This window comes from Mytilus galloprovincialis, chromosome 1, assembly GCF_965363235.1.
Source record: "Mytilus galloprovincialis chromosome 1, xbMytGall1.hap1.1, whole genome shotgun sequence".
NCBI lineage: Eukaryota > Metazoa > Mollusca > Bivalvia > Mytilida > Mytilidae > Mytilus > Mytilus galloprovincialis.
Genome location: NC_134838.1, coordinates 12,195,844 through 12,267,932, shown reverse-complemented (window position 1 = coordinate 12,267,932; position 72,089 = coordinate 12,195,844). Strand labels below are relative to the sequence as shown.

Here is a 72,089-nt window from a genome sequence, read left to right as displayed (position 1 = left end):
AGATTATTTTATAGATTAATTTATTTATTTTATTTTTTTAAAAAATGGCTGAAGGAGGTTATGAGTTTGATAATCCTGAGTTTAAAAATAATGATTATGATGAAGAAGAAGAAGAAACGTCTTTTCAAGATGATGAAGAGTTTCAAAATAATATAAATAAGGAATTTAACACTCTTCAAAGAGAATACGGTGTTAATTTTGTCAGGGATGTTTTAGGTGTAGATGATTATAAAATATCTGATAATTTAAGAGAAGCTAGAGAAGATTTTCAAAAAAAGATAAACCAACCAGTTACTAAACTAGATAATATAGAAATTCTACCACAAGAAATAACAACACAAGAAGAAGGACAAGAATTATTAGAAATAACAAGTAATGTAGAAACATATATTGGTAAAATAGAAACATATGTTGATGAAGCAGAAACTTCATTTATTGAACAAGAAACATTTTTAAAAAATAAAGAAACACAAACAGAAGAACAAGAAGAACAAAAAAAAAACAAATATTAATATTAAAAAGAGAGTTAGATGGTGTAAGATCAGCAATGACAACTAACCAAGAAGAAATAGGAGTTGCATTAAGTAAATTAGAAAATAGAAATTTTTTATTAGATAAAGAAAAAAAAAATTAAAAAAAGTTGAAGAAAGAAAAAAAAGATTAAATAATATAGAAGATACAAAAGATTTAGATATTGATATAAAAAGAATAAAACAAAGAATAAGTGATCTAGAAATAGAAAAAGATGGAATATTAGAAATAATAAATATAAATAAAGATAAACTAAATGGACAAATTGATAGAATAAAACAAACAATAAAAAAAATATTAAATAAAAATAAAACTTTAAGAGAAAAAATAAAAATTTTATTTAAAGAACAAGGAATAACTTTATTTAGTATTATAACTTCTTTTGGGTTGATTATAGGTGTTATAGTTGAAACATTCACAGGTGGAGTTACTTATATTACACCTACTCCTTCTCCTACACCTAATCCAGAACCTTCAGGTGGTATAAATAAATGGTTAAAAAAACAACTAAAAAATCTAGGAAAACTTTTATCTTTTCTTGCAGGAAAACTAGCAGCTGCATTACCAGGTATTATAGGTTCTATTGTTTCTTGGTTATTGTCTGCAACAAAAGACGTAGTAAATTGGTTTGCAAACAACTTATGGGCATTGCTTATTTTAGTTGTTAGTTTATTGTTTACTGCTGCTAGAGATTATTTAAAAAAATAAAGTGCTGTAAATCCTATTACAATACTTACAAATATTATTGCTTGTTTATTATCTTCATGATCTTCATGTTCAATTTTTTTTATTGGATCTATTTTTGGTTCTTTAGGCTTTTCAGGTTTTATAGGTTCTTGTGGTTTTACAGGTTCTTTTGGTTTAAAATCAACATGATCAAAATTTTTATTATTTAAATCATCATTTAAACCGAGTGTTTGATTTTCTGTTGCAATTATAATTTTATTATTATAACCAACAATAGTTCCAATTTGTAAAACCATATCACTGGGAGACATATATAAACCAAGTCCATAAGCATAATCAACTTTACTTCTTGCGTATTTTAAAACATTTTGATAATTTGATATCTGAGTGGGTAAATCAATAGGACTATTAATAACATCTTGTACATTTGCTAAGAATTGTTTTTGTGCATCAAATCCTGTTCCTACTTTTAAAATTTCTGTTTTTGTTTGAGATTGTGCACCTAACAAAGCCCATACATAAATTTTTATACTTTCATTTATACGTTCAATTCCTGCTTGTGTAAATCTATTACCATTATCTAAAATAAAAGTAGTCCAAGCCATGCTTATATCTTTTTCATGATAAATTGTATCATGAATATTAAAGAATGGACCATCCTTTTTATGATTTTGTCTATATTCACCACTTGGTTTATAATATTGCTCAAAACTTCCTAATCCTTGACATGATGATTCTAGTTTTTGTCTCCAATCTGTATTTGGAGAAATATTAAATTCATCACATAATTTCTGATATGCAGCTTTGTCATATGGGTTCTTGTAATAACAGAAAGAAGAATCTGTTGGTAAAGGTGATTTAAGTTCTTTTAAAATTCTGGCAATGCAATAATATAAATGAAACATATAAAAAGACTTTGTAAGATTTGAAGTATTTTGTATATGATCATTATAAGAAATCCCACATCCTGTACTTGCGCACCATACTGCAAAGTTTAATTGACATTGCCACCAATCAAATGAAGAATGAATCCAGGCATTCCATGGTTCGTTAGTGTGTATTGATGGGTTTTGATAGTTTTGAAATAAATCAGGAAAAGATGTTTTAAAGTTCTCTTTTTGATTTACAAATATTGTTTGATTTACAAGATTTGTTTTTAATTGATGATCTTTTTCAGAATATTTAATACCTGGATTATATGAAACATTAGGATTATATTTAAATTCTTTTGTTATCATTTTTTTATATTAAAAATGTTTCATACTATTTCAAATATTGATAATACAATAAACTTAGAACAATACATAAATAACAGAAATGGAAATAAACGTATTGGTTTGAAATTTATAAGATACAGTATATGTTGGTATAATGTTTATCATGGGTTTATAAAGAAAACCGGAGAGGAACAACAAAGGATTATGAATGGTTATTATAGTTTCAACAAATAGTGGATGAATTTCAAAAAGAAAATATTGTATTATCCGTAAATGAAGCAAATGGTATCGCTTCATTAAACACTACTACTGAGTTAAAGATAAGTAAGGGTTTGGGAAATATGTTAGGGTTTAATAATAAACGTAAATTCGAACCTAATGAATTACATTATGGAAACAAATTTGTAGATTTTGCTATCCATAAATCATTATATATCCATTTGGAACAAGTTAGCACTTCTCATAATTATCTTGATGGTAAGCCAAGTACATTATTGGCTGTTATTCCAGTCGAGAATAAAGAGTTTGGTGAAGTTATAACAGCGAGATTTGAGCATCCGGAATATAAGAGTTTAGTAAATGATGTTATAACAGAATTGAAATTAGAAATAAGAGATGAAAATAATAACAAGATAATTAATCATTTACCAATTAATTGTGTTTTAGAAGTTATATAATTTATTTAATAAAATGAGCATACTTGGTGTCAAAAAAAAAAAACGTAGAAAAAGAAATATTAAATATGAAGAGTGAGCTTCAAACAATGGATACTAAGGATAAAAATTTACATCGGAGTGTCGCTGCCCTAACCATCAGAGTTTTAAATGTTGAAAATATAGTTAGTAATATTGAAAATAAACCAGACAGAAAAATAATAAGTATATATGCTGGAATTGATGGTCCAATACATGGAAATAAAAAGTTTAATTTTGGTGTTGGTGGTGGTTATTATGTAATGAACTTTCCAGGACAAATATTGGGTATTAGTTTAGTAAGTTTAAGAACAAACACAGATATTATAGCCATTAAGATGATTGTTAATGATAAGTCAACTAGTTACATAATGAGTTTGGATAATGGTGTCACACACGGTTTTAATAACTTTTATACACCTTTTGAAGTTAAGGCTGGAGATTTAATAAGTTTTATTAGTATGACTAATAATTATACATGTATCAATACTCTAGTATCAGTGGTAATTGAATTATTTTTATAACAAATTTAATCCTTAAAAATGTCGGCATACGGAAACAAATTAAATCCTTACAGAAAAATAAGAGAACCTCGTGGTGTGAAAGGTATTCGTCAAAGTGTATCAATAACAAATAATCCTTCAACTATTGATCAAAATCAACAGCTATTAGTAAGATTCCCCAATCTAAGCAATAATGATGTTATTGTTCCTGGAACAACCAGATTGGCATTCGAAATAGAACTCACATCTACAGACGACAATGCAACTATATATCAAAACATAGGAAGAGCAATAGTTAAAAAAACAACAATTCGTATAAGTGGAAATGAAATTATGTCAATTGATGATAGTGATATTTATCATTGTTATGTTGATTTATGGAAATCTACATCTGAACGTTTAAATATGGCATACCAAGGTATTGGTGAAACAAACATGTTAAAACACAGAGTTGGCGCGGATGATAAAGCATCAGACATAGGCGATGAAGCAATTGCAACTGCATATGGTACAAGATTTTGTATCCCACTTGAGTTTGAACTATTAGAAACTCATATGCCTTTTTATCAAGCAGGTCTTGGTGATAGACTTGAATATGAACTTACATTTAATAATTATAGCAATGTTATTAAATCAACAGATACATCTGCAAGTTATACAATCAAAAACATTTGTTTAGAATTTGATATGGTTACTGATGCAGAATTAGCAAGACAGATAAGACAACAAGTTAATGGTAAGATGGTTATTTTGTACGATAGAATACTAAGACATAGAAAAATAACCAAAAACAAATCTGATACATTGTGGAATATAAATTTAAATGTTCCAGCTAGAAGTATGAAAGGAATTCTAATGTTGTTCGAAGATCCTGAAAGAACAAGTACCGAAACTTATTATAATCCTAACATAACAAAAGTAGAAATGACAATAGAAGGTGTTCCAAATCAACTATACAGTCAAGGAATGAAAGCATATCAACAATGGGATGAAATAAATAAATTCTTTGCTTTAAATTCAAAAAGAAATAAAACAACAGAAGAAGTTTTAAAGGATTTAAATTTATCCTATACAACATTAGAAAAATATCTTACAACTAATTATGCATTATGGTTAGATTTACGTTCAACAGATGACAATTCGTTACACGGTTCAGGTAGAAGAATTGAAAATGCTTCTGAAGGTATTACTATCCAAATAACTAAAACAGCAGGAGCAAATAAATTAATAAATGTTTATCTGTTTGTTATACAAGATGCACAAATTAATTTTGAAGATGGAAGATTTAAAGAAGTTAATTACTAGCGGTTCCCCTTAAAAAATGGAAACAAACGAGCGGAGCGAGATACACTCCGATTCCCTTTATGAATTACCAAAATATCCCCATTGTGCTATTATATGTGGACAAACAGGATGTGGAAAAACAGAGTTTGTTCTTGATTTATTAGAAGGAGAATATAGTGGAGTTTTCAAATATATAGTCATACTTTGTCCAACCATCCAATGGAACAAAGCATACAAAAATCGTGAATGGATTGATGATGTTAGAAAACCAAAAACAAAAATTTTTATAATTGTTAATCCTATTGTTGAAGTGAGAGAAGCAAACGGTTCCCTTTATGAAGAAGAGAAGCTACAAGAACTACTAAGAATGTTCTTTAAAAAATATGCTGGTCATTCAACATTATATATCATTGATGACTGCAGTGCAACAAAAGAACTAACAAAGAAAAAAGATATGCTGTCCGAGCTTGCATTTTCAGGAAGACATGCGGAACAATCAGTGTGGGTCATTTCACAGAGATACAACTCTGTTTTAAAAGATTTAAGAGAACAAACAAAATGGTTATGCATGTTCTACACAAAAGATAGAGATAGTTTTGATAATTGTCTAAGAGAAAATGATGTTATTCCTACTTTGGAAGAAAGACAAAGAATAAAGGAAGAACTTAAAAAAAAGAAACATCGTAAATTAATATTAAAGACAGATCAACCTACTGATTATTGGTTACTTAATTAATTTTTTTAGCAATTTTCAAGTAATGCTTAAGTAATGCTTAAGTAATGCTTAAGTAATGCTTAAGTAATGCTTAAGTAATTTAACCAAAATAAGTAATTCTTAAGTAATTTAACCAAAATAAGCAAAATAATGCTTAAGTAATGCTTAAGTAATTCTTAAGTAATTTAACCAAAATAAGTAATGCTTAAGTAATTTAACCAAAATAAGCAATAAAAAAAGCAATGCTGTTGGAAATACTAACAATTGCAACAAACACTGCAGTCTTATCATTGGTTGGATATGTTGTATTTATTTTTTTTAAAGTTAAAAATAAATTATATCCGTTTTTGAAACGTATAAAATGAATGCTGAAGAATTATTAAGCGAGCAAATTGTGGAAAACATAAATATTGATGATGAAGCGAGCGAAGTGAACGGTTCCCTTCAAGAAAAAAAACGCGAAAGATTATCAGCTGTTGTTGCTGGTGGGAGTAGTAAACAATATCTGGGTAAAGAATTACAACTGTCAGATATTGATAAAATGACAACAGAACAAATAAACAAACTATACTGTAAATATGAAGCAAGATTGGGAGCTAGTATGACCAAGACATTAGGAAACTCTTTTATAAATTTATATGTCATGGGTGTATCAAAGTTTTTCAAAGTTGTTAATCCACCAATTTTGATACAAGACTTAGAGGAAGATCCTTTTATCAATAATGCTTTAACTAATACATGTTGTGAACTGTACTATAGATATGGAATGTATCTTGCTCCTTTTACTGCAATATTAACAACAGCAAGACATATCGAACCACTCGCTTCGCTCGATTTCCGAAAAAAAGATGAAAATAATGACATAAAAAATGATGAATGAAAATCCTGAACAAATAGAAGTATTTAAAAAACCCAAACCAAAAGACCCAAAAAGAGTAGCTGCTGGTAAGAAAGGTGCAGAAGTAAGAATAAGAAATGCAGAATTGAGAAAAAAAGAAGTGGAAAAATTAAAAAAAGAAAATTCAAAAATCAAACAAATAACAAAAGATTCTGATACAGAAACAGATTATGAATCAAACGAACATATTCCTTCGGTTGAGAAACACTCCAGTTCCCTAGTTGATTATAAATTTGTACTTTTTTCTATAAGTATTGTTGGATTGGGATTGTTTTTTTACAACCAAAGTAAGAAACCAGAAAGAATGATTAAAGAAATAACAAAACCAGAAAAACAAAAGAAAGAAATTGATCCTTTTGAATTTAATTAAATTTAGTACATTAAAATGACAACTCAAAAAGACGGAAAACAAATAGCAAATATGTTATATCATGCTGGAGTGGAAACATTGTTAACAGTTGGATATGCAGAAATAGGTAAAAAGGTATTAAGGAGGCCAGCACCAAAAGTGGATTTTAATATGAATGATGTTGTAATGTTATCCATTGATATATTACTTGCAATGGCAACAAAAGATATGTTGATTAAGCAAGGTATTATACCTGCTGATATTATGAAGTAATTTTTGTTTTTATAAAATGGCAAGTGCTTTAACAATGATGCTTGGTGGGGCAATAACAAATGCTTTTGCATTTTCAGGGAGTAATTATTTATTTTCACATATGGGTAGTAATGCAAATGAAGAGAAAATAAGACATGATAAAGCTATAGAAAAATTAGAAAAAGCACAATCAGAATGGAATAAAAAAAGAATACAAAGATTAGATTTTATAAATGAACAATTACAAAAGGAACATCATGCGGTTCATACTTTTGATGATGTTGACCAGGCAATGAAACTATACTATCGTGTCACGAATAAAAAATTAACTTCATTATCACCTAAACCTACATTAAGTGATTTTTATATTCCATCAGAAGACCAGAAAAATAGAGAAATTGCATTTGTTGTTGGTGGTATGGCATTAACTGGTTTTATTGTTTGGGTAATAAAATAAATTAAAATCCAAAAGGTTGAGTATCTATTCCATTATCTAAAATATATCTTTTGTCGTCGAATGGAGACATACTTATTTTATTTACTTCATTAACAAACATTTTGTGTTTGCTCGAGTTCATTGTACACATTTTATTCATTTTGGTTTTATTATTGAACAAACAATCTTTATAATCATCAAATTTAATATCTTTATTTATTGTAGTTTTTCCAATTCCTTTTATTTTTTTTTCTTCACTTAAATCTGTTAATGTAAAAGAATATGCTTTACTTTTTAAATAAACTATTTCATTCATAATTTTCCCATTAAGTTCATCTTTAAATTTACCAATTACTTTTTTATTTTTTTCTGAATATAAAGGGTGATCTTTTGGATAACCAGACGTATCAAGTTCATCTATCATTTCTTCCATGTCTTTATAAATATCTTTGGTTTTTACACTCAAAATCATACTATCAGTATCACTTGCAACTAATTCATTCTTTTCCCATAATTCATTAGCAACATCATAATAAATGCTATACATTAATTGTTTTGAGTAATCCAATATAGCCTGTCCTAAATAAATAGGTTTATTAAATTTAACAGAAGTAACATTATTTTCAATTGCAACAAAGTTATCATTAAATATTATTGAGTCTTTAAAATTTGGTTTTTTTATATATTTTTTTACTTCTTCCCTGTCTGTAAATAATTTTATTTCACTTCTTCCTCTGATATTTTCTAATGTTTTGCCATAGAAACTATTGTTCATCAGTTTCCAAAGATCTTTTTCAAAATCTGATTTTGCTTTAGTTCTTTGTTCTGTATTGAAATTTATGTATTTTGCTAACCAATTTGATTCTTTAAATGAAATTGTTCTGTAAACTTTTGTTACCTTTATTCCAAGTTTTATATATTCTTTTAAAATGCTATCGTGAATTATATATTTTTTTTTATCTCTCAATGTTAAAAATAATTTTTCTTCATTACCTAATGGTTTGTCTCTCAATAGATTTAATTGGTAATCAGATAATTCTTCTTTTTTTATTTTCATCTTTTCTGGTGCTAAAGGATATTTATATGTTTTCTTTTTACATTTTTCTGTGTATTTTAAATCACATTCAATTAAACATCCTCTTCCTTTTGGAATTTCTTTATAATAATTTAAATCTTTTTCCCATTTAAAATCTCCTGTAGGAAGTTTTTGTGACATAGCCCATCCATATAAATTATTTGCATCTAGATATAACAAAAATTTTTCTTCAAAAAATTTATCTAAATCTTTTCCTTCTTTTAATCTTTTAAAACACTCTTTTTTTTCATGTTCATCTATTATTCTATAATCTTTATCATAATTTGAAGTATATTTGTTGAAGGCTTTTACATGTCTAGGACCTAATACTCCAGAAAATCCTCCTCTTATTCCTTTCTCAAACATTTGTAACATATCAACATCAGTCAACAATTCTAATTTTATTCCTGTATATTTTAATCCACATTGCCATGTAAGTCCTGGTGCAGAATAACAATAACATGGGTCTATTTCATGATATTTTATAAAGAATTTTCTAAATTTTTCGAATGCATCGGCTAAGATAAGAACATCTGTTTTGAGATATAAATTATGATAGTCTAATAAAGTTTTACAATTATAATGTTCCCAGACTCTTTGTGAATGTTTGTACTCTTCTTTTGTAATTGTTTCTTTTTTTAATTTAGAATAAAATTTTTCTATTTCAGGAAGTTTTTTATCTTCAAATTTTTTTATAGAATCTATGTATTCATATGGATAGAATCCTTTTTGTTTTAAAAGAGCTATATTACCTTTAAACTCTTTTTCTAAAATAGGAAACTCTTCCATTGATTTGGCAATATCTGATAAACCTTTTAACATAAATCTATATGAATCTAGGAATCTTAATTTTTTATAATTTGATCCATAATCTATAGAAATATAATTTTCTGAGTTTTTAGAAAGAAGTTTTACTTTATTATATTCATCTTCATATTTCATTAATTCTTCGATTAAAAAGTGGAAATCATAATTCGATCCATTATGAAAGAACACGGGTATTAATTTTGTTGCTTTACCTTCTTTTGTGTTACACGATTGACACGCTGCTCCTCTATATTTACCTGAAAGATGATTATGTTCTCTTACTTTTTCGCTTTCTTTAAATTCTTCTCCACAAATATAACATCCAGTTGCTTCTTGAAATTCATCTTCTTCATGATTATTTAATATTGGTTTTTTCTTTTCGTTAAGGTAGATCTTATAAGTTATTTCTTTGTATATCTTCATTACTTTTTCCACATATTTTTCTACTGCATCATCACCAACATAAGAAAAGTATTGTGGTTTATATATTTCTGGATAATCAGAATGAACATAAATACCATAACTATTTATTTCTTGTTTACTTATTGGTTTTATATAAGATTTATTAGGATCTGGAGTACAGGATTGCATGGGTATATTATATGCTTCGAAATCACAATATATAACAAATGGTAATCTATTTTTAAAATGATGATTATTGAATTTAAGAATATTTTTTCCTGGTTTTGGCATTATGGTTTTACAATGTTCGTTATCATAACATATTTTTTTATGTTTTATTAGTGTTTCTTCTCTTTGAAATCCTTGCAAACAGTTTCTACATATAAACGATTTATTTCTATTCTTATCACACATAAAACTATTTAAATCTTTAATTAGACAATAATGAGTATTTTCGTTACTTTCAATGTATAAGAGATCAATTACGTTTTCACTTTCTACATTTGAAATATAAATTGGAAATAAAGATTGTTTATTTGTTTGATCTTCTAAAGCAAATACATTTATACTTAAATAATTTTTATTTTCTACTTTTGGAATATCTTTTATTTTTACAGGATATTCAATTCCTTTCATGTTAACTTCATTTTCATATTCTTTATATTTTGTTACTCTTTGTTTGTCTTTCTTGGCTGGAAATAAACTTGCTAATATTGACCAAAGAAAACACTTATTATCCTTTTTATTTTGGACATTAATAATATTACTTGATTTAAATTGAAGGGGAATATAAGACGAAGCTCTTTGATATTCATATTTATATAGTTTTACTTTTACACTTTTGATACCATCGAAAACAAAACCAGATCCTCTTTCTTGAAATTTATCTACCCAAGCTTTAAATTTATCTAACAAATTATTGTAAAATGTAGATAAATTGTTTTGTGTTAGGACAACTTCAACAGGATGAGAGTAATGACTTTCTATTCTATCAAATGCCATAGGAGTTGTAAATTCACTTGTTATTATTATCTTTATTTTTAAAGGAAATTGATTAATAACTATTTTATCTTTTAATAAGTTTATGTATTTAGTTGCATTGATTTCTTCTATATCATCAATAGTAGTTTCAGTAATAAGATCTTTAAAGGATTTTTTAGATCCCATTTTGTAATATTAAATTTTAATTATATTATTTTCTTGGATATAAATTCCAATAAAAAGGATTTCTTTCCATAAATTCTTTAAAAGCTTTTTTATATTTTTCTTTGTTATTTTGATAATGATTTTGTTTTGAAGGTTTTAAACATTCTTTACATGCAGATTTAACTCCCAGTGGTTTGTCGTTTGCTTTGTAATATTCACTTAGTAACTTGTATTCATTACATTTTGAACAATGTTTTCTTTCATCCATTTTTAAAAAAAACATTTTAGTTACTTCAAAATGTCTAAAACAAATCTAACAAATAAATTAGCAGATGAACTACATCATAGAGTTGTAAAATCTTTTCCTAAAAGACGTGTTTATGTTCATTCAATAGATCAAACATGGGCAGTTGATTTGATAGATATGCAACCATATTCAAAACAAAATAAACAATATAAATATTTATTAGCAGTTATAGATGTTTTTAGTAAATATGGTTGGTTAATCCCTTTGAAAAATAAAACAGGAGTAACAGTCAGTGAAGCTTTTAAAACATTATTTAAAGAAAGAAAACCAATATATATTTGGTCAGATAAAGGATCCGAATTTTATAATCGACAAGTAAAAGAATTGTTAAAAGATAATAACATAAAGTTATATTCAACTGAGAATGAAGAAAAATCCAGTGTAGTGGAACGATGGATAGGAACAATGAAACAACATATGTATAAATACTTTACTGCTAATGAAACTTTTAAATATTATGATATACTAGATAAATTAGTTAAAAATTATAATAATACAGTACATTCTTCAATTAAAATGACACCTGTTGAAGCAAGTAAATCAAAAAATGAATTAACAGTGTATAAAAATTTATATCCAGAAAAGGAAGAGAAAATTAAAAAACCTAAATTTAAAGCAGGTACTAGAGTAAGAATAACAAAAAAGAAGGGTAAATTTGAAAAGGGCTATACTATTCGTTGGACTAAAGAAATATTTGTAATTGAAAAAGTTTTAAATACAATTCCTTTTACTTATAAAATAATTGTATTTAAAAGGCGAAGAAATAACAGGTTCTTTCTATGAACAAGAATTACAGATGACTAAGTTTTAAATCTTTATTTACTTACGGTTAATTTATTACCAAAACAATAATCAGTTTCGAAATTTTAATTTGAAAACAAAAGTGCAATAAATACATACAAGTCAAACACTATAAACATAATATAACTGTTCAAAGTTAGAACTGTCACATCCACTAAAAGTTACCCGGTTATGAATAACCGTTACTATGTCCCACCTACTGATCATGTATGATCACTCCTTATATGGAATAAGAAAATCAATATCACATATACTATATTAAAAAACACAATTACAGATTGAGAAAGTTTTAAGTTAAGTTGTAGTCGTATTGATCCGTTTTATTACTAGACTTTATTGATAGAATTAATTAAAAATCAAGGTTGGGGCGCACTGGGGAAATTATTTTTCTCTTAAATCCCACAGAATTCTTTCTCTGTCAGTTATCCCGGTTTTTTTATTTTTTTTTTTTTTTGGAATTTTTTTGTTGTTTTTTGGGTGTTTTTAATAACGTTTTTTTTATAAAAAAGTAAAAAAAAATTTTTTTTGGGAGTAAGAAAATTTGGTGTTTTTTGGGTGTTTTTTGCTTTTTTTATGAAAATTTAGGGCTCTTTTACTTGAAATGAGGGTAATTTTTTGGGGGTCAAATTTTTTTTTTTGGGGGTGCGCTGGAGTCGTTCAAGTACTATACTACTTACATCCAGAAGCTTTCAAAGAAAAATATGATGATATGATAAAAACTGTCAAATCGATAAACCCAGACATAAACATTGCTGTATCTGAGATCTGTCCAAGACGGAATGTTGATACAGAAATTTATAATGCAATATTACACAGGGTTTCTACTGAACATAAGTTAAAAATCATCAAACAAACAGATGCATTTGTCTCCAGAGGCGGCGATCTCGTTTCTTCTTACTACCACCGTGATGGTATACACCTGACTAATCAGGGTACAATTCTTTTACTTAGGAACATAAACAGAGTTGTAAACATTTTCAACCGAACAACTATTTCTCAGTCCAATAATGAAAGTAATGAACAGCATGGTAAAAGACAAACCATTGCAAATACATTCAATGGTATCTGCTTTAATTGTGGCTTTTATGGTCATCATTGTAAAGACTGTCACACACTTTAGGATAAATCTGATGTATTTCAATTTGTAGACAAAGTATCAAATCATAGTAAATCATTATTACTTCATAACAATTTCGATATACTTCTCAATTTATGTCCAAATTGTAATACATCAAAATGTATATGTACTCAAAAATGTATGTCTGTAGCTAAAAATTTTGAAAACAAAAGTTCTAGAGAAAATTGTCATAAATCAAAAAATGGTATATGTGCTAATAGCCTCAGCTCAAAACCTAATTGTAATAGAAACAAACATTATCAAAAAAACTGTCTTAATCTAAAATGTAAAGGTTTCAATGCTGTATGCCTTAATGTTAGACATATTTTATCTAAATTTGACGAGTTAAAAAATATAATTACTATAAACAACAAATATTTAGATTTATTTGGATTAGTTGAAACATTCTTAAAACCTGACCTAACAATGAACAATGTAAAGTGCCGGGATACAAAATTTTCAGAAAAGATCGCCAGTGTAAGGATGGTGGTGGCCTATTGGTTTATGTCAAAGATTCTATTGCAGTTAAAAATAGATCTGATTTATCCATCAATACATTAGAAACTTTATGGTTAGAGGTAGAATTTCCAAAATCTAAACCTTTCTTCATTTGTACTATTTATAGACCACCAAATTCCGATCAGTCCTGGATAGATCTTTTTGAGGAAGAATTTAATGCAGCTCTTTCAGAAAACAAAGAGATAATTTTAATGGGGGACTTTAATATTGACTTGATAAAAATTGAGAATAAAAAATGGATCAATTTCATAAACAATTTTAATCTTCAACAACAAATTTGCACTGCAACACGTATTTGTGACAAATCTGAAACTCTAATTGATCATATTTACACTACTAATCCTGAAAATATTGTCCATTGTCATGTACCTTCATATGCTTTAAGTGACCACTATCCTGTATGCTTAAATAGAAAAATCAATATGAAGATAAAAAAGGAAAATCATATCGAAATAAAGTATAGGTGTTTCAAAAAATTTAATGAAGATGCCTTTTGTACAGACTTACATCAAACCCCTTTTCATATTGTTGAAATGGAAGATGATATTGATATTGCTGTCGACAAATGGTATGAACTTTTTAATCAAGTTATTAACAAGCATGCACCAATGAAAACTAAAAGAGTAAAAACATTTAAACAAGCCGAATGGTTTAATGAAGAAATTAAAAACTCCATTCAATATAGGAATATGTATCATTCAAAAAAAGATTGGGTAAACTTTAAAAAGTGGCGTAATAAAACAACGTCGTTAATATTTAATGCAAAAAAGGAATATTACCAAAACGCCATAACTAGTTCCAAAAATAGTAAAGAACTTTGGAATCATATTAAAGAGTTAAATCCAAGAGAGGATAATATTTTTCCACCTAAAATGCAGTATGAAAATCGAACGGTTTATAACAACCAAGATATTGTAAATACTCTTAATGTTCATTTTTCATCCGTAGCTGAAAAACTTATTGGAAATAATACTTCAGATATGGATTTTTCTATACTACAAAATTTTACTAGTGAAAAATTAAAGAAAGCTGAAAATTTTCATCTAAAACTCATTTCCATTGGAGAGGTGTGTTCTCAACTAAAACATCTTAATATTAATAAATCCGCAGGTTTAGATGGAATAGGTCCCAAATTTTTAAAGCTAAGTGCAGAAATAATATCCCCATCATTAACTTTTTTAATAAACAAAAGTATAACTTCAAATCGTTTTCCGCAAAAATTAAAACTTGCAAGAGTAACTGCTATACATAAAGGAGGACCAAGAGATATTCCCTCAAATTATCGTCCAATTTCTATTTTGAATACCATATCTAAAATTTTCGAAAGACATGTATGTACACAGTTATATGAATTCCTTAACAATAAAAAATTGTTACATATCGCCCAGTCAGGTTTCAGACAAGGTCATTCCTGCCAAACAGCGCTAACTAAACTAATTGACGAATGGTTAAAATATTTAGATAATGGAGAAATAGTTGGTACAGTGTTTTTAGATTTCAGTAAGGCTTTTGACCTTATTAACCATGCCATACTTTTAGAAAAGTTAAAATTTTATCATATCGGAAAACATATAATAGATTGGATAAAATCATATTTGTCTGACAGACAACAAGAAGTCCAATACGCTAACATTAAATCTGATAAATCGTTTGTAAAGTATGGAGTGCCTCAAGGTTCTATTTTAGGTCCGCTGTTATTTTTAATATATATAAATGATTTACCACTTCATGTTAAACAATCCAATATGGATTTATATGCTGATGATTCAACATTGCATTTTCATGATAAAAACATTGAAAAAATAAACAGCATATTGCAAAATGATTTAAATGCTATACAATCTTGGTGTAACAATAACAGTATGAAAATCAATGCACAAAAAACTAAGTGTATGAAATTGGGTTCAAAACAAAAACTTAAACAACTATCAGAATTATGTATTACCGTCAACGAAATATGTATTGAGAATGTCCATTCTTTCAAATTACTTGGAATAGACATTGATGAAAATTTAAGCTGGGAAGATCATGTTGATCGTATATGTAAAATTATCTCATCTAAAGTATCCAGGGCCGTAACCAGCCCCTTTTAATACTGAGGCAAAATATATTCGCCGAGCGTAGCCAGGCTAAAAAAATTTGGCGAGGGGTCTGGGGGCCGCTTAAGGCCCCCAGAAGCTCTGAGAAAAATAACGCAAAATTGTGCATTCTGAGCGTTTCCCGGACTCTTTCTTACATAGAAACGTAAATAATTTTTAGCTATTTTTTCGACAATATTCTGGTCTCAAAGCAAAACATAGATTCATTGTTATTTAAGACATTAAAGTTTTAGGGAAATTCAAAACATTAAAAGACCGATATGTAGGATAAAGCAAAAATCGTAATTCTCATAATCATTAATACCGGATCTGTCTGTCTGTCTGTTCTTGTCTTGTATTGTGCTGACTTGAGATTTCTTTTGACTAGATTTAAATATAGTGACAGTCATTAGTGCAGTAATATACGTTAAATACTAGTACTGCTCAAGTCGACACTAGGGACCATATTTACCTTGTTTTACGGTATTTATGATTCTTTCGTTATTGAAGACCCTCCAGCAACTATCAAGATGAAGAACAGGAATAAAAACTTTGACCATTGATCATTTGTATTTTTTCTATACATTGACATTGTGTGCGATTAGCTCCCGTGCACGTGTACTTCATATTCCTTTATTTTCTGTTAAAGGGTCTGAACACGACTTAATGCAAATTTAACCCTTGAATGTAAAAGGTCATATGGCAGTACATTGATGTTTTTTTCAACAAATGATTTGATACCGGGAAATTGGTGGTCTTACTTTAATTTAAACCATGTCGGCTATCTAGTTTTATCCACAGGCGCTTGGGTATATGATACAGTTATTTTTTTAATTTTTTGTTGTTGATTAAGATATTCAATTTTCTCCATGCAGAAACGACCACTTTTTTTCTGTGTCCAGTAGCATCGTATATTCTTAAAATATTTTCTCGCATAATGCCTGGACATCGGTGGACATGCACCATTACACAGTGTGACACGTTTATAAATGAAAATCAACACTCAGACTAGTCATTAAGTAGGACAATAAATGAACAAAAGACAATCCCGGGACACAGAAGTACAAACAATAGACCATCAACTCTGAAAACCAAAAGTAAAATAGAAACATGGATTACGAAAAATATGCAGGGGCGACATCAGAGAGTGAAGAGAACTTGCTTCTTGCAAGACACTTTCAGTGAAAACAATTTGATATGAAGACAATCATATGAAGACAATCTTCTGTTTTAGTTTTTTTTTTTTTTTTTTTAATTTAAAACATGAGGCATGTGCCTCATTTGCCTCAATGTAGTTACGGCCCTGTATAAGATCATTACACATAATTGTATTATTAATATATGTCTTATATGTCTGATATGGGTCAGACTCAATATGCTCACATTTTTCTCCGATTTTAATGTGTAACCATTTTAAAATAATTTCTGAATTATCTGTATGTGCAATATGTGAAGTGTAAGCATGAACATATCTTCAATGTGTTCAAGTTTACTGTATACCCGATAAAACACTGTCAAACGTCCAAACAAACTATCCATACTGATCTGTGTCCACACTTGTTCAATATCTGTCCGTCACCGTACTGGATATTAGAAACTGGAATCCAAAAATTGTTTTGCCGCGATAGTTTGACACATTGATTTTCACTGTGTTCATAATGATAAAAATGATGAAAATGGCCACGATCGTTTATTTATTGATTTGTATTCTCTTCGCACACAAAGGAATAACAGCAAAGTATACACCTGACTGGGACTCAATAGATTCAAGACCATTACCAGATTGGTATGACAAAGCCAAATTTGGAATCTTTCTTCATTGGGGAGTATTTTCTGTACCAAGTTTCCATAATGAATGGTTTTGGCCACAGTGGAAGTCGAGGCATCCAGCTCCAGATATAGTCAACTTCATGAAACATAATTACCGACCTGATTTTACCTATGCTGACTTTGCCGCAGATTTCACAGCAGAATTTTTTAATCCTGACGAATGGGCAGATATATTTAAAGCATCTGGAGCAGGGTAAGTTTCAGAGGCAGGGTGTAGTCCCTCCCTTTTTAGAAAAAAATTTGGTTGATTATATTGGGAATCACTGAAGGGTGATGGGAGCAGACCTCTCTTAGTGGGTCTCATTGGGGTCTTAAGTGTGACGCAGGATTGCAGATTGTTTGTAAACGTGAAACAGGAAAATCAAATTATTGTGTCGTGAAAACAGGAAATGAGGTCAAGCGGGACCCGGGAAAGAACAAAAAATGAGAATTGCTTACGTACATAGTGTAAGCGGGATACAGGAATCTGACAAAACAGTAAGCAGGATCCGGGATCGGAACCCCCTAATGAGACCCCCCCTCTTAGGCAGCCACTGGGCCCCACTTATGAAAATTTCTAGATCCGCCACTGAGTTTGCCTACTTTCATATACACCTTATCAATATTTTTCCGCCATTTCTAATTATCACACAGCTGGTTCCCTATAATTTTGACGTCACAAAACAAAATATCTGACGCCATAATGGAAAAGTGATTGTATGTGTCAAAAGTTCAAGCAGCCAGGATTATCGATAAGGTGTATTGCTTCCATGGAAGAAGAACTTGATACCAGATGAACTATCTTTTGATAGTCTTTATTGATGTTGTTTGGTATAAGCCAATATACAATATACAGGATGGGCTCAAGTCAGAATAAGTGGGGTATTCCATTTTTTTCAGGGAACACCACAGTTTTTCACCAAATTAAAAAAAAAATTCATATCTTGAGTATCATCAAAGATAATTAATCACTTGCCTTGGGCATTTACATTTAAATTCAATGAATAGAATTAAATATAATTCAGTTATGGTCAGTTACACCTGGAGCATGCAGCTTGGTCAATTGACTCCTAAGCAAAAGATTTATATTTCAGTTTGAGAATAGGTTTCACTTATTCATGTTTTGTTGTTCCTGAAATACTTTAAGCACATGTATTTTCAAATACTACTGCTGCTGTGATTTTGTAGATTTCATGCCATAAATTGAAATAGAAACAAGAATGTGTCCCAATTACAAAGATGCCCCATCCACACTATCATTTTCTATGTTCTGCAAACCGTAAAAATGGGATAAAATCTCTAATTCAAAATTAGAAAGATCATATCATAGGGAACATGTTTACTAAGTTTCAAGTTGATTGGACTTCAACTTCATCAAAAACTACCTCAACCAAAAACTTAAACCTGAAGCGGGACGAACAGACGGACAGACGAACGAACGGATACACAGACCAGATAACATAATGCCTATAAATGGAGCATTGAAATAGAAGTCCTTGTAAACTGTTTTCTTTTAACAATAACCCCAAGCAAACTTGGGTGTTCCCTGAAAACACTTCAATATTTTTAGCTCACCTGGCCCGAAGGGCCAAGTGAGCTATTCCCATCACTTTGCGTCCGGCGTCCGGCGTCGTCCGTCGTCGTCCGTCGTCGTCCGTCGTCCGTCGTCGTTAACTTTTACAAAAATCTTCTCCTCTGAAACTACTGGGCCAAATCAAACCAAACTTGGCCACAATCATCATTGGGGTATCTAGTTTAAAAAATGTGTGGCGTGACCCGGTCAACCAACCAAGATGGCCGCCACAGCTAAAAATAGAACATAGGGGTAAAATGCAGTTTTTGGCTTATAACTCAAAAACCAAAGCATTTAGAGCAAATCTGACATGGGGTAAAAATGTTTATCAGGTCAAGATCTATCTGCCCTGAAATTTTCAGATGAATCGGTCAATCGGTTGTTGGGTTGCTGCCCCTGAATTGGTAATTTTGAGGAAATTTTGCTGTTTTTGGTTATTATCTTGAATATTATTATAGATAGAGGTAAACTGTAAACAGCAATAATGTTCAGCAAAGTAAGATCTACAAATAAGTCAACATGACCAAAATGGTCAGTTGACCCGTTTAGGAGTTATTGCCCTTTATAGTCAATTTTTAACCATTTTTCGTTAATTAAAGTAATCTTTTACAAAAATCTTCTCCTCTGAAACTACTGGGCCAAATTAATCCAAACTTGGCCACAATCATCTTTGGGGTATCTAGTTTAAAAAATGTGTGGCATGAATTGGTCAACCAACCAAGATGGCCGCCACGGCTAAAAATAGAACAAAGGGGTAAAATGCAGTTTTTGGCTTATAACTCAAAAACCAAAGCATTTTGAGGAAATCTGACATGGGATAAAAATGTTTATCAGGTCAAGATCTATCTGCCCTGAAATTTTCAGATGAATCGGTCAATCGGTTGTTGGGTTGCTGCCCCTGAATTGGTAATTTTGAGGAAATTTTGCTGTTTTTGGTTATTATCTTGAATATTATTATAGATAGAGATAAACTGTAAACAGCAATAATGTTCAGCAAAGTAAGATCTACAAATAAGTCAACATGACCAAAATGGTCAGTTGACCCGTTTAGGAGTTATTGCCCTTTATAGTCAATTTTTAACCATTTTTCGTAAATTAAAGTAATCTTTTACAAAAATCTTCTCCTCTGAAACTACTGGGCCAAATTAATCCAAACTTGGCCACAATCATCTTTGGGGTATCTAGTTTAAAAAATGTGTGGCATGACCTGGTCAACCAACCAAGATGGCCGCCACCGCTAAAAATAGAACATAGGGGTAAAATGCAGTTTTTGGCTTATAACTCAAAAACCAAAGCATTTTGAGGAAATCTGACATGGAATAAAAATGTTTATCAGGTCAAGATCTATCTGCCCTGAAATTTTCAGATGAATCGGTCAATCGGTTGTTGGGTTGCTGCCCCTGAGTTGGAAATTTTGAGGAAATTTTGCTGTTTTTGGTTATTATCTTGAATATTATTATAGATAGAGATAAATTGTAAACAGCAATAATGTTCAGCAAAGTAAGATCTACAAATAAGTCAACATGACCAAAATGGTCAGTTGACCCTTTAAGGAGTTATTGCCCTTTATAGTCAATTTTTAACAATTTTCATTAATTTGGTAAATTTATGTAAATTTTTACCAAATATAGTTCTCTGTTACTAATGGGCAAAGTTCATTATAGATATAATTGTAAGAAGCAAAATCGTTCAGTAAAGAAAGAACTTCAAACACATCACCATCACCAAAATACAATTTTGTCATGAATCCATTTGTGTCCTTTGTTTAATATGCACATAGACCAAGGTGAGCGACACAGGCTCTTTAGAGCCTCTAGTTTTGATAGGAGTGAGCATTTTGAACTGAGACATCAAGTACTCCACCCCTTTCATATATAAATTTTGTTTATAAAAAATATATAACTTGTCAAATATCAATTAACTAAAAACAGACCTTTTATAGCTAATATTTGAATATTTTCATTTTCTGGTACTTTTGATATAAATACTCCATATTGACAACAACACTTCAAATGGTCTACAATTTTATTTGCTTGTTTATATTTAGAAGCAACGCAATTGTCACAATCACACTTAACTTTTCCAATAAATCTGTCACATCTTAAACATTTTCCTTTATTTTCCCCTGAATCTTTTATATCTTTCAGTATGAAGAAATTTCAATAGTCAATAAAATATGTTTGGTCAGGAAAAGTTCAAAGCCATTCCCTATGCCTATGGAATTTCATTAAATAATTGTTTATCATGTTTCATGTATACATACAAACCTTTAAATGTTAACTACATGTACCTGTAGCTGCAAATGTCAAAATAGTCGGATTTATAGCATAGATCTATAACTAGCATCAGTGGAAATACCACATGATTGGAATAAATAGAGATTTATGGGTTTGACAAGTAACTGATGCATTTACGACTGTATTTTAACCCCATCAAAAATAAATACTGACATCTGATTAGTTTCAGATACATTTTTTTGTACTTATGATAAATGATATACATGTAATCAAGCAAGTGATAATATCAACTTAATGATATATTATTTAAATCTAAATTTCTCACCCTTTTCATATATTATGGAGTATAGTGACCTATTCCAGACATTGGCCCTGGTGAATGTCATATCTCTTGGATTGATAAATCATAATGTATCAACCTCATCAAAAGTCAATATAGTAGTATATACATTAATTATGTAGTCATACAGTCCTCATATGATAATTAAGTTTATGAAAGGTAATAATCAAAATACCACATCCCAACATTAAATTATAAATTTTCACTAGACGTTCAAGATTTATCCGAGTACTAGTACTTGCGAGTATCCTGACCGAGTGGCGAGTATCTGAGTATTAAATTTCCGATCTTTTGACATCTTTTACAATGTATATATATATATACATTTTACAATCACAATTTCTATAGCAACATTAATTCTTTGTGACCGTATATTTCATGTTATGTCTTTCCTAGAAGAAACATGTTTTCAAATGCATTTGAACTATGTTTTAGATATGTTGTCCTGACCAGTAAACACGGTGAAGGCTTTCCAAACTGGCCATCTAGTCATTCTTTCAACTGGAATGCAAAAGCAGTAGGACCTAATAGGGACCTTGTTGGTAAGTACATATATGCTAATGATGAATTGCTACTGAATTAATATTGTTTCCAATATTCCCTATTACAAACAAAAATGATTAAAACAGTCTGAATTATCTTTATTACAGTTAAGCCTATGAGAGAATAAGATATATGGAAGGTCGTCTGTATGGCTGATAACTAGAAAATGTGTTGGCAATGTACATGTTGCATATCAAAACTGAATGGCTCCAAGGGTGACTGGGGTATAGAAATATGGTCACTTGGTCTTCTCCCGACCGGCAGTAAAACGCTTGCTGAAGTGGGGCGTCCGTTTGGCTGTGCGGGATGTATCAAGTTCGCAGTCACGTCCGTCAGAAGGGGACGTTAAATCCGATGCCTCGTGTAAAGAGAGTGCCACGCTCTTTGCACGTTAAGAACCCTTGCAACAACTCTTTGAGGGGTCCGTAGGTGGCCTGTTGCAAGGCAAAATTTCTGTCCCTATCCAATATACCCTCATTTTCCAGTGGCAGTCCAAATTTCCCTGACCATCATCCTAGATGGCCTCTATTACAACAACCTACCTATTGTATTTATTGTGAACTTGTTCTCGTCCTGAATATGCATGAAATATTTGCCACTGGACGTTAAGCAACCAACAATCAATCAATCAATCAAAACTGAATGTGAGCTATTCACTAAAATTTCCACTATTTTTATTATACTAATTAGCATTTATATATTTTAGTTTGATATGAACTGTAGAATCATTTTAGGAGACCTAGCTAATGCTATAAGGAACAAAACAGATCTTAAGTTCGGTACATACTACTGTATATCCGAATGGCTTCATCCCTTGTATATGAAAGATAAGCAACCAACAATCAATCAATCAATCAAAACTGAATGTGAGCTATTCACTAAAATTTCCACTATTTTTATTATACTAATTAGCATTTATATATTTTAGTTTGATATGAACTGTAGAATCATTTTAGGAGACCTAGCTAATGCTATAAGGAACAAAACAGATCTTAAGTTCGGTACATACTACTGTATATCCGAATGGCTTCATCCCTTGTATATGAAAGATAAGGCGAACAACTTCACTACACAAAGCTTTGTATTGGTAAGTTTTGTAGTCCTAATATAGTCATCTCCATAAATCTTTTGAATGAGGAGAAATGTGATGTACGTCATTGTGACAGCATGAAGACCATAAAAGGACATCTAAAGGTCAACATACAGTAACCAACAATAAACAAGGGTCTATACAAAATATTAAAAGCCCTAAATATCCCCAAAACTAGAAACTGTCATCACCAAATAGTTTACAACACAAAAACAAACTTAAAATATTAATCATGAAATTATCACGTAGAACTTTAGTATCCTGTGAAGTTTAGTCTTATTCTTATAGTTCATTTGTAATTTAGTTCATTAAAGGTTGTTAGTCCATACATGTGAACCCCCAACTGTAGTTCAATAGTCAGTGTACATCTACAAGAAATTTTATATATTCATCGAATTGTAAATCATTTTTGTTTCTTGGCAGTCAAAGGCTTTACCTGAACTGTATGAACTTGTGAACAGATACAAACCAGAGATATTATGGGCAGATCTGGCCGATGGTCAAGGACCAGCTTCTTACTACAAATCTAAAGAATTCCTTGCCTGGTTGTATAATGATAGGTAAGGATTCAAAGCTGATCAATGATGGTAATTTTATACCTTAACTGATTACCTAGCAATATGGAATTCTAAGATAATTCCAATCTCAGTGACAAATTTTTCGACACCAACTTGCCCATATGCAGTTCACAACCACAAATTATTCGCCAAAACTTATTTTAATTTTTTTTCACAATCTGATTGGGAGTAGAGAGCATAGATCCATGCTTAGCTTACAAAGCATGGCAAAGAGTTGTCACAGAATCTGTATTTCAATCCGATTCAATTATTCTCATTTGTAGCTCATGATTTCTAGATAACACTGCTTACTTGCTGGGCCAGCAATATTTTATCGCTATCAGTGATTTAGATAAAGTTCTTGGGACTAAGACAAATGACCTTGACAAATGACCTTCTTGGATCTTGATTCAGCAGCACATATTACAGAAGATTCATTACATGACATGTTGAGATTATGATGTCGATGAACTAGTTTCCAAAGAAATAAAAACTACTTCCTCTTTCAAATTGGTCCTTTACCTTCATGATTGTCAAAAGAGTTCAATTTTGTTCTATACAAATCATCTAAAATATTCATTCAAAACTTTGACAATAACAATAAATTGTCAATCAGTTTTGTTTACAATATGAGAAAGTCTAAATTTTGAATGCATATGTGATATAATATACAGTTCTTAAAAGTTTGCGAGATTTTCTGTGGAAAGTTATGTGATATTATTTTAATTCAATAACAAGTTGAACAACATATGTTTTTATTTCAGTCCAGTGAAAGACAGTGTCGTCACAAATGACCGCTGGTGTCATGAATGCTTCTGTAAACACGGAGGATACAAGACCTGCAGAGATAGATGGAATCCGGGTTAGAAATGAACAATTTCTTGCACATTGTTATTTTTTTTTAAAGTTTTGTGTACGTCATTTATACACATTTTTTTGTTCTTCAGAAAAGAAAACTTCAGGATCAAGGTTCATGAAGATTTAATCAAATGATAAAGCAAACCCCACTTCTATTAGAACAAAGACAATGTTAATGTCAATGAAAAAGAAACAAGAATGTGTCCAAAGTATACGGATGCCCCTATCACACTATCATTTTCCCTGTTCAATGGACCGTAAAATGGTTAAAAAATCTAATTTGGCATTAAAGTCAGAAAGATCATACTATAGGGAACAGTTTTGTTATCCAGTTGTATTCAAGCAAGTTCATACACTATGCCATTGATTAGATTAGTAATATAGAAAACACTGAGAAATACATATATAAACATGGGACTTTTATATACAATAGATCGCTGCTACATAAAAATTCTCATGTTTTGAAATTAAATGCAATTAATATATTTTATGTTTCAAGGTAAACTGCAGAAATATAAATGGGAAGACTGTATGTCAGTGGACAAGCATTCCTGGGGATATCGTAGAAATGCTCCACTTGATTCATATCTAGATATAAACCAGATCATCTCAACGTTTGCATCGACAATCAGGTAAATAAAAAATAGCAAATGACAATCAAAAGAATTTGAAATGGAGGTTAAGTGTTTTAACTTTACTTAATCTCACCACTTATTAATGCAATGTACCAACCAAGTCAGGAATATCATCAGACTTTAACCATATTTTTTTTTCTTTTGGTGATGGCCACCTCTAAAAAAAAGTGTTCGGTACTTTTCTTGACTCTTGCAATTATTAAAGAGCTTTCCCAATTTACAAGACAAGTTATTTATTGACTACTAGTTTTTGAGTAATTTTTGTTGCTAGGTTGTTGTCTCCAACATCTCCCACAACTCCTTTTTTTATGCATTTCATTTTGAATACATTGGGGAATTATGAGAAATTGATAAAAGTTAGAAGATTGGTATTATGGTATGACTGTTATATTCAAAAATTCTTTTACAGTTGTGGTGGCAACATGCTGATGAATATTGGTCCAACAAAGGAGGGAACAATTATCCCAGTATTTGAGGAAAGATTACGCCAGTTTGGAAGTTGGTTGAAAATAAATGGAGAAGGTGTTTATGGATCTGTACCTTGGAGCCACCAAAATGATTTCATTACAAAAAATGTTTGGTAATGTTTTATATATTGTATTAATTTATTCAAGTCTATTTTAGAGTTGATCATGATTTTGGATTTATGTGTCAAATTTTTTATATGATTTAGTTAACATCATTGGTTAATTTGTTAAAAAGTAACGTGACTTTCTTTATATATTTTCAATTTTAACAGACCCCCTTGGAGGTCTTTTGGAAGTGTTTTGACTTGAGCGCAGGAGTTTCTTGTTTCGATCCATAGCAAAGTCACATCAGAAAATTGAAAATGGTATTTGCTGGTTTTCTGCCAATGACTCGATCTTTTTGAGTAAGAGCAAAGACTGGTCGGCTCCTGACAAAAATGAGTCCATGTATGATGACATCTATTCCTGCAGACTTTTACCTTTTGAACAAGCACATTTCAATTCCATTGGTGTGTCCATCTAGGACAAATAGTGGTACACTAGAAGATGTATGTGAAATCGTGTTAAAAAAAAAGTTTTGAAACAAACAAACAAAAATTTTGCTGGGAGTACCTAGACTGAAAGCGTAGAAAACAAGGATTAAAGGGATAATTCGCGATTTTTCACTTTTCATCTTATTATGTTCATAATACCATAAAAAACATATTCACCAAGTTTTATTTTGATATGAAATCTAATAAAGAAGAAAATTGGGAATTATTAATTTTATTTCTTGAAGCTTCCTGACTTATGTGACGTAGTTTAAGTCTTTGATGCATGCCGGGAGTGAAAATATCTCATTTAAGTCTTGTTCGTTAACAATCTAATTACGCGATTTAAAGCGCATCGACGACTTTTGGTGTAGCTATTAACCAACGAAAAATAAGTGATAGCCATGCAACTTTTAAAATTAGATCGTGTGGATATTTTAAAACGAATTTTAATAATAAAATTAATTCATACATAGAACATTTTTATGATTTGTTTTGTACAAATACTTTAAACAAACATATGAAATTGACATGATCAATAGTGTATTAAAAATACATGTTTGTATTCTGACGTTTTTGCTTCATTACAGCAAACATTTTCACTTGCTTGTACGGTGGAAATAAAATGTGTATTGTTTTGTGACACCTAAAGAATGTTGAATGCGTAGGTTAACTCAAGATAATTAAAAGATTAGCATTATGTAATTCTAATCCTTTGATCCTCATTCAGTGAAATCTAGGCGTCACGGTTCACTGGCATTCAGGTGTGAACAACATAATTGTAAACGGGACTCCGACAAAATTTCAGACACATGAATGTAAAAAAAAAAATTAAAATTAATTAACGGGAATAATAAGATCGCACAATAACTGGATAGCTGTTGTATATTTTTATATTTTGCATAAGATCACTTTTTAATGAATTATGACTTTTGATTACTTTAGTAACGATAAAACATTGAATTATTTTAATTGAAGAATTTATAAATAAAAATAACCTATTAAACACGAGTTTATGAACTAAAAATTGTACTATTTCAAATAAGGATCGGCAGCCTTAAATATTTCAAACAGATCATTAACAATTGCAATTATATATTTTTGTCCATCCAAAGTGATCTTTAATTACCTATTTAGAAATTAATGTGCTCATCAAAATATTTTAAATCTGACAACACATGAAGACTTCAGATATTTAAAAAGAAAAATGTTTAAAAAAATTGACAGGAAATTAAAGGATCTAATTGGAATGGAATCGACAAATTACGAACAGATATGCTTTTCAAGTGTGAAAAACATCAACAAAATTTATACATAATCGGGAATATGTCCTTCTTAAAATACTCTTCGTCTCACACCGTAACTATATATAATACTTTAGCTATTTGACCAACGATGTATAAAAAAGACAACGAATTTAATGTCATCCTTCCCTTTTTTTTTAATGTAATTATAAGTCTGTTTCAACTGGCAAGAATACCACTAAAGCGGACAAGCAGTTTCTTTAAATTGCTGTCATTGAATATCTAGAGAGAAAATAAATCCCGAAATTGATTTGAAACTTTGATACTCTATAGTTTTCCCGGAAAATATTCACATCCCTCGGTATAAGTGTACTTCCAGTGGCGTATATATTACATGCATTTTGGAACAATTGTGACGAAGACGAATTTCATCCTTTTTTCGAGAACAATCTAATTGAATTATAAATGTCCATAACTTCGATGAGCCAAATAAAGTTATATATCGACCTGTGTTTAAATCTCTTCTTCTTCTCCTTCTTCGTTTGGTATACAATAATCTATCGACATTTGATGATTACTTACTGTTGGCATACGTGGACTTTTCATTTTACAAAACTTTTACCCCAATTTACGCAAAATATATTATTCTTTCTTATGTTCTATGTATAAATGTATATATTTTATTTTGCGCTATAGTTCCGTAACTTATAATCCAGGCGTATATACGAATGGTCGAAAAGTGCGTACCCTTTTTAAATCAATATATTTCTGGTATGTTCCAATCTGTCCTTCACCATTGACAACGAGTATATATTACATTTTACCAAATTTACTCTTGGATTTTTTTTTTTATTTCATCAGATCTGTTGTTTTTTTTGGTTTTAATTATATATTTTTATAAATAATTTTCTTTTAACCAGAAATGTTATTCATAAACAAGCGTATATGTTTAGTAATGACTATATATTATATCACTTTCGGACACGCAAGATAGAGATGTATATTATACACCTAATAGTTCAAAATGGAAAGTTATAAGTTATCGGCCGTGTACACTTATCAATACACTAAGAAGTGAAACGATGCATGAATTTGCAAACTCGACAGGAAATCGCTTGAATACCTGGACGTGTCACCTCACACCCCCTACAATACCTTTGGGAGTAATACCTTTAGCCATGCGGGTGATCAGTGGAGCGAAGATCCTAATTTATTTGAATAAAGTTTATTACATAAAAGAATTATGAACTAATTAGATTGCCGAAAACAATTCAAGTTTGACGGAAGACTTATTTATGATTTGAAATTTTGACTTTTTCACTAATTCCTATATTATCAGTCTTAAACTAACAGATCATGGTTATTATAAAAAAAAAAACGATTGACGAGATATCGACACGCAATTACGACTACATCGGGTTACTGAAGTTCTGGTCTTTAGACATATCGCGACTGCAAATCGGACAAGGTGACAAAATGGCCGACCGGAGAGAATTGATACTCTAAATTTAAAATCGATGGTGATCTCTTATCTAGCAGAATAAAACTTTAATACCTATGAATTTGAGCATTTTTATACAGAATAAACATAATATCAATTTTTGATTTTTTTGCGAAGTTTCCCTTTAAGAACACTTTTTACAGTCTCCAAATTATGATATTTTCCCAAAATTGCCGTTTTCTGTGGAAAAAAGATTGTTTCAAAGACAATTTTTGGAAATACAAAATACTACATTTATACGTCATATCACAAATTTTTCTGACTTTGTATGATTGCAGATGAGTTGCGACTCAATGAAATTGGTCTCTTCCTATAGTAGTATAGATAATCAGATCACATGCAGTAGCATGTTCTCATTTTGATTTGCATGAATTTTTTGCCACTGACATTAAAAAAAATCATCACCTGATCATCATTACAAACAATTTGATTTATTATTTAGCATATATTGTTTAAAAGACTTTAACAACTCAATTTAAAATTAATGAAAAAAAGATATAACTTTTGATATGCTGTCATATTTTGTAAATTAAAAGGTACACTAAACAGAAAACAGAAAATGATGGCACCATGGTATATGCAATAATGCTTACATGGCCAGACGATTCTGTGTTGGTGTTAGGAGCACCCATACCGTCTCAATCTACACAAGTCACTATGCTTGGATATGAGGGAACAGTCAACTGGATAGCAGGACCTGGTGGACAAGGGATGAATATTACCCTACAAAATATACCCTGGAATAAACTGCCTTCTCCATGGGCGTGGATGTTTAAGTTGACTAATATAGCGAACTAGGCTGTTTGTTATGCATAATATTTTTACCAGAAAGAGATTTGTCTTGTCTAGATGTTAAAGGCACGCACCATTCCACAAACACTACCAAAAAGTGATTAGTTCATGTTTTTAAGGCACCCACCATTCCACAAACCATGCAAACTAAATGAAATTATTATTAGACAATCACATCTGTATATTGCTTGACTGAAACAAACATAATGTTTTTGCAGAGTTTAAATTGTTTTGGATATAGAAATATGTATTTAAGAATTACAATTGAGATGAATATTTTAATCTATTTTTCAGAATGTAATTTTTTTTTTCTTGATTTTAATGGACACTTGTTATGTGTTGTGATTTTACCTCTGTATATTTTTTAACATTTATTTACATTGTATTTTCTTTATGTTTTACTTTGTTGTTATAGAAATAAAAAAATAAAACGTTCTTTGCATTTGTTTAAAAAAGGACAAATAGTGCACTGTACATATTTTTAATTGTAACTTTTATTACTACTAGAACACACCCGCGAAATCGCGGGCATTCAGAGTGTAGTTTAAAGTATGTATAAAGTGTCGTTGGAAGAATTTTGTAAATATTGAATGACTGGAGAATTTCAGCAAAAGTATTATTATAAGTCATAGGTTATTGGGGACAGGAAAATGTTTTTTTATTCCCTCCTCCTTTATTTCCAAAATTCCCAATTTTTGGTTTTCTATCAATTTCAATATGAACATTTAAGTAAGGAGCCTGTAATTCAGTGGTTGTCGTTTGTTTATGTGTTACATATTTGTTTTTCGTTCATTTTTTGTACATAAATAAGGCCGCTAGTTTTCTGGTTTGAATTGTTTTACATTGTCAGTTCGGGGCCTTTTAAAGCTGAGCATGCCGTATGGGCTTTGCTCGTTGTTGAAGGTCGTACGGTGACCTATAGTTGTTAATTTCTGTGTCACATTTAAGTAAGGAGCCTGTAATTCAGTGGTTGTCGTTTGTTTATGTGTTACATATTTGTTTTTCGTTCATTTTTTGTACATAAATAAGGCTGCTAGTTTTCCGGTTTGAATTGTTTTACATTGTCAGTTCGGGGCCTTTTAAAGCTGAGTATGCTGTATGGGCTTTACTCGTTGTTGAAGGTCGTACAGTGACCTATAGTTGTTAATTTCTGTGTCACATTGGTCTCTTGTGGAGAGTTGTCTCAACATGGCAATCATACCACATCTTCTTTTTTTTGTAATCAATGAATTTTGTAAAAGATTTAATGACTGGAGAATTTCAGAAAAGATATCAAAAGTTCACATGAATATTTTTAGAGCTTATCTGTATATTATGAACATTCATTACTATATCATATAAATATAGTGTATTTACTTTCAATTCTAAGTTTACTAATCAATCCATGGTGGTCATTGATATAGTATACAGACTCTCTCTATTTAATAAACTCTGTGACCGTCGTGGATAGTAAACTTGAAAATGATAGCAGATAGAATTCTGAAAATACACTTTATTCTTTGTATATGTATGTTCAAAGTATACAGAAAAAATGCAAACTGGAAGTCTAATCTGACTTAAAATTTCGTCCAATGACGGGACAATATCCGGATGCCTTTTTTCTCGTTTTTCTCCCAAAATAACTCAATCTGAATAATCATATGAATGGATGACAAATGCGACTATGTACTGTACCTATAGGACACAGAGACGTGTTGATTAATTTATTGTGGAAAGAAGAGAAGTGACACACAAAATGAGGTCTTCTCGTTTAATAGTATAGATATTATTATCCTATGTTAGAAAAGAAAGTATGTGGCAAAGATGGACATGAGAAAACAATTTAAAGAAATAATCAGAAATAATTCAATAAGCAAACAGATATATTAAATGTGGTTGACATCCTGGCAGCGTCCTAACTTCTATAATTCATTGGCTGACTTACGGACAGAAAAGATGTTTTGTAGTGGTAAACCCATGTTGAGTCACTTTTTTGTGGGGTGTTTAGATGTGCAGCCGCATTAATTCAGAATGGTGGTGTTTAAATCGATGCCTGGTGTATTGAGAGTCTCCCCATGTTGAACATGTTTTACAACACCAAGGGATGTACAATTCTTTTGCAAAGTAAGGTTACGGCTCCTTTCAAACAAAAAAATCTCTTTTTTTTCTAGTGATTGTCCTAATAGCAACCCTTCATTTCAGACGAACCAATTGTCAAAACCTAAACCAAGTTATATCTATCGATAATTTGTTGTCCTGATTTTACATTTGATAAATTGACATTGGATGTTAAGCAAGTGAATATAGATCAACTTGTCAACCTAGGATTGATTTACCATGAGATAGCAACCCATCATTTCTTCACATATCTGCCAAGATACACATAAACTTTGATGTCAATCCAAATTGATAGAAACATTCTTAGAAGCATAATGAATACAGTAAACTATTCAATGTTTGCTTATTTAGGAAATAAATACCCCAAAAAGAATAATCACAAAGTGTAACAGCTTTTAACAAAGGGCACTGAAATCTCATAAAACTAACTATGGTATATTCTCCTTAAGATTCCCTCTTCCCAGCTTTATATACATGCATAAGTGCTTGACGGATCTTTCGATTGATCACTTGGTCTCCGACTGGATTGAGTATAACAATAAAAACATGCCACAATTCTCCCTTTCCAGGACTGGAATTCCTATTCCAGAAATACAATAATAACTGACTGGCTTACCGATGGGTAAAAAACAGTCATCATAAACACCACATCCAGCAGTTTAACCCATGCTAGTGGGGTTTTCGTTCAGTTTGAGAAATATGTACATACATGTATTACCTTTCAAACTTTTCTGTCGCTATCCAAAATACTCTCTTTTTTACTCACCTGGCCTAAAGGGCCAAATGAGCTTTTTTCATCATTTGGCGTCCGACGTCGTCCTTCATCGTAAACTTTTACAATAATCTTCTCTGAAACTCTCGGGCTAAATTTAACCAAACTTGGCCACAATCATCATTGGGATATAGTTTTAAAAATGTGTCCGGTGACCTGGCCAACCAACCAAGATGGCCGCCATGGCTAAAAATAAAACATAGGGGTAAAATGTTGATTTTGGCTTATATCTCTGAAACTAAAGCATTTAAAGCAAATCTGACGGAGATAAAAATCAGGTCAAGATCTATCAGTCCTTAAATTTTCAGACCAATCAGGCAACCCGTTGTTAAGTTGCTGCCCTTGGATTGGTAATTTTAAGAAATTTTTGCAGCCTTTGGTTATCTTGCATATTATAATAGATAGAGGTAAACTGTAAACAGCAATAATGTACAACAAAGTAAGACCTATAAATAAGTCAACATGACCAAAATAGTTTTTTGACCCCTTATGGAGTAATTGCCCTTTATAGTCAAATTTTTAACAATTTTCATAAATTTTGTAAATTTTTCTTAATTTTTACAAAATATTTTCCACTGTCACTACTGGGCCAATTTCATTATAGATAGAGATAATTGTAAGTTGCAAGAATGTTCAATAAAGTAAGATCTACAAACACATCACCATCACAAAACACAATTTTGTCATGAATCCATCTGTGTCCTTTGTTTAATATGCACATAGACCAAGGTGAGCGACACAGGCTCTTTAGAGCCTCTAGTAGTTTCTGGTTGGTGTTCAAAATTACCTCCCATATCTTCTTGGACGACCAATTATACTAAATCCATATATAATAAAATGGGGAATGTGTCAAAGAGACAACAACCCGACCATAGAGCAGACGAAGGCCACCAATGGCAGTGGCGTAGCTTGCCTTCTGTTTATACCGAGGCAGGGGGTCTGGGGGGCTGCGGCCCCCCTTAAGCTATAGAGGTTTTTACAATTTGAACAAGAAAAATCGTTAAAAATAGTTGCTGTTCAATGTTATTTCATCATATAAATTTAATTATATGCCTTACTATCTATACTAAAAGCTATAAAAATAACAAAATACGTGAAAGTATCACATTAGACAACCAATGAAAAGCCAGTTTCTTGACTTGCTAGCAGTTACAGAAAGTAGGAACATATATATATTGACATACTGTTCCCAGCAGAAAGCCAGCTCAAATGCCTAATGGCTACCAATATATTTTCAAGCCGTAGTACACTCTAATATAGTTGGCTGTACCTCACACGTCATATCACAAGAAATCATGACCTTGCTCGGTGGATAGAAGAAACTTGTGACAAAATGTTCAATGCAAAAAAAAAAAAAAAATAACAAACGAAAATATTAAGGTTTATTTGTAATAAGTTTTGTGATGATCATTTATTTGGTCGTAGGTCACGAATCAACGAATTATAGATAATCACCACAAAATGACAGCTGGAATGAACAAATGAATTTCAGGATAAACTAGGAGAAAAACATATGCTGTGTGTAAAGTGTAGCACGGCACTTGTTTTAGTGGTGTATTCCTTCGAAGGTCTCAGTTGAAATTACATATTGAATGACTTTTAACTTTTTTTTCATTCACGATGAACATGACAACCGGCAAATAACTAACATTTACTTTATTCTGAAGTCTTCATTATAAATGAACAGTATTTGGTTGATTTTTGTTTATATATAAACTGACATTATGTATTAACTAACAGACATATTTCTCTGGAATTAGTGATTCCTTTAAATATTTTAAGTTCCCTGCTTGTGAAAACGTACTATGACTTTAAAATAGCGAGAATAAAACTTGAGAACCATAACATATAAATTATTTTCTGTGCACTATAATATATAATTGAGATTTTGTTTTGTTTAGTACCCAAGTCAATGAACATAGTCGTAGGGGAACATGTCAACGGTTATAAATAAGGGTTTGAATGCTTAGAATAGAATGGGATTATCAAATATTTATTTTTTAATCATTGTCGCCCATAATTTGATTTTCCTTTATTATATAATTTAGCACCATTTTAAATCCATATTTTTTTTAAATTAAAATTTAAATTAATTTCAGGGCCTTTTTTTCTTCTTAGAACCTCACCCAGTCCCTCATATACTAGAAATTATTCTGACACAAAATTAACTAATTGACCTAATTAAATGGTAAAGTGATTTGATCGGGTGACTCGTGAGTTGCGTCCTCGTCTATTCTACTCACTGTTTTCGCTTGCAATGGGGTAGGACTAAACAAAACTGTTGTCGATTTCCTTTTACTCTGACAAACTTGAATTACAGAAAACTACCGTAAAGGGTATTTCCAAGTAGAGGAGGGAAAATTAATTCAAATGTTCCCATAAGTCTTGAATAATCCGTAAAGGATATGAATCAATAACCGCGCCAACAAGACATAACAAGTTTCTATATTATTGTTTAGTAGTGAAGGAAAATATTTTTATTTATTTTTACCGAGACAACTGCCTCGGTTGCCTCAACGTAATCTACGCCCCTGAATGGGTCTTCAGTGCAGCGAGAAACTCACGCACCCTTAGGCGTGCTTCAGCTGGCCCCTAAGGCCAAATAAAAATATATGTGTGGTTCCAGTAACCCTACCGTCCCTACTTTTTCGGCTTAAAAATAGCCTACCCTAAAGATTTTATTGTCATTTTTCATTAAGCACTGTTAAAGTCAGAATGTTTCTCCCATAGACTCAATGTAAAAAAAAAAAACACAAAATAAAAAAAAATCCCTACCTACCTACCCTAACTTTTTTTCAGATGTAACTGGAACCACACATACTTTTTTATTTGGCCTTAACAAAAATGTATGTTTTTTTCGATGTATTGCTGTTCATATACATGTAATATTTGCCACTGAACGTTATGTATACACAAATCAGGTCCGTAACTACATTGAGGCAAATGAGGCAAATGCCTCATGTTAGAAATTAAAAAAAAAAAAAGGGCCAGCTGAAGGACGCCTCTGGGTGCGGGAATTTCTCGCTACATTGAAGACCTGTTGGTGACCTTCTGCTGTTGTTGTTTTTTTTTTCTATGGTCGGGTTGTTGTCTCTTTGGCACATTCCCCATTTTCATTCTCAATTTTATTAAACAAAAGATTGTCTTAATATCAAATTGTTTTCACGGAAAGTGTCTAGCAAGAAGCAAGTTCTCCTCACTCTCTGGTGTCGCCCCTGCATGTTTTTCGTGATCCATGTTTCTATTTTACTTTTAGTTTTCAGAGTTGATGATCTATTGTTTGTAGTACTTCTATGTGACTGTCCCGGGTTTGTCTTTTGTTCATCATTTATTGTCCTACTTTATGACTATAGTCTGAGTGATGATTTTCATTTGTAAACGGGTGGTTTTGCAATGTTGCATGCCCACCGATGTACAAAGGGGGGGGGGGGAGATAAAACTAGAAAGCTGACATGGTTTAAATTAAAGTAAGGTCACCAATTTCCCGGATTCAATTAATTTGGAAAAAAACAATAATGTATTGCCATATGACCTTTTTCCATTGAAGGGTTTAACTTGCATTAAGTCATGTTCAGACCCTCTAACAGAAAATAAAGGAATATGGAGTAAATGTGCACGAAACCTAATCGCACAGTCAATGCATAGAAAAAAATCTAAAAGACAATGGTCAAAGTTGTGGAGGGTCTTTAACAATAAAAGAATCAATAATACCGTAAACCAGGGTTAAGATGGTCCCTAGTGTAGACTGAAGCAGTACTTGTACTTAAAGTACAATCTGTCACTATATTTAAATCTAGTCATAAAAAAATAACCTTAGTCTAAGCACAATACAATTAAAACAAAAACAGACAGACAGATCCTGTATTAATGATTACGAGAATTACGATTTTTTCTTTATCCTACATATCGGTCTTTTAATGTTTTCCATAAAACCTTAAAATCTTAAATCACAATGAATCTATGTTCTTGCTTTGAGACCAGATTATTGTCGGAAAATAGCAAATTTTTTATATTTAAATATATTTTGCCTCACTATTAGAAGAGGCTAGTTACGGCCCTGCAAATCGATCAATATATTAACTTTATAGAGGTCGACTTAGGTGCTTTAATATGTTAACTTTAACATTGTGAATGGGTAAATACTTGTTAAGCACTGTCAAAAGTTGTGATCCTTTGTTCTTTTCTATTTTGATAATTTTCGGTTCAATCCCCCATTTCTGTTTAAAGGGGACACAAAGGGGTGTGAGATGGGAACATTGAGTTCCACAATAAAATATTTAGACTAAAGCTGATCTTAAGTTTTACACAATTCAGTATATTTCCGCTTTAAGTTACCACCTAGTCGATCAAAGTCAGTGGAGTGGAGAATTAATATATTCTAAATTACGAGTTCAAATGGGACAATATCAATGCAAAACTAAATAAACATTTAAAAAGGGAGAACAACAGCTAAGTATTTCAATGCACTCGCTTGGATACAGGGGTTAAACTGTAAGAAGAAAGGTGCTTGGAAATCATATTTTTGTATTTTTACGACTCATCTGCCGACTCGTGTAATATGAATAAAACGGAATACGTCCACAGGGGCGGATCCAGGATTTTGGAAAGGGGGGGGTGAAGTTTTGAAAGATCGCCGAGCGGAGCGAGGCGCAAAATTTTTGGGACCTTTTTGGAGCTTAAACATAAAATAAGTGTAATATGCACTTTTCAAACGGTTACTGGCGTGGGGCATGTATATTTTGAAGTTGCTGTAAAGTGTAAGGGTTGGATATTTAAGTTAAGTTATCATAACTTCACAGATTTCTTGTTGTAAACAAGATATACACCGGGGTATTCAATGAAATTTACAATACGGCCGGCACAAGTTAAAAAAGACAAACAAGCAATTTCTTATCCAAATGTTTGGTTGATATGTTTCACCCAACAACATTAAGGGAAGTGAGGGGTTCCAAATCAACCAAAGGCTAAGAATGAGTCTGAAATGACAACGAATTTATGAATGACGGTCGACAAATGGAGACATAAAGGCCACACCCATCAGGCAGGTTGCAGTCTGGTCTTGAAAAAAGTTTTTAATATATTAGTTCGGCGAAACAGACATTCCGTTCAGACATGCAACCCCCTGCCACCAAAAAAAATGCCCGTTTTTATTCATCATGTTCATTTAATGCTAAATAATTCTGTTGGAATTTTTTGTTTCTAATAGCAAAAACAGTGGACATGATTATTGTATCAATCCAGATACAGATAGAATTTTTGTCTAAGGCAAAAATCAGAGTTATTTTTCTTTCTCTCAAATATCTCAGACTGTCTCCTCAAATCAAATGGTTCGTACGGGTTCGTACCTTAATATTGCCGTGGAACTTTTTTTTCATGTGAGTGTAATAGTCTATAGATTGTTTGGTGGAATAGTGAAATAGAAGTTAATACGTTCTTGCTCAATCCTGTGTCGCTTTGAAGGTTTCATGATTGTCATCCTCAGCCTAAGCAATGTCTTACTGTAATTTGAATTTCAAAATGACTAAGCGACGTTTTTTTCGACGTACTGTTCTTACAAAAGCACGATTTGAGGAGACAGTCTGAGATATTTGAGAGAAAGAAAAATAACTCTGATTTTCGCCTGTTTTTGCTATTAGAAACAAAAAATTCCAACAGAATTATTTAGCATTAAATGAACATGATGAATAAAAACGGGCATTTTTTTTGGTGGCAGGGGTTTGCATGTCTGAACGGAATGTCTGTTTCGCCGAACTAATATATTAAAAACTTTTTTCAAGACCAGACTGCAACCTGCCTGATGGGTGTGGCCTTTATGTCTCCATTTGTCGACCGTCATTCATAAATTCGTTGTCATTTCAGACTCATTCTTAGCCTTTGGTTGATTTGGAACCCCTCACTTCCCTTAATGTTGTTGGGTGAAACATATCAACTAAACATTTGGATAAGAAATTGCTTGTTTGTCTTTTTTAACTTGTGCCGGCCGTATTGTAAATTTCATTGAATACCCCGGTGTATATCTTGTTTACAACAAGAAATCTGTGAAGTTATGATAACTTAACTTAAATATCCAACCCTTACACTTTACAGCAACTTCAAAATATACATGCCCCACGCCAGTAACCGTTTGAAAAGTGCATATTACACTTATTTTATGTTTTAGCTCCAACTGAAAGGTCCCAAACATTTTGCGCCTCGCTCCGCTCGGCGATCTTTCAAAACTTCGCCCCCTTTCCAAAATCCTGGATCCGCCCCTGTACGCCCTCTACGCCCCCCTCTGGATCCGACACTGGTCCATGTTACAGCAACCCAACGACACAAAACAAAATAAATTTATTAGTATTTAGCAGTTCAGTTCAGTTCAGTTTCTTGTATATTCCTCCATTCATTGTGGAGCACTACCCAAAGGGTATAGTTTTAGCAATTATGTACACCTTAAAACATAAGGAAACAAATAATTATATACAGATGACTGAATTTGGTTATAATAATCACTAAAAAATAAATATCATAATTAATTCATAGGATTGTCATCATAAAGTTTTAAAAGATATTTAATAATTCATATGTGCTGGGTTGTAAGAAAATGTTAAGAAACGACTGCATATATTTAACAAATATTAAGAATTAAAATGGTCTCAAATTAAAATTACTTATCATTATTAGTTAAGAGTGCTATACATACATCGGTAACTATAATGAAAATTATATTTTATAAGACTTATGTAAAATGGTTGGGGTTTGGAAAAAATTTAAGCTATAATATATACATTAATTTTCTTCAGTTTAATTTACTATATGGAGATCTTGTCATTATTCTTTAAATTATAACTGATATCTTACAATTCTAAAAAAAGAAGATTTATTTTTAAATACTTACAAGTGTGGACACATATGAGTGTGGATAGTATGTTAGGATGTTTGACAGTGTCTTATGACAAAAGGAGTTCTATGTTTTTCCTATATGGTGTTATTAGTTGTGTTGCACGATGACAAACAATCTGAGCATTAGGAGTGTTGTTTATTTATTATTTAGTTTTTATGTTCAAGACGGACATGGAAGAGACATTAATTGCATTAGTTACCAAATGATTATGATAGAATATGTTCCACATCTTTGATTTTGGATACATTTTGTAGCTAGGAGAGCAACACATAATACATTTTTCTAGGTTCATTTTTTCATGTTTTTTTTTCTAAATGGGAGATGATATCTAGATTTGAGAACATGATATAAGGAGCCTGTAATTCAGTGGTTGTCTGTCGTTTGTTTATGTGTTACATATTCGTTTTCATTTATTTTTTGTACATAAATAAGGCCGTTAGTCTTCCCGTTTAAATTGTTTTACATTGTCATTTCAGGGCCTTTTATAGATGATTATGCGGAATTGGCTTTGCTCATTGTTGATGGCCTTACGGTGACCTGTAGTTGTTAATTTCTGTGTCATTTTGGTCTCTTGTGGAAAATTATCTCATTGGCAATCATACCACATCTTTTTTTTATATGTATTTGCTTACTATTTGTATGGTTCTATTTATATTACTTTGTGGAGGATCGTCAGTATCATTAGTAAAAAAAATTGTTAAAAGGTCGAATTGTTCCTCAGATTAGAATACATTTATTTGTTTTTAGTAATGACAATGCCTGACAAGATGCTAGGGGCTAGATGAGCTAGGAAGTAAACTTCTGTGCTGATTTTTATCAATTCTTGGATAATATTTCCTCCAAAGCTGGTCGAAGCAAAAAAAAATTGACAAATATGAAAATGATTTCATCAAAAGAACTTTTTTGAGCATGCTTCAAAGACTCAAAACTGCTCCAAAAGTAATCTAACAGAATTTCAAGCATGTCAAGTGGATATTATCAACATCTACTTAATTAGTCTTAATATGTCTAAATATCTAAAAAGTTATAGTATTCAAAAGGTATTACAAAATTATTCTCTTTTCATTTTTGTTTGTTATATAGATACAAATATAAGTGATACATATACCACAAATACAGTATTTGTTGTGGTATGAAAGTGTAGTAATTAACATTTACTGTTACAATGTTAATTCACACAAATCTATTAGAAATAAACAATTAAAAGAAAAATGTTGAACATGTACAATGAAACATAGTTTTAGAAATCAATTAGGCCAGATAGGCCTTATAATTTTTTTAAAACATAATCGAATGACCATTTACACTCAGGACCAAGTCATCAGTAGGCAGTACAGATGTATTAAAACAACCTAGCATCATATTGCTATTATATTAGCGGGAGTAGCATTGTCGGGTAAATTTGTTCTTTTCATAAAATTTGGTCAAAGGACATATAATGTTTGGTTCAAATCGATATATGCTTTTTATCTCCCTATTACTTACATTGAAGAAAGAGGTGATACTACTTTGACAAATCCTTGTACATGAGAGTTGTCTGTCAAATCTTTATTTCACAAAGAATGAATTGCATAACAATGAACTGAGCTCAAAGCAAAGTACTTTAATAATACACTTAGACAAAGAGCTAAATCCAGTGATATACTTTGTACTGCAGGTTCTTCATGAACATCCATCGACCAAAACCATATCTCAATAAAATGCCATACTATATGGTTGGATCAGAAGTCCTGAAAAAGACATGTTTTTTTTTATCGTATTTTAAGTATATATGCACTGGTTAAAACTTTCTTGTGGTATAATCATTCAGTATCTAGCAACTATCAATTTGCTTCATGCACAAATTGATATAGGTTGAGCGCTCCTCTGTTGGAAATAAGAACACACCTCCTGGCTCCACCTAATTTAAGTCAACTGATGAAGAAACATTCAAAACTATAAAATGTTATCCAAGACTTTTCAGTGTCTATTTACCATTGCCACTGGAACAGTGATATATTTGTACACATATATACATGTAAGACTAAAATTTTAAAGTATTACATATATAAGACTAAAACTGATATTCGTTCTTTACTACATCTTCATTCCCCAAGTCATTTTCAAATTTTCCAAATTTAGCTATATTTAAGCTAACTACTCCTTACACACATGTATAGATTATCAGTTTTTCTACACATGAGTATCGTAAGATATTTGCCAGTGAGCCGCAATGAATATTTTTAGCGAATGAGCCCAGCTAATGAGCTAAAATGAATCAAATTGTGTACTCAGAGTTGTTGATATTTTAAGGTATCTTTACAAAGAAAACCTGCAAATCTCAGTGGCAATTCAGCACTTTTCATAAAGGGGTGGCCTCTGACTTTCCAAAGGGCTGCCCACTCCTGTCAAGCTTTGATGATTTCCTATATAATCAACTAAATTTTTCCCACCAATAGGAGGATCTAGGGGGCAGACCCCTCCCCCCCCCTTTTCGTTGGAAAAATTTTGTTGATTATATAGGGAATCACTGAAGCATGACTGGAGCGGGCCCCACCTTATGAAAAGTTCTGGATCCGCCACTGCCACCCCCCTGGGTCTGTCTATGCATCTGTTTATGGTTCTGCGTAATAGTACCAATACTGGGTTTTTTTCACCTTCCTTACTTGGCCCTAGACAGTTGCTTATCTGGTTAAGGTTCTATCACTAGCTTTTCTTAGACTAGAGATTTCATGCGTACAAATTAAACCGGACCTCAAACGCATGTACTACAGACGAAAAGAGACAAATAATTTTATATAATAACCTTGAGTTTACTTCGACTACTGATATGCAAACCGTCAACGATGTCTAGAGAAGCACATCTGGAGAACTTAACATAAATAAGCCATACTTACCAAAATTACTCTATATTAATAAACCCTATGTCAGTGAAATTTCACAATGATTACGATAAACAATTTTGATACTGACGATGATGCTGGTCACGGTTAAATTGGCGCAAAAAATATTCTTACTCCTATTGCTTTACGTAATAAAGTTTGTATAGAATTGAATTTGACTGAAGTTCAGCATACAAAAAAACGTGGATATGCAGAAGCATGACAATATATTACTGATAAAGTGTGTATATATTTCTGTAAACCAAGTTGCCTGTATACTTCACTTGAGCGAAAGGATATCTCTATTTGTGAATCGGTTTATTAACCCTTTGAACCCAGGGTCGAAGTTCAAGATGTTAACATATTAACGGAAATTTTTTGGGTTGCTTTTACATCACTGAGGCCATCTATTTTCATTGCGAGGTTTCACATATTTCAAATGGAATTATAGAAAAAATAGCAGAATCAAAACAGAAAATGATGAACACTTGATTATTTTTAGCAATACATAAATTGGATTGAGGGTCTGTATATTCACATTATTTGTAAAACTCTCCTTAATTATTCCTGTGAAGCGTGTGCTTTACATCGAGGCTTGCTATGCTTTACATCGACGCCACAGTGCTTCAACCAATCAGGGAATGTTTATTTGGGGCATTCGACCTATTCTAACTCAGATTTTTGCACATTTTAATCCAAATTATAGAAAAATGGAATATTGTTAGTACATATAAAATAGAAAATGATGAATACTTTTAGTTAAAGATGAATTGGATGTGGCTGTGTATTCACATTATTTGTACAACTCTCCTTACTGGTGCCATATTTTGGAATTTCCGTGACCTAAATGGTTCGCTAAAATTAATATTTTTATATATAGTATAGTAATTAAACTTCAAAAAGTAAATCGGTTCGATTGAAGTATTATACGGCGGCTTCACTGTTGTGCCTTTAAAATACACCTATACTGCACGTACAAACTATGCTAGAGGAAAAACGATGATTTTTCAGTGTTATTTCCAACCCTTTTCAGATGCATAAAGCATTATATTTAGGACTATTTGGAAATGCCCTTAAATTGTATGAAGATCAAGAATAACTGTATTTACCAATTTCATTCACAAATTATTTCTAGAACGGGTTTGTTGTGACGCCTCCGGGTGTGGGAGCTTCTCGCTGCATTGAAGACCCATTGGTGACCTTCAGCTGTTGTCTCCTCTATGGTCGGGTTGTAATGGGTCTTTCCCGCATAAGCAATTTCACACAGCAAAAAATATAATGAACATGTTTACTTTTACATAAAGTTTCTTTAATAAGGAAGTTTATTAGTAAATTGAGTTGTTTTTGCATCACTTAAGTAATTACATGTAACGAACTAATATAGGTCCAAGTAATGTGCAGTGGCTGATCCAGGGGAGGGTTTTCAGTTGGAACAGCCCCTTTTTTGGGGTGATCAATGCATTTGACCCCCCTTTTTCACAAAATGGCTGGATCCGCCCCTGATGTGTTTCAGTTTAGATTAGACTAACTGAGACAGATCCAACCATTTTTTAAAAGGGGGACCTCACCCAGGATAAGCAGAGGCGGATTTAGTCATTTTTCAAAAAGGGGGACCTAATGTAAATTGAGTTTTTTCGCATCACTCACTAAATAACATAGGTCCGAGTAGTGTGCAGTGGCGGATCCAGCAGGAGGGTTCCCGGTTGGAATCGCCCCTTTTGTGGGGTGATCAATGCATTTGAATGGGGACATGGATCCTAACCCAGGATAGAGGGTCAGTTCCAACTGATATCCCTATCCAAATGAATTGATCGTCAACAAAAAAGGGAGGTTCAACCTCCGGAATCCCCCCTCCCCTAGATCCGCCACTGACCAGAGACTTAATGTGTACAAACCTGACGTAAAATTATGTACTATTGAATAATAAATAATATCACATTACCTCCAAAAATCAATAACTGTTACAGTACATTTCACATGTTTCAATAATCCAAAAACGATGTTTATGTAATAAGTTCCCGCGCAAATGTCATGTGTTACCGTTTCCGGGAAACACACAAAAGAATTGTAGGTGCATGTTGTCATTCGCATTCCGATTAATTTACACAGTTCAAATAAAATATATATATGTTTACACTATCTATATTGGTTTTGAATTTATTACTAGATCAGAAAAATGATTTGTTTCTCGCAGACAACACAAAATAATATACATATTAACTCGACACTTAATCTAAACATCCCTACAACAAAATGGGACGACCAAACAGATTTCCTAATTTTGTTAAAGGTGAAATATGTAGAATAAGAATTGTGCACTCTGGAATAAGATTATAGATAAAGCCCTATATAAAGTGTAAACCAAAAAAAAATAATGTATGAAATCATTGTTTATTACATCTGCTTGCATAATAATATTGAAGTTGAAACTAACAACGATCACGTGTATCCTGTCAACCCCTGAAAAACATAATATTGTCTTCTTGACTACTTCCGCAAACCGTGGTCTGATAAAATGATATATTGTTATAGTGTATGTTAATTAAAAAGTCATAAAATAGTAAGACAAGAGTGCACATGCTGAAATGTCTCGCCTACTATACTAATCATTGATATTATGTTGATAGTCCTAAGTATAAAGCTAAGCTTTATTACAACTGTCACATAAACTTAACATTAACCAAGATAACTAAACAAAGACCAATGAACCTTGAAAGAGGTCCAGGTCAGATGAACCATGCCAGGCAGACAGGTACAGCTAACAATGCTTCTATACAACATATATAGTTGACACATTACTTATAGTTTAAGAAAAAAAGACCAAAACACAACAAGAGTGCACACGCTGAAATGTCTCGCCTTCTATACTCATCATTGATATTATGTTGATAGTCCTAAGTATAAAGCTAAGCTTTAATACAACTGTCACATAAACTTAACATTAACCAAGATACATTTTTTGTAACTAAACAAAGACCAATGAACCTTGAAAATGAGGTCAAGGTCAGATGAACCATGCCAGGCAGACATGTACAGCTAACAATGCTTCTATACAACATATATAGTTGACCTATTACTTATAGTTTAAGAAAAATAGACCAAAACACAAAAACTTAACACTGTGCAATGAACCGTGAAAATGAGGTCACAGCCAAATAAAACCTGCGTGACTGACATAAAGATCATAAAATATTTCCATACACCAAATATAGATGACCTATGGCATATAGTATTAGATAAAAAGACCAAAACTCAAAAACTTAACTATGACCACTGAACCATGAAAATGAGGTCAAGGTCACATGACATCTGCCCGCTAGATATGTACACCTTACAATCATTCCATACAACAAATATAGTAGACCTATTGCATATAGTATGAGAAAAACAGACCAAAACACAAAAATTTAACTATAACCACTGAATCATGAAAATGAGGTCAAGGTCAGATGACACCTGCCAGTTGGACATGTACACCTTACAGTCCTTCCATACACCGAATATACTAGCCCTATTCCTTGTAGTATCTGAGATATGGACTTGACCACCAAAACTTAACCTTGTTCACTGATCCATGAAATGAGGTCGAGGTCAAGTGAAAACTGTCTGACAGACATGAGGACCTTTCAAGGTACGCACATATCAAATATTGTTATCCTATTACTTATAATAAGAGAGAATTCAACATTACAAAAAATCTGAACTTTTTTTTCAAGTGGTCACTGAACCATGAAAATGAGGTCAAGGACATTGGACATGTGACTGACGGAAACTTCGAAACATGAGGCATCTATATACAAAGTATGAAGCATCCAGGTCTTCCACCTTCTAAAATATAAAGCTTTTAAGAAGTTAGCTAACACCGCCGCCGCCGGATCACTATCCCTATGTCGAGCTTTCTGCAACAAAAGTTGCAGGCTCGACAAAAACTTAACACTGTGCAATGAACCGTGAAAATGAGGTCACGGTTAAAAAAAAACCTGCTCTACTGACATAAAGATCATAAAATATTTCCATACACCAAATATAGTTGACCTATGGCATATAGCATTAGATAAAAAGACCAAAACTCAAAAACTTAACTTTGACCACTGAACCATGAAAATGAGGTCAAGGTCACATGACATCTGCCCGCTAGACATGTACACTTAACAATCATTCCATACAACAAATATAGTAGACCTATTGCATATGGTATGAGAAAAACAGACCAAAACACAAAAATTTAACTATAACCACTGAACCATGAAAATGAGGTCAAGGTCAGATGACACCTGCCAGTTGGACATGTACACCTTACAGTCCTTCCATACACCGAATATACTAGCCCTATTGCTTATAGTATCTGAGATATGGACTTGACCACCAAAACTTAACCTTGTTCACTGATCCATGAAATGAGGTCGAGGTCAAGTGAAAACTGTCTGACAGACACGAGGACCTTGCAAGGTACGCACATATCAAATATAGTTATCCTATTACTAATAATAAGAGAGAATTCAACATTACAAAAAATTTGAACTTTTTTTTCAAGTGGTCACTGAACCATGAAAATGAGGTCAAGGACATTGGACATGTGACTGACGGAAACTTCGTAACATGAGGCATCTATATACAAAGTATGAAGCATCCAGGTCTTCCACCTTCTAAAATATAAAGCTTTTAAGAAGTGAGCTAACACCGCCGCCGTAGCCGCCGCCGTAGCCGCCGCCGCAGCCGCCGCCGCAGCCGTAGCCGCCGCCGCCGCCGCCGCCGGATCACTATCCCTATGTCGAGCTTTCTGCAACAAAAGTTGCAGGCTCGACAATGATATACTATTAGTAAATGAACTATTTTATTTTAAAAAGTTTACTTATACTGTACTTGTTATCAAGTTTTTTATCCTTTTTGTGCGCAGCAAGTGCATCTCATAACACATATTTCTAGCCACTCCCGAAAACCTATGACAGTCGTGTCGGTCACTTCCGTTTAATAAGATGTGGACAAACTATTTATGCGATCCCAAACTAATATGCATATGTTGGAAATGTTTACTTAGGAAGCGATAACAGAATGCCTTTTTCAATATTTGTTTAACCTTTTTTATTTACTTTTATTCTAAACATTTAAAAAATTAAATAAATCTAACTTGTTTTTTCAATTATCATTCTTATGCTTTTTCCCCTTTTTTAAATTTAATTTGTTCCATTTTTAACATTTTGAAATAAAAAAAATCGTTAACACTTTTCTCATTCCTGTGCACTTGTTACTTTGTGTCATGATTGAAATCAACTTTTATACTCTATCCCATAGAAAATTTCTTTTTTGGTCAATCAAATCAATCATTGGCATTGATTGGCGATTAATCTAATAATTAACGAAGCCTAAAGTTGCAACTTTGATTCGCCAGTTGAACAGTTTGAGTAATGAGATGAGTGCGAGTTCCCAATTAGAGACCGATATTACTTATTGTCAAAAACTTAATATAAAAATTCAACATTTGTAAAATTTCAACATTAAACATTTAAATCCTAATACTTGACAGTAAGAATTTAGATAAATAACCACAATGCTTTCAAAAAGATTATTCGACACAGTGGATGAATTTGACACATTTCCAGCATTTGTATCTACTCTTAGTTTTGATTATACTCCAGTAAAGACCGATAATCTTACGTGTGTGATGACTACAAACATCAAACGAAGTCTGTTTACCGATGATGACGAGGATTCTGGTCTTGGTATGGATGATCATGTTAATTTTACATCAAGTTTGCAGAAATCTACCAAGAGACAGCGTGCAGACGACGATAACTCAAGATGTTCAAAACGTCCAAAAGTTTGTTCAGATATAAAGGCTGTGGTAACCAAACTCGAAGAGAACGATGACTTCATTGCTGATGGAAGTAGATTACATACTTTACCAACTATCACTGGAAAACATTCTGATTTGAAAAGCATTACTCCACAGACACTTGCTGATGTTGTTAACGGAGACTACGATGACGTCATCAGTGACTACAAGATCATCGACTGCAGATACCCGTATGAATTTGAAGGCGGACATATCAGAGGAGCAGAAAATATGTATTTGCACGAGACCATTTTAACTTTGCTTCAAGAACCAACCAAAGATAAACAGATTGTTATCTTCCACTGCGAGTTTTCGTCCGAAAGAGGTCCTAAAATGATGAGATTTCTCAGAAGCAAAGACCGAGAACTCAATAAAGAAAACTATCCATCACTGAACTTTCCAGAAATATATTTACTAGATAATGGCTACAAAGCATTCTTCAATGAAAAGCCAGCTCTATGTGACCCAGTGAGCTATCGACCAATGCTCCATTCTGACCACTCAGAAGATTTGCGCCATTTCCGCGTCAAATCAAAGTCATGGACAGCTGGAGAAAAGCGAAAATATGCTAGAAAAGCTATGAGATTTTAGGACCGTCTTATATTGTTTGTTATTATTGATAGTGCTATAAGTATTCTGTGATAAAAGAACTATCAGTGCTTTGTTAATATATAATACTGTGTTTTACTGTTTTTGTTATTAGTCATGTTAATGTATTTTTGATATATTAAAGATTATATTAATATTTAGATTGTGTTTTTGTGGTGATGTTTAAGAGAGAGGCGAAAGATACAATTTTAGGGACTTGGGAAGTTTAAACTCATTACTCGAAATACTTACAATGCTATCATTGCCATGGCAACATATGTAAAACGACTAAAAGACAATCAACAGTACACAATAAACATAGAAAACCAAAGACTTAGGCCACACGAATCCTAACAAAAAATGGGGTCTCTGTATCTCTTGAAATATAAAAAAGAAGATGTGGTATGATTGCCAATGAGACAACTATCCACAAAAGACCAAAATGACACAGACATTAACAAATATAGGTCACCGTACGGCCTTCAACAATGAACAAAGCCCATACCGCATAGTCAGCTATAATAGGCCCCGATAAGACAATGTAAAACAATTCAAACGAGAAAACTAATCATCCGGGCCTTATTTATATAAAAAAAAAAACGAAAAACAAATATGTAACACATAAACAAACGACAACCACTGAATTACAGGCTCCTGACTTGGGACAGGCACATACATAGATAATGTGGCGGGGTTAAACATGTTAGCGGGATCCCAACCCTTCCCCTAACCTGGGACAGTGGTATAACAGTACAACATAAGAACGAACTATAAAAATCAGTTGAAAAAGGCTTAACTCATCAGATGGACAAAAATATAAGTGGACGTGGCCGGGTACTTATACATCCCGACACAAAAAGACGCAATGAACAGATCTGAGAGTACTCGCAGTTATCTGACAGCTAGTACAAAGCCACTAACAACTAATAAAAAAATCATGCATCTAAGACTAAACAATCAATCCGTACACATCCAACATCCAATGGATTTAGTGTAAAGACGTCATAAACAGCCAGAGAAAAACATGACCTTGTGCAATGCCAAGTTACAGGTATCGACAGATTGTAGATCCATGAAAGACTCAAACTTGACCAAATGTGAAATTTTGAAATGGTTTTAAAACCCGTTTTACCTTGAAAAAAGATAATTTGAACCAAACTTAACAGGAATGATATATATATGGAAGATTTTTGGTAAAGAATAAGCCTTTTTTTCTCCGATGGGGTAAAACTGTAAAAAGGTGTGGTTTGAGTGCCAATGAGATAAAATATACTTTCAGACATTTGATATTACTTGTCTACTAATGTGAAATAACGAGAAATAATTACAATGCAAATAGATATAAGAAGATGTGGTATAAGTGCTAATGAGACAACTCTCCATTTAAGTCACAATTTGTTTTTTAAGTAAACCATAATAGGTCAAAGTACGGTCTTCAGCACGGAGCCTTTGCTTACACCGAACATCAAGCTATCATGAAAGGGCACAAAAATTGACTAGAACAGGAAAATCAACGATCTAATCTATATAAAACAGAGAAACGAGAAACACTTATGAACCACATCAACAAACGACAACGAATGAGAATCAGGTTCTTGGTCTTGGTGTATCATTTGTTTGGCTGTTGGGTTTATTTTTGTCGTTTTGTTGCTGTCGCAATGGTGTACATCTCACTTATTGTAATTCATAATGATATTGCGGCATTTATTGTGTTATAAAGTTCACCTCACTTTATTACCGTATCATCTGTTACAGTAATTATAATTGACAGATCAGCAACTCTCACATGTCTGCACATTCTTAAATAAACATGTAATTAAATAGATCAATTGAAGTTCTTATACACATGTTGTCATTCTGTAGTCTGACCATCAAACGATGTACTTGTTAATAAATTAGTTATAGAAACTGGATTGTATTATTACCTATCAAAGATATTACACATTTTGGCGACGAGGAAAAAAACTGAATATTAAAATAAATGTGAATTTCTACAAGTGAGAATGCCGACTTACGGGAAATTAGACTCTTTTGGTGAATCCGAAGATTGGACACAATATGTAGAACGTATGGAACATTATTTTAATGCTAATGAGATAGACGAAGAAGACCAGAAAAGGGATATTTTCTTAAGTGTATGTGGGAAGAATATCTACAAATTAATAAGGGATTTATTAGCACCAGCCAAACCAGGAACGAAGTCACTGGCCGATTTAACAAAACTAGTGAAAGACCACCGAGATCCAGTACCATCAGAAATCATTCAGAGATTTAAATTTAACAGTAGAACAAGACACAGCGATGAGTCAGTGAGGACATTTATTGCAGCACTAAGAAGTCTGACAGAACACTGTAATTATGGTGACACGTTAAATGCGATGTTACGTGACAGGTTAGTCGTCGGGATAAAGAGTGACCGCATACAGAGGAGGCTGCTAGCAGAGCCGAATTTAACATTTGATAAGGCATTGGAAATTGCTACCGCTATGGAGACTGCAGAGAAGAATGCAAAGGACATCCAAGCGAGTGGGACAAATGGAACATTTCAGAAACAAATCAATAAAGTTTCAAAATCATATACAAGAAACAACTCTGGAAATTCGAAACAAGGAGATTGTTACCGGTGTGGAGGAAATCACTTAGCCGCTGAATGCAGGTTTAAGGATGCAAAATGCCACAGCTGTAAAAAGAAAGGACATATCGCAAAGAAATGCCGTAGCAAATCTGACAATGGGAAGTTAAGTGAAAATCACAGAGAGTTTAAATCACGTTTTAAACCACGTGCTCATTTCATGGAGCAGGATGAAACTAGCGAAAGTGAAAGTGAAAATGAAGTTTACTCAGTTTTTCATTTTGGAAATAAATCTAATGAGGCATATAAAGTGCAAATCAATGTGAATGAGTGTGAAATAGCCATGGAAATAGATACCGGAGCGTCAGTTTCTATCATGAGCGAGGATACTTACAAGGAATACAAGTCGAAATTCAGAATCGAACCGACAAGTGCTAAACTCCGTACATACATGGGAGAGCAGATTCCTGTAATAGGACGTACAATCGTTAATGTCAACTATAAGAAGGAAAGAGCAAAATTGCCATTACTGATTGTGAAGCGTAAAGGTCCGAATTTACTTGGCAGAGACTGGTTAAACAAACTCCAACTGGATTGGAAGGATATTTTCTCCGTCGTTGGAAGTGATAATCAATCGAGTGATTTGAATGTGATCTTGGAAGCAAATAAGGAGGTTTTCAAAGATGAACTTGGAACTGTAAAAGGCATGAGTGCCAAGATTTATGTCGATGAGAGTGCCGTACCAAAATATTTCAAGGCTCGACCTTTGCCGTATGCGTTGAAGGATAAAGTGGAGAAGGAACTTGAACGTCTTGAGAAGGAGGGTCAGATTCAGCAAGTGGAATTTTCCGACTGGGCCGCTCCGATAGTACCCGTAGTTAAAGAGAACGGATCTATTAGAATTTGTGGTGACTACAAGGTAACCGTTAATGCCGTTTCAAAGTTAGACAATTATCCGATTCCTAAAACAGAGGATTTATACGCAACGCTTGGAGGAGGACAAGAATATACAAAATTGGATTTAAACCAAGCATATCAACAAATTGAACTTGATGAGGACAGTAAAAGGTATGTGACTATAAACACGCACAAGGGTTTATTCAGATACAATAGACTTCCTTATGGTGTAGCGTCCAGCCCAGGTATTTTTCAAAGAACACTTGAAAATGTAGTTCAAGGTATAGCCAATGTTTTGGTTCGAGTAGATGATATACTGATAACGGGTAAAACAAGAGAGGAACATCTAAATACTCTTTCTGAGGTTTTGTCTAGATTTAAGAGAATCGGAATTCGGTTAAAGAAACAGAAGTGTGTGTTCATGGCCGAAGAAGTTGTTTATTTGGGATTTAAAATAAACAAACACGGAATCTATCCAGTGGAGAGTAAAGTTGAGGCGATCGATAAAGCACCAAGTCCGACAAACGTGACAGAACTGAAAGCTTATCTTGGAATGCTGAACTATTACAATAGATTCTTAGCGAATTTGTCTCACTTGTTAAAGCCGCTACATGTACTTCTACAGAAAGACACAAAATGGAGTTGGGGAAAAGAACAGGAAAAAGCGTTCATAGAGTCAAAACAGCTGTTGAAATCCGCATCAGTACTTGTACATTTCGATCCGAAAAAGAAATTAATCTTAGCATGTGATGCATCTCCGTATGGATTAGGCGCCGTACTTTCGCATAAAATGGACGACGGCAGTGACAAACCAATAGCTTATACATCTCGAACACTTACTTTAGCAGAGAAGAATTATTCCGTTCTTGAGAAGGAGAGTCTGGCCATAATATTTGGTATCAAGAAATTTCATCAATATTTGTATGGACACCCCGTTACAATCATAACCGATCACAAGCCGCTCATAGGTTTATTTCGAGAAGATAAACCTATACCTACAATGGCCGCATCTCGAATTCAAAGGTGGGCACTGACTTTAGCTGCATATGAGTACACGATTGTATACAAAGAAGGAATGAAGAAAATCAAAGAAGGAACTATCCAGGAAAAGTTGAACCGTATTACGCCACAAACAACGACAGGACTGGCACCGTCAGAATTGCTAATGAAAAGGAAACTCAAGTCACGTCTAGATTTAGTTTTTCCAAATATCGAGAAGCGAGTTCAGGAGAGACAACAAAAACAGAAACATTATCACGATAAGAAATCTGTGAACAGACAAATTAATGTAGGACAGGGGGTATTTGCCCGAAATTTCGCAATTGGTTCAAAGATTAAATGGATTCCAGGAGAAGTTATAAAATAATCAGGACCACTTTCATTTCATATTAAATTGCAAGATGGACGTGTCATTCGTAGACATATTGACCACATCAGAGTACGAAACTTCGATTGCAAAAACAACGAAAATGAAGAAAAATGTGACAATGACAGTGATTTGTTTGAGCCAGAAATAACTATACCGATAAGTACTCCTGAGACCGAACAACCGCAAATCGAGAAACCGTCAAACATGACTGAACAAATGGAACCACGATATCCGAAGAGAATAAGAAAAGAACCATCGCATTTAAAGGATTTTGTGTTGAAATAAATGGTTGATTTATAAAGAGGCATAATAATCCTCACAACCGTTTGAAGTGCATTAAGTACTTCGCAGTGCATGTGTGTACATATCAATTAGTGTAAGAAATAACAACAAGACCAGTGCGAACATTTTTATTTTTATTTTCATAGTAGGACATTATAGTTTCAGTGCAGACAAACTTTAACGAATGAATCTTTGTGATCTGACATTTTTATTTGTTTTCAAACTGATATGGACTTATCAATCAGTAGCCGTGAAAAGACATTAATTTTCTGTAATTGAGTTAATTTGTTTTTAATTTGTTTTTATCTAAGGCCGGAGAAGTGTTATAAAGTTCACCTCACTTTATTACCGTATCATCTGTTACAGTAATTATAATTGACAGATCAGCAACTCTCACATGTCTGCACATTCTTAAATAAACATGTAATTAAATAGATCAATTGAAGTTCTTATACACATGTTGTCATTCTGTAGTCTGACCATCAAACGATGTACTTGTTAATAAATTAGTTATAGAAACTGGATTGTATTATTACCTATCAAAGATATTACATATTGCACCTATTTGGAATCATATGCCGGACTCATTATACAAGGCGAAATATATTGACATTTTAGAAGGAGGTCATGATTTGAAGACCATTTCTAGTTGTATTAAAATAAATGGGAAGCACTGCACCAAAGGGACACATTCCTTCTATTTAAACATTACATCTGATACAGGAAGAAATCGTCAAAAGTAGTTTTATCCTATAACTTGCATACGAAGCCGCAAAATTTGCAACACGGAAAACTAGAGAGAGTCGTTTGAGAAACCAGAGCACTGGAAACGTCTGCTATTGCTTGCTGAAAAAAGACTATGGTTCGTTTCCTCTGTGCAATACATTATTTGGTACTAACAATTCACAAAAAGGACATTTTGATACTTGAACTTACTTTGATCTTTTTTATTGTTCAAAACCGGCACCCGCATATGGCGTTCTATATATCCACGATGCATATAGATACATTATAGGGGGAGGGTTGAGATCTCACAAACATGTTTAACCCCGCCGTATTTTTGCGCCTGTCCCAAGTCAGGAGCCTCTGGCCTTTGTTAGTCTTGTATTATTTTAATTTTAGTTTCTTGTGTACAATTTGGAAATTAGTATGGCGTTTATTATCACTGGACTAGTATATATTTGTTTAGGGGCCAGCTGAAGGACGCCTCCGGGTGCGGGAATTTCTCGCTACATTAAGACCTGTTGGTGACCCTCTGCTATTGTTTTTTATTTGGTCGGGTTGTTGTCTCTTTGACACATTCCCCATTTCCATTCTCAATTTTACATTGTATTGATGATAAGATCATAAAATAAGACTACCTCGGCAGGGTTTACAGTTCTCCACTAAATCAAGAAGATTGGCTCGTTTATGCAAATATGTAAGGCAAAATTCAAAATGATAACTACATGTAAATTTTGTCTTATGGACATATGAAAGGTATTAATGGGTAGATTCTATAATATTTTTTTAAATTTCAAATGCAAAGGCACAAAAAAAAAATCACATAGAAATACTTGTGATAATACTATTTAGACATAAATATATTCTTTCGGCACTTTCCTTGAAAATTTATGAAGTTATGACCCCTTAAATCAACATTATTTGTATTTTAAGGTCAATTTTGTTAAAAAAAATTCCATAATTGTTTTTGGCATAATTAACTTTGGACTCCATCCACGATCCAAAAAGTGTTTATAACTTTATACTGATGAATTTTATATAAAAATTGGAATATTTTGGTCACAGAACATTTTGGATCGTAGGTGGAGGCCAAGGTGTTTCTAAAGCTTTTAGGTCTGAAAGTTGCACAAAATCATCATATTTTGACAAAATGTCCAAAATGGGCCTACTTTGGAGAATATTATGTACTTTTATGAAAAGAACTGATTTATTTAGCATTACGGGTTTTTGAAATGGACCTGTTTGGTGTTTTAGGATAAAGTTGATATTTTAGGCCATTTTGTTCTAAAAGTGAACCTTGTCCTTTGTGAATCATCAAAAAATGTCCACTTATACTTACCTTTATATATACGAAGCAATTAAGTTCTTGTGGACTATTGAATAAGGAATCTTTGCAAACAGTTGTTTTAGTTAAATACATTTAAATTATATCTATTTTAATTTGATTTTTTTTTAATTTTTATTCCGTTTGACACAATTCAGTACTATTTGACTTAGTACTGTTATTTATTGTCACAATACCATATTTATTGAAACTAAATTTTAATGATTTTTTATTTAATTTAAATCTTTGATATTTTTATTTTATTTATTTACACTTTCAGTTCTTTTGTTTAATAAGTAAATGTATGTGAACATTTTTCATACTTATTTACACTTTTTACTTTGTGTCCTGATTGCAATTAGTTGTTGAAGCCTTTGATGAATACGCAATGATTTAAAAATCTGTAAGATGTAACAAAACCAAGAAAAGAAATTGATTGGCAAATAGTTAACAAAGCTTTGCAAGTTCTATCCCGAACTGAACACAATTACACACACTGAGTAATGAGATGAGCACGAGTTCCCAATTAGAGACAGAAATTACTTATTGTCATTTCAAAATTTTTAAATATAAATTCATAATATTTCATATTTCAGCATTAAAAATCCAAATAGTTCTTCTTGACAGTCAGATTTCAGACAAACAACAATTATGCTTTCCAAAAGATTATTCGACACAGATTGTGACTTTGATTCAATATCAGCCTCTGTATCAACACTGAGTTTTGATGCCACTCCAGTAAAGGCCGATAATCTTATGTCTGTGATGACTCCAAACATCAAACGGAGTTTGTTTCCTGATGATGACGAGGATTCTGGCCTCGGTATGGATGATCATTTTACTTTACAACATACCTTGACGAAATCTGCTAAGAGACGGTGTACAGAAGATGACAACATAACGTGTTCAAAACGACCAAAAGTTTGTAGTGATATAAAAGCTGTGGTAACCAAACTTGAAGAGAACGATGACTTTATTGCCGATGGTAGTAGATTACATACTTTACCAACTGTTACTGGAAAGCATTCTGATTTGAAAAGCATCACTTCACAGACACTTGCTGATGTTGTAAATGGACACTACAATGACGTCATCAGTGACTACAAGATCATCGACTGCCGATACCCGTATGAGTTTGAAGGTGGGCATGTCAGAGGAGCAGAGAATATGTATTTGCACGAGACCATTTTAACTTTGCTTCAAGAACCGACCAAAGATAAACAGATAGTTATCTTCCACTGTGAGTTTTCGTCCGAAAGAGGCCCTAAAATGTTACGATTTCTCAGAAGCAAAGACAGAGAACTGAATAAAGAAAACTATCCATTACTGAACTTTCCAGAAATTTATTTACTAGATAGTGGCTACAAGGCATTCTTTAATGAACAAGCAGCTCTATGTGACCCAGTGAGCTATCGACCAATGCTTCATTCCGACCACTCAGAAGATTTACGCCATTTCCGAGTCAAGTCAAAGTCGTGGACAGCTGGAGAAAAACGCAGATATGCCAGGAAAGCTATGAGATTTTAGACTTTGTAAATGATGATGATAACTAGTGCTATAAATAATCTGTGATACAAGAACTATCAGTGCTTTGATTTATATAAATTGTGTTTCATTGTTTTTGTTGATCATATACACGTGTTATTAATATATTAAAGGTTACAAATATTCATTTTTGTTTAATTTGTTCTTTTATCAAAAGTTCATTTGGTATTGCCTTGATGTAGAATTTCATTAGTGGCAAGGTTCCGGTGCAAATTAAGTTAGCGTACATTTTGTCTTGAAGACTTCTGACCTTGGTCTCATTTTCATGGTTCCATTATTTATTTTCATGCTTGGATATCGCACGAATATTTATTTGTACGTTTGACTTAAGTGTGCAGCATTTTGTTTTGCTCAATATCACTTTCGTCCTGCCTTAGACTGATAAGTTTATTTATTTTTAGTTTTTATAAGATCCTCTTGCAAGCACCTCTCATAAAATCAAATGGTCGTTCTCTTATATCATCAAGTTTAAGACCATCGGGAAAGTGCCAACCATCTACTTGTTCAAATTTTACATGAACAGATCGAAAGTGCAATTCCTATAGACATGTGCAAGTCTGAGGTTACATGACATTGTCTATAGAGCTACTATAGGGCCTAAAGCGGTTTCTCTTTGGGAAAATATACCTTTCTCATACCTGCTAACTTTTCAAAATCTCCATTGGGATTTTAAGTTTAAGAGAACCTTATATATATATTTTATAGCTTTTCGTGTCATTACAGTGTACTTGATAAAAACATCTATGGTTTTGAATGATTATTTCACCTACTCTCATTGCAAAAGTGTTTTTGTCGCAGAAAGCTCGACATGAGGATAGTGATCTGACGGCGGTGGCGTTAGCTAACTTCTAAAAAAGCTTTATATTTTAGGAGGTGGAAGACCTGGATCAGTGGCGGATCCAGGGGGGGGGGGGGGGTTCCGGGGGTGCGCACCCCCCCTTTATTTTTGCCGATCAATGCATTTGTATCGGGACATATGTTTTGCACCCCCCTGCACCCCCCTTTGCCCTGGGTTAGCACCCCCCTTTCGAAAATTCCTGCATCCGCCCCTGTGGATGCTTCATACTTAGTATATAGATGTCTTAAGTTACGAAGTTTCCCTGTGTCACATGGCAAATGTCCTTGACCCCATTTTCATGGTTCTGTGACTACTTAAAAAAAGGTTAAGATATTTAATGTTAATTTCTCTCTTATTATGAGTAATTAAATATCTGTATTTGGTATGTGCGTACCTTGCAAGGTCTTCATGTCTGTCAGACAGTTTTCACTTGACCTTGACCTCATTTCATAGAGAAGTGAACAAGGTTAAGTTTTGGTGGTCAAGTCTACATCTCAGATACTATAAGCAATATGTTTAGTATATTTGGTGTATGGAAGGATTGTAAGGTGTACATGTCCAACTGGCAGGTGTCATTTGACCTTGTCCTCATTTTCATGGTTCAGTGGTTATAGTTAAGTTCTTGTTTTCTGTTTTTCTGATACTGTATGCACTAGGTCTACTATATTTTATGTATGGAATGATGGTAAGGTGTACATGTCCAACTGGCAGGTGTCATCTGACCTTGACTTCATTTTCATGGTTCAGTGGTCAAAGTTAAATTTTTGAGTTATGGTCTTTTTTCTAATAGTTTATACTATATGCAATAGGTCAACTGTATTTGGTGTATGAAAATATTTTATGATGAACATGTCAGTCTCGCAGGTTTTATTTTAGCTTGACTTCATTATCATGGTTCATTGCTAAGTTAAGTTTTGTGATGTGGTCAATTTTCCTTAAACTATAAGCAATAGGTCAACTATATTTGTTGTATTTCAGGATTGTAAATTGTACATGTGTGCCCGTCATGGTTCATCTGACCTTGACCTCATTTTCATGGGTCATTGGTCAATGTTTAGTTTTCTTGGTTAAGTCTGTTTAGAAACTATAAGCAATAAGTCACCTATTTAGTGTATTGAATGATTGTAAGGTGTACATGTATTTCTCGTTTGGTTTATATGACCTTGACCTCATTTCCTTGGATCATTCTAAGTTGATGTAATAGTTCTAGTAAAAATTTCTATTTAGGACTATCAACATAATGTCATTGGTTTGTAAAGAAGGCAAGACATTTCAGTGTGTGCACTCTTGTTATAGTTTGTTCTTATGTAGTACTGTTACACCACTGTCTCAGGTAAGGAGGAGGGTTTGCAACTTCAATCTAGTTTCACCCCGACACATTCTATATGTGCCTGTCCTAAGTCAGGAGCCTGCAATTGAGTGGTTGTCTTTGTTGCTGTTTCTCATACTTGTTTTTTCATTTGTTTGCATACTACTAGTTTATCCTTATGTTTTACTGTTTCAGCAATGTCCCAGGTGAGGGGGAGGGTTTGGCACCAAAAAACTATTTCAAGCCCTGTCACATTCTGTATGTTTCTGTACTGGCCTGTCCAAGTCAGGAGCCTGTAATTCAGTGGTTGTCATTTGTTAATATGTTACATACTTGTTTTTCGTATATTATTTTATACATCAATAGGTCATTTATTTTCTTGTTTGAATTGTTTTATATTTGTCAGTGCAGGGCCTTTTATATAAAACACTTAGCTTTGACACATAGGATATGTAGGATATACTTGAAGATTTAAAGTTCACAAATGTTTCATTACAAATAAAATTGATCCTCCCACTTTGAATTTATAACAAAATTTGAATCTCCTTTTCCACTTACAGAATAAAACTTGATCCTCTCTACATTTTGTCTAGCTCTCTCAAAGGTAAAAAATGATAAGTCCCTTAATCTTGTCCACTAATTGCAAAAGCAAAGATTTTTTTAAAGATTAGGTTGTAATTTTGTAAAGCAATGAGAACTCCAAAGGCAACTTAAATTACTACCAACAACTGTTTCTTTGAAGATGGTCAAAACAGGTACTATATGCTTGTATATTTTTGAGTTACACACAATCTTTAAAAAAAAATCAGTAAACAATTGAAGGATTACACTGGAAATTTGGCTATCACATGGTTAATCTAGAATAAAAATGACAACTATTTGATGTCCAGCAACAAATATAACAATACATTTTAGAATGATTGCATGAAATGAGACTTAAATAATAAATTAAACATTGAATTTAAATTAAATTGAATATTAAATGAAAAATAACAAACTCAGTTTTGTACTAGACTTGACATTTTCTAAAATATGCTAGTTTACAGGTTGGCAATCTGCAGGAAGACATGTCTATCTAACCAGACACATTATTCTGACCAAAGCCAACCAGTCTGCTTTTAATACTGAATGCCTCATGCTTGACATTTTAAAGTTCAACTTCCAGCACTAGAAGTGCACACACAAACAGACACCAATGTGCAGCTGATAAAAGATTAACAAAATTGTAAGAAAAACAAGTCTGCAGATGGTATTCCTTCTTTTCAATAAGAATCATTTTTCTTTCAAGTTTATTTGTAAAATATTGATATCATCCTTCAAAGGCAATTACTTTCTTCAGGAGTAAACTAACTATTTCAGGCATGTTGACTGTTTACAGTTCAGTTTCAGCTGATAATTATAGCTTTTCAAAGTTTCTGTGAACTATAGGTTTTGCAAAAATAACAGAAACTGGTTAAAAATTCATCACTCATAGGCAATACCCTTAAGAGCATATATTGTCCTACAAGTCATTTTGCCATACATTTCTCTCTTTCTGCTTTAGTTCATACAATATTTGATCACACATATGGATAAATGGGTTTTTCAGGGACAATAACTCAAATAATGAGCCAACTGACTATTTTGAACATGTTTATTAATTTATAGATTATGTCCTGCTGGGCATTTAGTCTCCCTGTATCTATAAAAATTTGAAAATTGCAAAACAAATGTGAGAATCATCATTCAAGGGCAGTAACTGCTTTAAGAAGTCTTCTGACTGTTATGGTCTAAATGAATGGTTTGACATTCTCAAACTTTTTCACTGTCAGGTTTTCTTTGTCTATAAGAGTTCACAAGATATAATTGACAATATGAAAATAAGGAGAAGTGGTTTGATTGCCAACCAGACTTTTTTTCCACTATATTTAGTCTTCACAGCCATTATGTGTGACAGTGGGATCATAGGACACACTTTTAAACTAAATACCCTAAGAATAACTTGAGCCAAATTTACATACATTAGGGCCAGTAGTTTCATAGAAGATTTTTATAAAAGTCAACTGATCAGGTCAATACAACTGACACCAAGTGAAGTGAAAAACAAACCACAGTAACAAACATCATCAAACTTCTCTAAAGAAGACAAAAAACAATGATTCAGAAAGTCTGACTTTTTACAGGCAAAAAATGTAGTAGGTTAAACCAAAATTACATGGTCACAAGCCACCATCCCCCATTTGCAAATTCATTCTATATCACATAAAAGTATAACACAAGATAAGCCCTCAATAAAATATATTTGATTCATAAATAAATAACAAAAAAGATTTGACAGTAATCATGATAATAGTTTAACCACTTGTTCAGGCGTCCTTGGTACAATGCCTTGTGGTTCTTTATAGTCATTTTCTGGTTTACATACAGCTTCATACATTTGTTTGTATGCACCACATATTAAATCAACAGATTGTTTTTTTACATTTTCTCTGAAACAGACAAATTAAGAATTCCATTACTATTAACCATAATAGATATATCAGTAGAACATACTGAAATTATAACATTCATCATCAAGTAGCCTTTCTGAATTAACAGAAACAAGATGTAAATAAAGAATCCTACTTTTCCAGTCAAACATGATGATGATTTCATTTTTTCCCTTGTTTTCTGTGATTCAGATTGGGTGTCATGGAATTTATTATACACTTTGAAGCTTGAAGGTTAACTCTAATTAGTGAGAAAGCACCAACCAGCATTCTTGTTGTTGAATAATGTGATGAGGATTTTGCTGTTAAATCTAGATATATCTCAGATTTTTTACATGAGTTCATTGCATTGATAGCATCAATAAATAATGAATCTATAAGATAAAAAATTGGCCTTGCATTTATTTTTCATTGATACTTATAAAGCTACTTTCCTATTTAAAAAAATATTTGCATTTAAGAATTGAATGTTTCTTTTTGTAATTTCATTGGGGGTATCAAAGTGTAGACAGGAGCACATTGTGTATGCTAAGATTGTATGCAGTATCAATGCTTTTACAAAACTATAAAATTATAAAAAGGAGCATTCAATTCTTATAACAAAATGTTTATGCTTTAACCATAGATTCACTAGTAAAATTGACCTTTACATTTGATTACCAATGCATTGTTGTGGGGTTGTAATAGGAAGCTTATACAGTTATTTTACATCACTAGTTACATCAAATGTCAGAATGTATATTTTTAATGAATTTCTACTAACATAAACACATACCTGACTCTAGCACTCAATATCAAACCACACTGAGGAATTCCTAGAGAATCAGGACTGGCTAAATAGCTGTCAAATTTATTCTGAAAATACAAAATTCACATACAGTAAAATCATGTTTGAATCATGTCTATACCAACTTATATTTCCCTATAAGTAACAAAATGGTAAAACTTCAGACATGAAACCTTTCTTTATCCATTTATAATGAAAGCAATCTTGATTAAAATAAAAATTTCTAAGAATTCTGCGGAACCCAGTGTCTTGTCTACTTTTGCTGTTAATTGCAGGCTCAACAGAAATGAGGAATAATTTAAATAAATATATTCTTTTTGATACTATCTTTTGATTGTAAGGAGCTTCTGTCCAAGTTTGGTAGAAATCAAGGATAGTTATTAAAATTTCAAAAACATTATTTGTGGACACAGCTGCCGCAATGTAGGATCCATATGTCTTGCTTTTTCAACAAAAGTCAAATGCTTGACAAAAATGTACATTTCTTATTGAAAAAAAATCTAGATTTTTAGTAGATTTTAAAGCTTCATATGGTTGTTGAAGTCTCTCGTCTGCACTAAGGCCATTAACATTCTGTACATAATAATTGCTGAAGCATGACAAAATGTAGCATGTGAAATGAAAATACAAGTTTTACAGGAAAAATGATAGATACAACACAACAATCCTCTAACCTTCAACCCATACTATATTGAGTGTTGTTGACTTTTGTAGCAACATATTCTTATTTCAAGACAACTGTGAATACCTACAGATGTCCCTACCACACAATCACCACTTCAGGTGTGGGTTCACTTAAATAATTTTAGCTTTAAGATATAGTATAATGTCAACTAATTACAAAGAGGTTTTTGTTTTTGTTTCATAATAAAAAGCATAGGAGTTTTCTTTTAAAAATATAAGATTTCTTGACCTGCCTTAGGTGGAATGAAATAATGAGAACATAACGCCAGAAGTATTTGATATGTTGTCATAATTCATAATCTCATACTCACCATTGCTGATTTTGTGGCTAAAGGATCCATTCCTGGGAGATTAGATAAAGGTCCCTGAAATAATATGAAGGTTTAAGCTGTTTAATGTATCCCTTTCTACCTTAATGCATTCCTATGGTTCAGGGTGAAATTGAAGACTATTCTGCATTATATGAGTGCACCAAAATGTACTATTATCTGTTCTACAGTAAATGTATAATCCTTTAATTTCTTTGTGAAAATTTATGTAAAAACTTGAGGATAAATTTTATTGACTTAAATATACAATAAATATACAAAAAAAAAAAATTCCATGCATGCATTCATAGTAATGCAAATCATTAATGTATATACAAATATTCCACAAAACTTAAAGGCTGAAATGGGTAAGAAAATATGATATACTTCTCTTTACAGTAAGTTCTTAAATCATAATTTGTATGATAAAATAAAACATTTAATAGTGAAAATCCTAAGATTTTTACAATAAACAAAACTGACAAAACCAAACAATTTAAGACAAACCTGTTTTGGTTGATGTTGCTGGACATTAGCATACACATGTGCTAACCCTACTCTGTTTAATATAAATGAGGCCTGCTCACTTACTAGGGTATCCACTTGGGCATCAACCTAATTAATAAAATATATCATACATGTACAAATATCAAAATATCATAATATATCATACATGTACAAATATCAAAATATCATAATATGGGCTAAAACAAATGTATTGCTGTTTCTTAATCTTTGCACAATATTGATATGATATGAAAACCAGTAACAATAAGAAAAGTTTTCAGTATCACATAATTTTGTCACAATCTTAATTAATTTTCATTCAATGCTTAATTTTGGGGCCCTATATAGCTTGTTGTTCGGTGTGAGCCAAGGCTCCATGTTGACCTATAATGGTTTACTTTTATAAATTGTTATTTGGATGGAGAGTTGTCTCATTGGCACTGAAACCACATCTTCCTATATTTATTGGATGGAGACTTGTCTCATTGGCACTGACACCACATCTTCCTATATCTATTGGATGGAGAGTTGTCTCATTGGCACTGACACCACATCTTCCTATATCTATTGGATGGAGAGTTGTCTCATTGGCACTGACACCACATCTTCCTTTATCTATTGGATGGAGAGTTGTCTCATTGGCACTGACACCACATCTTCCTATATCTATTGGATGGAGAGTTGTCTCATTGGCACTGACACCACATCTTCCTATATCTAATTAATCTACTGATTTTATTATCACTTCTTAAAAGGGTGCAAAAAGAAACTTTTAAAATGATTTTGCAATGTTGTCCACAACAGAGAAAGCAGGAAAATATTTGTGCGTGATCTAATAGCTACCAATTCTAATCTGGTGTCTTTATTGCACATAACACTACAGGGAGATAACTCTGTAAAATCAGCTGAACGTTTTAAACACATTCTATTTTTTTAGGAAATATTAAGCTTCTCAATGATCAAAATAAATGTTTACGAAACTGCTATATATCCAATGATTTTTTTCTGACAAAGTGTGTGGTTCAAGTTTTTTGAAATTTTTATATTTTTGTAAAAATTTTATGAAGATTAAACGAGCCTAATTAATTTAGTCAAGGTGTTTGGTACAACCTTAATGACAAAAAAATGTTTTTCTAACCTGAGCCTGTAACATTTCAAGCCGTGTATCTGTAAACTCATACAAAGCAAGTGTATTCTGGATCAGATAAATACAGTTTATCATATAGGTGGCCATATCAGACGTGTTCAATCTACTCGCTGACACAGAACACATCTGTACTAAGGGGTCAACTATACTGTTTAAAATCTGAAAAGAATTGTCCAAATTAAAATAAATGCACCTTAAACTTGTGTAGTTTTTGTTTACATCTATAATCTCAAATCAGTTTATAATATGAGTGCCATAAAATGTTTTTTTATTCTGTTAACAAATATTCAGTTTTGTGTATCTATTTGTACTGTATTAGATTTCTGCAAAGTTAATATTGATGTAAATGTAATTGCCTTTTTTATCACCAGACAGTCAGAAATTTTAAGGGATCTCTGTTAATATATTTAAAAACAAAGTAGAATATGACTTTGGGCTTTTTATATTGGAACATACATCAACTTTTGACCAAAAAAAATGATTTTGAAAGTATTTTAAAAAGTTATTTTTGGTAGAAGATATTTTCAATGTACAATGTATGGTGAATTTTACAGCAGGTACCAGCTGCTCTTTTAGAAAAAAAATCCTATGAATACAAGTACTCAACAGTCATGAGTATTTCAGAAGTTAGATATATGTGAAAAGTCTAGCTCAATTAAAAATCCTGCATAATACAAATTTTTTAAAGTAGACTTTTTTTAACCCTTCATATTCTGTATGTATGTGCCTATCCCAAGTCAGGAGCCTGTAATTCAGCCGTTGTGGTTTGACTTGTTTTACATTGTCATTTCGGGCCCTTTTATAGCTGACTATGTGGTCTGGGCTTTGTTCATTGTTGAAGGCCGTACGCTGACCTATAGTTGTTAATTTTTGTGTCATTTGGTCTCTTGTGGATAGTTCTCTAATTGGCAATCATACCACATCATCTTTTTTATATTAACCAGTTTGCACTTTTGTTGATCAGCTGAGATCTGTTGCACAATTTGGTAACATATTTTATTTCAATAAATGTGTAAATACATCATGCTAAATACCTGTTTAAAATCTTGTTTTTTATTGTCATAATCTATGACTGAGGCATCATGACATGTCAAAATATCTTTCAATAACTGTAAGGTTTGATTCAGTGATGCTGTAGGGCCTAAATCTGATGGAGGTAGCTCAACTTTGTCCAACAACTTGTTACCATGACAATTTAAACTGTTGAAGAACATTCTGTGGCTGAGATCTTGTATTTCAGTAATGGTGGACAACAAGGCTGCTTCCTGGTTAATTATTTGCCTATAAAACAACTGTATGTATATTGCATATATCTTGCAAAATTCATAATTATTTTCAACATAAGAGTAAATGTGATTATGAATAAAATAAAATACAAAAAATAATGAACCCTAAGGAAAATTCAAAACAGAAAGTCTTTTATCAAATGGCAAAATCAAAAGCTCAAACACTTAAATTTTGAATTTATACTAGCTTCTTTTTTCTATTTTAACACTGTAGCATTCATTCATTCATATACAAACTGACTATCTTCTAAAAGTTTTTTTTATAAATATTGAATGACTTTGGCTTTAAAAAAAACAATGATAAAAAGATTAAAATGGTAGTCAGAGAGATTACAAAACTATTTTGAAAGAATTTCATCAAGTTTTTGTAGTTGTAACAAGTAGCTACAGTTGTGTCCTAATACTAATCTACTTGTACCACGACAGAACTCAAGAAAACTGTGTAGTATGTACTGTGTAGCAAAGTTCTATAAGGTCCAAATACATACCCAATTGTATCATGGTAAAACTTGAGTAAATTGTGTAGTTTGTATAGAGTAACAGCATCTTGTTCTGATACCAATACTTGTTCCACTCTCACCTGTAAGATGTACCATTAACAGTATGATATTATTTCTTTTATTTAAACATATAAATCAACAATCAATGGGATGAGATATGATTCCGAAAGCTAGTTCAAGTGTCTGACCAAAGTCTTTTGTTGTAACTTATTATTCTATGTTTGGTAGGTAATTCAGCATTGATGGGAGATCTTTGATAGACTTAATTTTGATAATGTAAATTCAGAAATTATTGCGTGCATTTATAATTGCATTTTTGTTATTTTAGACTGAAATGCGACTTTAGTTTTTGAGATATTGAGAAAAATCCTGTTTAATTCATGGAAAAATTTTAAAATGAAAGTTTAAATCATTGTGATTATAATCCTGTTTCATTTTTCATAATAATAAAAACATCACAATAATTTCTGAATTTATAGTAAATTTTTTTTAGACTCAGTTATTAGAAGCTTGACATGCTATTTTGTCACCTTACTATTACTTTGAAACTTGTAAGTCTTTAATTTTTTGTTGTAAGGGTGCTGTTCTTCATAAAAAAAAATTATTTGTACATTTACATGTAAGTACACAATGTACTGTAAATTCAGAAATTATTTCGATGTTCTTATTATTGTAAAAAAGCGACAGGGTTATAATCTAGAAAATTAAAATCACAATAATATATGCATGCAATAATTCCTGAATTTACAGTATCTAAATATTTAGAATGTTTCTGCAATACAAAGACAAGAAGTCTTTCAAAATGTTCTACTTATACACTTATACAAGGAGGAAATATCTATGTAGAGTATATTGAAAATAAATAATAAAACTGACCTTGAATGGTCTACAAACGCCCTCTGTGATATGTCCAAGGACTTCCTGGGTCTGTTCGTCTGTAGCTGTAAAAAATAATAAACAAATAATATTAATGCCTTCAAATCAATCATACTGCCGTTTAATTCTTCTTTGTACAAAAGTAAGTAAGTTTTTGAAAAAAATATCTCAAGAGTTTTCTATTTTTTATTTATTTCAAATTAACTTTAATTTTTTTCAGATTTCAATGAAAAATTTAATCCTTCTGATAAGAATAAATACTGTGAATTCATTAATTTTCGTGGGTACCAATTTCCGTGGATTGAGGAAAACTTGCATTTTCTTGGACATTTGATTTCGTGGTTTCCAAAAAGTCTGCATATGATTATATAGGAAATTTGTGATTTGTTGAACATTTAAATTCTTGCTTTCCTTGTAGCCACGAAATTTATGAAAATTGGTATCGAACGAATAAAAATGAATCCACAGTACTCTCAATAGCAATCTTATGATCATTGCTTAAAAGTATGCCAATTGATATGTGAAACAAGTCATTTAAGTAACAGCAACTTTTACAATAAAAGGCAAGAAACTTCAAAATCATTTTAAAATACCGGTAATTAGTTTTCATTCTAATTTATTGTGCTCGGCTTAAATTTTGCTTTCTGCCTTCATGAAGCAGTCCTAGGAACATTTCCATATGTTATGTTGAATAACAAATCTATATTTACTCACTTGCACATTTTTTTAGCAAAGACTGAAGATGTTCTTTCTCTGATGCAGTAGCCTGATGTAACCATGCCAACATATCACCTACATATCTCAAAGGATCATGGGAATGCAGTTCTATTGGTCTTGGGGTACCACCTGGTCCTACAATAGAAGGTAAGAATAAATTTATAGAATTTGTTATCTTCATAATAGGCTATCAAAAGAAAGGATAGGCCTCTAGGCAAACTGGATAGATTTAGGAAGAATTGCATTCACATTAAATAAGGAATAAATTAGCTTCATACCAGAACATCATGTTGTTAATTTCATAAGAAATTAACTACTGATATTCATAAATTATTGTGTGGTTTTTACTAATGCTTGTAATGGGACTGTGTGAATATCACAATAATAAGAACTTGATTTCTAATGTCTGGTCAATATATCTGTATGCAGATTTTCCAGAAATCACAAAAAATAATCTGGCATTTTTGTCATTTTTTCGAAAAACATTATAACAAATGCATGCAATAATTTCTGAATTTATGGTACCTCTAGGAGCATGTTCTAGAAAAAAAAAGCTTACCTCCCCTTGTCAGAGCATCTATTAAACCTCGTACCACAGCTGTTCTCCTGGCAGTACCAAATTCATCAAGGGTGTACCTAAATTAAACAATCCATATTCAGACATTGTTCTAGAACTTCATCATGGATAAACTATATGAATTAAGAAAGCTGAACAACAAACTAATCATTTAGAGTATCAAAACAAACAGCAAAAAAAAACATGGAATTTTAATTTCAGAAATGAGAAGATTCTTAAGTTTAAATTAAAAGTTTATCAATTTTAATGTTTAAGGGTTGACCTGTCTTTTCATTTTTATAAGAAGGATCAAGTTCAAATAATAATTCCTATTCTGTACTAGCTGTTCCATCTGTAAAATGTCTTTTCAGAATCTAAAGAACCATGGTTAATTTCATTGTTTGTACCCCCAAATGAAAATAATGTTACATCATTGGTTGAAAATATTACCAAAGATGCATTAGATTCTGAAACGGCTTATTCAGACCATCTCTAGTTAGAAAAAATTACAAACAGAGAACACTCAAACCTTCTAGATTTACTTAGACAGGAGAGTAACTGGGCACCTGCTAACCAAGAGGAACCCATTTTAAATACTAGCAATAAAGTACATGTCATACTATAAGAAACAAAAACAAAATTACCTATACAGGACAGGTCTGTCTTGCAATGATTCCATGGCTTGACATAACATGGAAGATACATCAGGGGAATCCCCTGTCAAGGTCCTGCAGTCATCTAAAATAAAACAGACAAGGATTAAAAATGTATTTATATCTCTGAATAAAACATTATACACATTTTCACGACTATAAAAGTTGATTATAATTAACACTGGTTTAGCTTAAAAAAAAAAAATGCAATTTTAAATGCAATTTTTAAAAAATTTTTTTGGTCTTTTACATTTTTTACTTCTTAAAGGGGCACTAGCTACGAGATATATAAAAAATCTAAAATAGGATTTTTTTTCTTCAATCATTAATGAAAGTGAAATAGTGAAATAATAATTTGCTTTTAGCAGCTAAAATGGTTCAGTTTTGTCGAATTAAGCTAATAAGAATTGCTAATGAATTATTCACTTGCAAGTGAATAATTCGACCCCATTAAATCTGTATTCATGTGAACTCCAATTTAACCCTGTAGAAATAGATAGAATAATGCATGCATTGTCCGTGTACGGTTATTTAAAGGAAAAGAATGTCAACATTGAAAGTGAAACAAAGGTAAATAATTTGATTGACTGATTCGATCCACAAAAAATATTCTTATAAAGGAAAAAACGACGATAAACATAAATGTTTAATCTATAATACAAAATTTAACAGACCTATAAAAATCAAAAAGCACAATTTGCTTAATCTATTCATATCTATGTTTATGTTTATATCGCTTATATGGTCAAAGAAAGGTCAACTTTAAAGCTAATTAGATGGCGTCTAGGCTAAATTTCACACGAAACGAAGCTAAATCTTATTGAGACCATGGCCTGTAAATTGTTTATTTCATACTTTTGACAGGTTGGAAAAATGTTTTACATTGTTATAAATAAAATATGAGAATTTGAGTCAAATTGGTGAACATGAATTTGACAGCTATTGCCCCTTTAACCCTTTAACCCCCAATCCCGCCTGTAGGCGTGATAGCGACAACCATTCTTTGATGGCCCGTATGACCCTCCATACTTTTTTTGAACTGCCCCAGCTGAACTGTCATGATAGCAGGGACTTCAACCAAGCAGTTCATGGTCCATCAACTCTTCTCAGATGTCTGTTCATGAAAATATGGCTCTTTGAAAGCCGTTTAAGAGTTCAAAATCGGAAAAACATGAAAAGTAGCCAAAATCAGGTGGGGGTGGGCATCTTTTGATGGCCACTACGTAACTGGAAGTGACTGTTGGTAAAAACTATTATCATATATGCATGCATAGGTGGTATAGGAACACAACGAGGTATAATATGGCCAATAGGAATCTAGTCTGTAAAATCTAGGTCACCGTTTTGTCAAAAATCCATAAAAACGGACATTTAGGCAGACCTGACTTGACAATAATAATTCCCAAGCAAGACACTGAAGTCCAATATACTCCCAGCTAGCATGAATGGACTACTGTAACTATAGGGTAATACTTGAATGACAAAAAAACACAGTCGTGTCAGTGTTCACCTCTCAAGGTCGTTTTGAAATCGGAAAATAGACGGAAAATTACCATTTTTCACTGGGGGTGGGTTCAAACCCACGAGAAAATATTGCACCTCCCACCCCACCCCCCACCCATGCCATCCGCCCCCAAATCCCAATAAGTAGTTTAATAGATGAGCATCAGTTACAGCATCAGGAGTTTGCTCATTTGCATATAATTTGCATATGT

The 72,089-nt window shown here is 32.2% G+C and overlaps 4 protein-coding genes across 4 annotated transcripts in view; 3 read left to right on the top strand and 1 right to left on the bottom strand.

Annotated features, from left to right (window-relative positions):
• The first annotated feature begins 17,394 nt into the window (after positions 1 to 17,394).
• On the top strand, positions 17,395 to 30,427 carry LOC143065430 (alpha-L-fucosidase-like). Its single transcript, XM_076238996.1, has 8 exons — positions 17,395 to 17,839; positions 22,211 to 22,317; positions 23,275 to 23,405; positions 23,832 to 23,968; positions 24,730 to 24,827; positions 25,323 to 25,455; positions 25,868 to 26,038; positions 29,737 to 30,427. Exons 1-8 carry the CDS (start codon positions 17,475 to 17,477, stop codon positions 29,996 to 29,998), a joined length of 1,404 nt encoding a protein of 467 aa, XP_076095111.1. The 5' UTR covers positions 17,395 to 17,474; the 3' UTR covers positions 29,999 to 30,427.
• Positions 30,428 to 47,950: 17,523 nt separating this feature from the next.
• Positions 47,951 to 49,098, top strand: LOC143070333 (M-phase inducer phosphatase-like). Its single transcript, XM_076244730.1, has one exon. The coding sequence runs from the start codon at positions 48,154 to 48,156 to the stop codon at positions 49,027 to 49,029; it is 876 nt and encodes a 291-aa protein (XP_076100845.1). The 5' UTR covers positions 47,951 to 48,153; the 3' UTR covers positions 49,030 to 49,098.
• Positions 49,099 to 56,808: 7,710 nt separating this feature from the next.
• On the top strand, positions 56,809 to 57,865 carry LOC143070176 (M-phase inducer phosphatase-like). Its single transcript, XM_076244716.1, has one exon. The coding sequence runs from the start codon at positions 56,845 to 56,847 to the stop codon at positions 57,718 to 57,720; it is 876 nt and encodes a 291-aa protein (XP_076100831.1). The 5' UTR covers positions 56,809 to 56,844; the 3' UTR covers positions 57,721 to 57,865.
• Positions 57,866 to 62,145: 4,280 nt separating this feature from the next.
• The window catches only part of LOC143065360 (conserved oligomeric Golgi complex subunit 6-like), a 19,053-nt gene continuing 9,109 nt past the window's right edge, over positions 62,146 to 72,089 (bottom strand). Inside the window, exons 8-18 of the mRNA XM_076238893.1 lie at positions 70,366 to 70,459; positions 69,725 to 69,801; positions 69,163 to 69,300; positions 68,449 to 68,513; positions 67,561 to 67,652; positions 66,821 to 67,067; positions 65,778 to 65,945; positions 64,640 to 64,747; positions 64,136 to 64,189; positions 63,129 to 63,208; positions 62,146 to 62,353 (exon numbers count right to left, since the gene is read on the bottom strand). Of these exons, the coding sequence (XP_076095008.1) occupies positions 62,206 to 62,353; positions 63,129 to 63,208; positions 64,136 to 64,189; positions 64,640 to 64,747; positions 65,778 to 65,945; positions 66,821 to 67,067; positions 67,561 to 67,652; positions 68,449 to 68,513; positions 69,163 to 69,300; positions 69,725 to 69,801; positions 70,366 to 70,459 (1,271 nt within the window). The 3' untranslated portion in view covers positions 62,146 to 62,205. The remainder of the gene's footprint in view (positions 62,354 to 63,128; positions 63,209 to 64,135; positions 64,190 to 64,639; positions 64,748 to 65,777; positions 65,946 to 66,820; positions 67,068 to 67,560; positions 67,653 to 68,448; positions 68,514 to 69,162; positions 69,301 to 69,724; positions 69,802 to 70,365; positions 70,460 to 72,089) is intronic.

Bases quoted from the DNA above. Each gene is read 5' to 3' on its own strand.
- LOC143065430 (XM_076238996.1), top strand. From the start codon at position 17,475: ATGATAAAAATGATGAAAATGGCCACGATCGTTTATTTATTGATTTGT. The intron at 22,318-23,274 runs GTAAGTACATAT...GAATCATTTTAG, and splicing joins ACCTAATAGGGACCTTGTTG to GAGACCTAGCTAATGCTATA. The intron at 23,406-23,831 runs GTAAGTTTTGTA...GTTTCTTGGCAG, and splicing joins CTACACAAAGCTTTGTATTG to TCAAAGGCTTTACCTGAACT.
- LOC143070333 (XM_076244730.1), top strand. From the start codon at position 48,154: ATGCTTTCAAAAAGATTATTCGACACAGTGGATGAATTTGACACATTT.
- LOC143070176 (XM_076244716.1), top strand. From the start codon at position 56,845: ATGCTTTCCAAAAGATTATTCGACACAGATTGTGACTTTGATTCAATA.